We start from the raw sequence: 72089 nt of genomic DNA on the forward strand, positions 1-72089 counted from the left end.
TGTTCCTATGGGAGCATCTCCTATGTCCTTCTTTTCCTTTGTTCTCTGTTTCTGCTGTGCCTCTCCCCCCTTCATTTTTCTATCTTTTTCCTCTTGGTATATCTTTTTCTCCTTTTCAACTCAGATTAAAAACTAAACTACAAAAGTCACTGGCTGAAGCTGGGGAGAGGCCTTGTGGGATCAGCCATTACACCAAGGATCGGACCTTCCTCTTTCCTGGATTCCACATCATCCACGGCAGAGCCCGTGGACCTCAGCTCTGCAGATTTTCCCACTTCCAGCTGGCTTCTTCGCTGAACCAATTTCTTCATGTATCACCAGGGAAATAAAACCTACAGTGAAAATGATAGTATTGGTTTTCCATTTTACTTTACTGGCAATAAAATTGCAGAACTCCTCACAGAAAGAGCCCCCACATACTTGAACCACAAACAACACCAGGGAAGGGGAAGCCTTCCTCTGATACTATAAGCCACAGGCCAATTCAAACCTGAACTCACTGGAGATGTTCCTCAACTCAGAACAATTTGTTTCGGGTGAGGCAGAAACACCAGGAGAAAACAAAAGTCTCCCGAAAGTGATCCGAGACTACCTAAACTGATCTGCTATGCTGAGAAATTCTGAAGTAGTAGAAGTGTTTCAATGTTTTTGGAAGAATCTATTAAAATGGTGGGGCGTCCCAGGTGGCTCAGTGGTAAAGAATAAGAATATGCCCACCAAGCGGGAGACATGGGTTCAATCCCTGGGTGGGGAAGATTCCTTGAACGAGGAAATGGCAACCCACTCTAGTATTCTTGCCTGGAGAACCCCATGGTCAGAGCAGCCTGGCAGGCTACAGTCCATGGGGTCGCGAAGAGTCAGACATAACTTAGCGCCTAAACAGCAGCAGCAGAATTAAGATAGTGATTCAGTATGGAACTTAACTGAAATTTAACGCCAGCAGATGGAAAAAGAGTGTTTTAAAATCTGCTCACATGGCTAGGTTGTTATGTGATCTTCACTATGTCACTTAACCTCGCTGGACCTCATTTCCACTGTTTATAAAACAAAGAAGAAGAAAACGTTAGGACTGATGATTTCTAAAACCTTTCTAGCTCTAAAATGCTATCATTCTAATCAAGACTAGAAGACTGTGGCTGACAGTAAAGTGATTTAAAGTTTTTTCCCATAACCACCGGAGGAGTGGTAGGTAATAACAGAAGTGAAGCCTCAGAAATCGTTTTGCTCCTTCTCATAAATCTCTGGCTTCTAGATGATGATGCTAAGAGGTGACTTGTTTATCCTGGCCTTCCCCTTCCTACCTATACATCCAACCAAGCGACTGATGAACGAATTTGCTAGTCGACTGCAGGAATCAAAAAGAATGGGAAGAGTGTAGAAGGATGGTCCCAATTGAGCCTACGGGAAGCACTCTCTGCTCCAGACTCGGTGGGCCTGCAGGAAGAAAGAGTAACAAAGAAGCTAAAACCTGATAGGACTCTATGTCTGTGACTCTATTTCTGCTTTGCAAATAAGATCACCTCTACAGTATTGGAGACAAAAGAGTCATAGGATCAATCCCTGGGTCGGGAAGATCCCTTGGAGAAGGGAATGGCTACCCACTCCAGTATCCTCACCTGAAGAATTTCATGGACAGAAGAGCCTGGTAGGCTACTTGTCCATGGGGTCACAAAGAGTCAGACATGACTGAGCATGCACATACAATTTTTCTAGTTTCCACATATATGCATTAATATACGGTATTTGTTTTTCTCTTTCTGATTTATTTAGCTGTGTATGGCAGTCTCTAGGTCCATCCATGTCTCTACAAATGACCTGATTTCATTCCTTTTATGGCTGAGTAATATTCCTTTGGATATATAGATGCAGAGATCTAATGTATGGAAACCAAGGGGAAAGGAGGATAGTATAGGATAGTATAGATCTAATGTATAGGATACCAAGGAAAAAGGAAAAGGAGGATATGAATTGGGAGATTGGGATTGACACATTTACACTCTTGATACTACGTATAAAATAGCTTCCCAGGTGGCGCTAGCAGTAAAGAACTCACCTGCCAGTGCAGGAGACATAAGAGATGTGGGTTCCATCCCTGGGTCGGGAAGATCCCCTGGAAGAGGGCACAGCAACCCACCCCAGTGCTCTTGCCCGGAAAATTCCATGGACAGAGGATCCTGGCAGGCTACAGTTCATAGGGTTCCACAGAGTCAGACTTGACTGAAGCAACTTAGAATGCATGCACACATAAAGTAGATAACTAATGAGAACCTACTGAACAGCACAGGGAATTCTATTCAGTGTTCTGTGGTGATATAAATGGGAAGGAAATCTAAAAATGAGGGGATATATATATATATATATATGTATGTATGACTGATTCACTTTGCTGTCCAATACAAACGAACATATCATTGTAAAGCAACTATACACCAATAAAATGAGAAATTAAACTTTTATAAAACCTGATAGGCCTCAAGACAAAAGAAAATATCTTCAGGAAAAAAAGAGGGAAGTTGGAAGCAACCTTCCCCACTTAGAGGAAACACTTTTTAAGAGAGCTGAAATTCTGTGTTGGTCATTTGCCTGTTTGCTCTCAGATGCATTCCCTAACTTTCGCAAAGTTTATTTGCCAGCCTACTTGCCAATGGTTTTCCTGCTAGGATCTGCTCACGGAAGGTAACTAGCAGGGGAGTAGAGGAGAGGATCAAGGAAGAGGACAGAATCTCCCCCTCTCTCTAATTCCCATCCTTGTGCTGGGGCTGCTCTGTCATCCAAGACAGACCACTAGTAGGTCTGTCTTCTGGCCACTGATAATAATTACCTCCTGCCCCCCTGTTTTCTCCTACCCAAGAGCTGGCGGCTGACTGTGAATGTTACTGTTCCTAGGTTGTCTCTCTGTTCTCTCCAAGTTCACTTCTCAGCCCCTCCATTACCTTTGACATGCACTCCCCATATAACATCTCTTCTGCGGGGTCCCCTGGCCTGGACCTGGGCTTTCTTTTCCTGGCCACACCCTGGCTAATACGGATGCCTGATTCTGACCGTGTGCTGACTTTGACCTGTCATCTGTATGCAGGAATACTTCGGGTAATACTCTCATACTTTCTGGTATAGTTTCCAGAGACATCATCTCCTAAAGCCCTCCCTGACCTTGGTGAGAGAAAGATGGTCAGCTCAGGGCCTCACTGGTGACACCGACAATGACAAGGACAGGTGGGCCAACTTGGCACCTCTGTAAGCAGCACCCTGAGCCCACCTGAGAAATTGCACCAACCGCTCTTACAGGAAAAGTTTAATGTCTGCCTTTGACTGCCAGCCACCTGGACAAATCAACCCAGAAAAGAAGGACGATCTGAGAGGTTCTCACAGTCCAGAGCCAAGTACTAAAATTATTCCTACAACCCTTGACAGTTCTCACTCACAGTGCTATTTTCTAGGAGAGAAAAAATGCCAACAATAATTTGCAAAACACTTTCCAGCTTTTATAGCATTTGATACTCACATCCATTTCAAATGAAGGTTTAGATTTTCCAAAACATGAAAGGCTATTAAGTAACACAGGTTAAACCCAAATGAGAGTTTTCTGACCCAAGTTTCCACGCTTTATGAGAAGCACATGACAAGTAACAGTGAGGAAGCCCAATAGGTTGCCAAGAACATACACAGAGGACGTGGGGATTCTGGAGGCCAAGTTCAACCTACACGTATGTTTAGAGTAATATCTGCCATACTGAATGCATACTTAGATATTTCCATCTCTGTCTAGATTGTGAGCTAGAGGGCAGGGACCAAGTATTAGTCCACTTGAACTGCAGCGTCTATCAGAGCTCAAGGTTTGGTAGTGTGTTAGTCCCAGTGTCTCAGTCATGTCAGACTCTTTGAGACCCTATGGACTGTAGCCCACCGGGTTATTCTGCCCACGAAATTTCCTGGGTAAGAATCCTACAGCAGGTGGCCATTCCCCTTTCCAGGAATTCTTAAGGTCTGATAAGTACCCAGTAAACATCTGTTGGCTGCACAGGTGAATGAGGGCAGAGCAAGCCACTGACTAGGCTAACACAAATATCAATGGAATTTGAAGTCAGGATGTGACAATAAAGTCAGTCCAGTAAGTGGATCTTGTGCAAATAAATGGCTTCCTAGATCTTAGGATGTAGCAAGTTTCTTAAGGTCTCACCTTACATCTCCTCTTAGAAATGGAATTCAACCAGAAGACACCAGTCCTTTCGTCCTTGAGAGTCTCTGTCCCAAAGCAAGTGTCTCTGAGATTGAGAATAATGATGAGACTGAAAAAGAAAAAAGAGCAGATTCTGAGCAGCCCTACGGTGGGTATTTGCCCTCCATATACACCTGCTGGTGGCTCAGAAGGTAAAGAATCTGCCTGCAATGCAGGAGACATAAGAGACAGAAGTTTGATCCCTGGGTCGGGTAGATCCCCTGGAGAAGGGAATGGCTACCCACTCCAGTATTCCTGCCTAGAGAATCCCATGGACAGAGGAGCCTGACAGGCTACAGGCCATGGGGCTGCAAAGAGTTGGACATGACTGAGCAACTAACATACCCACCCCCACATACATACATACACCTGCACACATATGAAATGAAGTATTTCAATGTTGCAACAATATTTTTTATTGTGGTAAGAGTCACAGAATATAAAACATAATATTTAACCCTATTTAAAGAAAGGTGAGTGCTGAAAAATTGATGCTTTTGAACTGTGGTGTTGGAGAAGACTCTTGAGAGTTCCTTGGACTGCAAGGAGATCTAACCAGTCCATCCTAAAGGAGATCAGTCCTGGGTGTTCATTGGAAGGACTGATGCTGAAGCTGAAACTCCAATACTTTGGCCACCTCATGCAAAGAGTTGACTCGTTGGAAAAGACCCTGATGCTGGGAGTGGTTGGGGGCAGGAGGAGAAGGGGATTACAGAGGATGAGATGGCTGGATGGCATCACTGACTTGATGGGCATGAGTTTGAGTAAACTCCGGGAGTTGGTGATGGACAGGGAGGCCTGGTGTGCTGCGATTCATGGGGTCACAGAGTCGGACACGACCGAGCGACTGAACTGAACTGAACTGAACTGAACTGACTGAAGTGCTTTCATGTTGATGCGCAGCTCTCACCATCATCGTCTCCTGAATTACTCACCTTCCTAAAGTGAAATTATGTCGCCATTAAGCATTAAGTTTCCATCCCCCGCTCCCCACCCACTCCCGGCCCCTGGAGTCTACCAATGTACTTTCTGACTGTATGAATTTATTCTAGAAGGTACCTCATGTAAATGAAATTGAACAGTGTATGTTGGTGCAACAATACTTTTTATGGCAAACTGTTGGAAACCCCACCCCCCACCCCAACCAGGGAGTTGGTTAAATAAACTGCAAGACTTTTCATGGATTTATTTTTAAAAAAAGAATGAAGAAGCTCTTTATTGATTGATACAGAATCATCTCTAGGATGTATTGTGATGAAAAAAAAAAAAAAGCCAGGATGGAGACAGGACTTAATGTAAACTTTTGTGTAGGAAAGGAACAGAATAAGAATATGAATTCTTATCTGCCTTGTTTACATAACATAGCCCTGGGAGAATTCACAAGAAACCAATACAAAAACTTACCTATAGCGACTAAGAGTAGGGGATGGGCTGGAAGGGAACTTGGAGAGAGTAAGACTTATGTGTCACCTGAAACTGTTTTGGGCTTTGATCACAGGAGTGTATTAACTAATCCAAATATTAAATTCAATTTACTTCATTTCATTCATCAAGGACAAGCTATTAGTACTCTGGAATTTCTCTCCCTCCCTTGGTCTCCCAGAAATACATGGTAACTGTCAACCACCTTCCCCATTTGGGGGCCAGTGGGGTCCGCCTTTGCCTCCCGTTATTCCACTTGCTAAAGTTGCCAGATACTGCAATTATTGTGCCTACCTCAATTATCCGTGGATCTTGCTCAGTCACCAGGTTGTCATTCCCTAGAGAGCAGAGTACATGACTGACTCTTCCTTTTCGTTCCTATGTCGTTCACAGCATATAAAAGTACTTTAAAATTAAATAAATCTCTGTTAAATGGAATTGAATTTTTCCTACTGCCAAATCTAATTCTGCCTTCAAAATCCTGAGCACGAGCCAGAGATTTCTCCTTCCTGCTCCTCAAATAGAAATTCTAGAATTCATTTAGCGAAAGCACACTTGTTGGTTTCCGAAATGGCTTTCATAGTCCCCCAAAGTGGAAGGGGCCATCTTTCTATACTACAGACAGTGGTGGTAAGGCAGACATCTTAGATAAAAAAGAGGCAAGGGAGTGGGAGACCCTTGTAAGCACATGCTTGCCCGAAAAAAACTGAATTAACTGAATTGCTGCAAACGATAGAGAGCCCAAGACTCAAAGTCCAAAAGGATGATGTCTTTCAGGTTTTGTCCAAATGTAATCGACCAGGACCCCATGGGGCCTTGGGTTGGGGGGCGGGGGCGGGCCCTTCCCCACATTCGCTGCTCTAGCTCCTCCCTGGAGTACCTAGAAAACAGTATTTGATGCACATTTCCTGACTTGTTTTGCAGATGTAAAAACCCTTCCCATCTCCAACAAATGGAAGATGTTAACTACTTGATGACCATGGAAACTGAATCCATGAAATTAAAAGAGGCTTGCTCCTTGGAAGAAAAGCTATGACCAACTTAGACAGCATGTTAAAAAGCAGAGATATTACATTGCTGACAAAGGTCCATCTAGTCAAAGCTATGGTTTTTCCAGTAGTCATGTATGGATATGAGAGTTGGACCATAAAGAAGGCTGAGTGCCAAAGAACTGATGCTTTTGAACTGTGGTCGAAGACTCTGGAGAGTCCCTTGGACAGCAGAGATCCAACCATTCCATCCTAAAGGAAATCAGTCCTGAATATTCATTGGAAGGACTGATGCTGAAGCTGAAACTGCAATCCTTTGGCCACCTGATGCAAAGAAATGACTCATTGGAAAAAATCCTGATGCTGGGAAAGATTGAAGGCAGGAGGAGAAGGGGACAACAGAGGATGAAATGGTTGGATGGCATCACCGACTGGATGGACATGAGTTTGAGCAAGCTTTGGGAGTTGGTGATGGACAGGGAAGCCTGGCATCCTGCAGTCCATGGAGTCACAAAGAGTTGAACATGACTGAGCAACTAAACTGAACCAAACAGAGGACCATGAGCACATAGCCCCAGGCCTCCTGGAGCTTAAGGACTGGTAATGTTCACCCCTGTGACATCACCCTGCTGCCTCACCATCAGCCAATCAGAGAATTGTGCACAAGCCAATCACAAACCCTGCGACCCCTCTCCCTCCCCCTGGCTTTTAAAAGTGCTCTGCAGAAAGCTTTCAGGGAACTGGGGGCTTTTTAGGGCATGAGCGACCAGTCTCCTCGCATTACCCTGAAATGAACATTTTTCTGTGGTCCCCAGGTGGGACCTATTGGTAAGGATCCCACCTGCCAGTGCCAGAGACACACACAGAGATGTGGATTCAATCCCTGGGTCAGGAAGATTCCTTAGAGAAGAAAATGGAAACCCACTCTAGTATTCTTGCCCAGAGAATCCCATGGACAGAGGAGCCTGGCAGGCTACAGTCCATGGGATAGCAAAAGAGTCAGACACGACTTAGCAACTAAACAACAACAGCAACAAGCCTTTCTTCATTTGGCACTCGAGCATTTCAGTTTGTTTGGCCTCACTGTACACGAGCTTGCATTAATACAGATAGACAAGTGTCCCTCTAAAAGGCTCTCCCCAGTGTGGGGACATAGAAAGTCAGAAAGTGTTTCTGTTCATTCATTCATGTATTCATTGACTATCAACTACATTCCAGGTAGGATGGAAGGTATTAGGGTTTTAGCATTGAACCCTGTGGGACATGCTCAAAGTCAGGCAGGCAGTTGGAGCAGTATTACCAGCAACTGATAACTTCATATTCCCAACCAGGGCTTGAGTCTGCAGAAAGCAGAACCCAGCCACCTGTCCTCAGGGTATGAGCTGGTGGGGGCTTGGTAGGACATCAGTGAAAGTATTAGGCACTCAGTCATGCCTGAGTCTTTCCAACCCCATGGACTGTAGCCCGCCAGGCTCCTCTTGTCCATGGGATTCTTGACGCAAGAATACTGGAGTGGGTTGTCATTCCCTTCTCCAGGGGATCTTCCCAATCCAGGAGCCAATCCACTATCTCCCGCATCACAGGCAGATTCTTTTCTGTCTGAGCCACCAGGACATCAGGGTCCCAGATAAATGATTCAGTATTCAGGCCGGGGCTCCAAACAGAAACCCAATCGTACAAAGTGATTGCTGCTGTCAAAGAAGGTCATAGAGGGCAAGGACTTGACGGGTATAGAATTTCCCACAGCTCATATCAGATACTTGGTCCATGATAGCAAATGCTGGAACCCATTACCTGGTGTTCTGAGACTGTGGACAACTGATCAGGACTGGCTTGTGTGCTGGACAGAGCTACGCTTACGGGAGGAGGAATGAAAAAGACAAAGTTGGAGCCTAGAGCCTTAATACACATGTTCTCATTTTATATACACCACTGGGAGAATCCCCTCTCCCCTTATCTCCCTCCCATTTCATAGTCCCCTTTTGTGCCCACTTCCAGTAAAAGCACCTGATTTTATCCTCATAAATGTGGTGATGGGGCAAAGGGGAGAGTGTAAAGCCTCACAGCTTTACCAAACACACTTCCATTCCTTCGATGTTTCTTTTGTAAGCTTACTGATCTGTTTTCAAATCTAGAAAACAGGAGGTCTATATACTGGGAATCGGGGCTTCTTTGGTGGCTCAGCAGTAAAGAATCCGCCTGCAATGCAGGAGACACGGGTTCAATCCCTGGGTCAGGAAGATCACTCAGAGAAGGAAATGGTAACCCACTCCAGTATTCTTGCCTGGAGAATCCCATGGACAGAGGAGCCTGGTGGGCTACAGTCCATGGGGTCACAAAGATCTGGACAGGACTGAAGCAACAGCATGCTTGCACGCATGCTGGGAATCACAGGCGGTGACCTTACTACTTCAACATTCAAAATCAGTAAGCACAGAGGGCTGAAGATTGTGTCCTGACTCAGTGATTAGTTAGCCAAGTGACCTAAGGATATCGATGAACTCTGATTTGTCCCATGTGAAATGGGAGCAGCCATGCCTGCTTTGACATACAAGGAAAATATACTTGATGTGAAATTTCTCCAGAAAGGGACAAACACGACACAAACATGTAACTTTAAAAAAAGATCATTACATTCTAAGTTATATAAAAGTAAGTCTATTTGAGATGAATCTAATAGCATTCTCTTTGTTATCCCAGCAAGGTGGGTGCCTGGAAAGACGGGTTAGAGATCATTGTTTGGTGTTTTTAAAAGCTGCCTTGTTCATTATCTGTGACAATAATAGATTGCTTGAGGACTTAAATATCTTCCTGTGTTAAAGATTTTTGTTTTTATACCAGATGCTAGGATAAGACACAAAGGCAGTCAGTGCACAAGGTTGAAATAAAGCTGATGGCTTAGCTACCTCTGAATATTTTTAGCTCTACTCTACCACCTTTAAAGTATCTGCAGACAGGAGGGACAAATATATTAGCGACTCAGTGAATGGCTTCAGAAATAATCAAAGCATCACATGCAGTATCAGGAAAAATTTAGAGATGTTCTTACAGGGGCACAGACAGTGTTTTATGAGCAAATAAAAAACACACAAATATCAAAAATATCGATGTTGTGTCAAAAAGAGCTCTGCCCTGGATAAACGGACGTCATGGAATGACACCACATAATTTAGGAGCAAGCCCCTCCCCTACTTAGAGAAGCCTCTGACACGACTTAGACCTAATTCATTCAGCACTGCTAACTGGAAGCCTTCTAGTCTTCAAGCCCTGTTCAAGGTGCTGAAAATTTATTTGTGCACAAAGTCCCTCCCCTCAGGAAGCTTATATTCTTCTAGGAGAGACAAAAAGAAACAAATATTTACTCTAATGTGATGTAGTTAGAAAACAAACTTACAGTTAACAAAGGGAAAGGGTGGGGAGGGATAAATAAGGAGTTTAGGATTCCCTGGTGGTTCAGATGGTAAAGAATCTGCCTGTAATGCAAAAGATGAGGGTTCGATCCCTGGATCGAGAAGATCTCAAGAAAAGGGAATGGCAACCCACTCCAGAAGTCTTGCCTGGAGAATCCCATGGACAAGCCTGGTGGACTGCTGTCCGTGGGGTTGCAAAGAGTTGGACACGACTGATCAGTTAACACTTTCATATATAAAATAGATAACCAACAAAGACCTACTGTATATAGGGAACTATACTCAATGTCTTGCAATAACCTATAGTATAAAACCTAAAATTATGTATATATAATTGTATAATATACACCCAATATGTGTGTAACTGAATCACTTTGATATATGCCTGAAACTAACACAATATTACAAATCAATTATATTTCAATTAAAAAAGAATTTAAAACATACTGTAGAGGGAAATGCTATTTTAAAATATAGCAGAGCATAGAGATAGAGTAAGGGATGCTATGTTTGAAACAGTTGTCAGGGAAAGTTACTCTGAAAAGGTGATACTTGAACAAGAGAAATGATGGAATGAGCCGTGGGAGAGTTCCTATCTGGCTGACATAAACATTTCATCTCAGGACAAGAGACCCTCAGCACACCACCAAAAGGCGTGTGACTGCAGACAAGCAGTCTTTAGAGAAGGCTGAAAACATCCTCAAAATGCGCCTGTGGACTGGGCTTGTATTCTTACACCCCTGCCATCACGATGACAAGAGCTTTCCCTGGCTCCTGGCTGCCCCAGCCATGTAAGTCCCAGGATGGAATCCCATGGAACCCCCCTAGTCCTACCTGCCAGGAGAAGGACAGACTGGACCTACAGCTGGAAGCAGAGCTCAAAGCCAAACCCGGCCTCAGCTGACTCACAGACGTGCAAGCATGAAAAATAAATGACTGATGTCACTGAGTTTCGAGAGCCTCATACTCAGCACTAGCCAACTTTCATCGAGTGAAGACAATGGCAAGATGGTGATAAGTCCCAAGATGAAAAACAAAAGAAGGAAGCAGAAAGGGCAGTTTTCAGCGGGAGCATGATTTATTGAAGATGACCAGAGATGGCCTCAATAAGAAAGTGACGTGGGAGCAAGACCTAAAGGAGATGAAAGAACAAGCCTCTCAGATTTCTGGAGGAAGAAGATTCAAAGAAGAGGGGGAAGCACATGGAAAGACCTTGAGGCAAGAGTGCGCCCCACTCCATCACAGAAGAAGGCAGTCTGCGTGGCTGGAACAGAGTAAGTGCAGGGACAGCGGACAGAGGCAAGGTCAGGGAGGAAAGGGGACAGGTTGTGCGGGGACTCTTAGGTCCCAGGGGTAAAGTGTGAGCAGGGGAGGGGCCTAGTCTAACAATTGTAAGAGGATCATTTAACCCCCTTGTGCCGTGAACAGGGTGTAGAGTGGACCCACGGGAATTGGTTGGGAACCAACTACAATAATCCAAGGGAGAAATCATGGCAGCTTGAATGAAGGCAGCAGCAGCAGAAGTAATGGGTGATCAGAATGTAGACACAGTTTCAATGTCAAGCTGATGAGACTGCAGTTGTCACCAATATGGATTTTGAGAGACAGACTTCAGGAACAACTCCAGCAACGCAAAGGCTGCAGCTAGCACTGCCTATGATGGGGAAGACTGCAAAGAGAGTACATGTGGGAGGACTTCAGAATCTTGGGTTTATGATATTAAATCTGAGTAATCCATTAGTCATCCAATGGGAAAGAGAGAAAGGCAATTTGACATCTGGAGTGGAGATGTCATTCTAACTGGAGAGTAATCAGCGTATGGATTAAGTTCTTTCCCATGCCAATAAAGAGCTGAGGGAAGGGAGGAGAGACCAAAATGGAAAGCTGAAATCTTCACGAGCTGAATGGCTAGTATTTCTGCAGGCTCTTCTCTAGGCCATATGTAAACAGTTAAAATACCACTCAGTTTAGCTCTCTTTCTCTTGCTTTGCCCTGGTCTGGGCTTGCCTTCTTCTCTGCTACACTTTGATGAGTTTCTCCCCCAGCCAACTGAGGCAAAGCCCAAACTCAGAGCTTATGAGACATGCAGGACTCTGACTTCCAATGTCTTATTAATTAGGACTGATACACTGGGAGCTTCATATTATACTAAGAGGAAAGAGAACACTGCCTGGTTATGTTTGGGGCTAGAAAGAGAGAAAAAGGGGTCTGTGATTCTGTAGACCTTCCTGAAGACGTGTTGTCTCCTTCGTCTGTAGGGGTGGCATGCCCTGGTTTTATCTGTTCATAACCTATAATGGATTAGAGACCAAGAAACAAGGAACATTGCCCTGTTTCAAAAAGTGATCCTCCCAATTGAAAGAATGGGATTCACGTATACACACCAAAGGGAATGACAACCCACTCCAGTATTCTTGCCTAGAGAATTTCTTGGACAGAGGAGCCTGGCAGACTACAGTCCATGGGGTCACAAAGAGTCAGACATGACAGCAACTAACACTTTCACCCTCACTTTCATGAATAAAATAGATAACTAATGAGTAGGTAGTGGCTCATCGATAAAGAATAAAGAATAATAAAGAATCCGTCTGCCAATGCAGGAGATTCAGGTTTGATCCCTGGGTCAGAACAATTCCCTGGAGAAGGAAGTGGCAACCCACTCCAGTATTCTTACCTGGGAAATCTCAGGGACAGAGGAGTTTGGTGGGCTACAGTGCATGGGGTCACAAAAGAGTCAGACATGATTTAGCAGCTAAACAATGACTAGGTACTGTGTAGATCAGGGGGAGAAAGGGAAGGTACAATCTGTGGAACATCTATTAAGTTAACCTTAAAAATGCATTCCAACATACATTAGGTGTGGAAAAATACAATTTTATTCCACTTATATGGGGTACCTAGAACAGTCAGATTCATAGAGTCAGAAAGTACATTGGTAGATACCAGGGGCTCCAGGGGAGGGGTATGGGGTGGGTGGGGAGTTGTGTTTAATGGGGACAGAGTTTCAGCTTAGGAGTTGCACAAAATGTGAATGTATTTAGTGCCACTGAACTGTACAGTTAAATGTGGTTAAAATAGTATGCTTTATATTATGTAACTTTTACCACAATAAAAAAGAAAAAAGTAAAAAAAAAAAAAAAAAGAAAAAAGTGATACTACTGTGCCCAGCTGAGACACCAAAGTTGGAGGAGAAATCTATAGAGAAAATAAAAGTGACCAACCTATGGCATGAAATGAGAACTGCAAAATAAATGCCCACAAGGTTGTAAAATCTCTCCAAATACAATTGTTCAATACCTCAAAGCAAGTTTTAAAATTTGATTCTGTTTTGCTGCCATAATCACAGACCTATTGCCAAGAAGCTTCAGCCTCATAAACTTGAAAATGTTTCATTTAGTTTTCAAACTTGGTGACCTAGTAAACAAACAGGGGCTACAGGGAACAAATGTTAAAAATTATTTATTTAAATTTATTTGGCAGTATTGGGTGTTAGTGCATAGGTTTCTCTAATTGCAGCACCCAGGCTTAATCGCCCCATGGCTTGTGAGATCGTAGTTCCCCAATTAGGGATTGAATCCACATCCCCTGCATTGGAAGGTGATTTCTTAACCACTGGAGCACCAGGAAAGTGCCACAAACACTGCAATTAAAATGATCAAAAATGGGCTACAAATTTTGCCTTAGAAGTAGCCAATGGACATAAACTCTATTGAGGGAATAGAAGCCACTGAGGAGATTAACTTGGAAGAGAAAGACCACATTGAAGAGTCAGGAGAAAAAGATGCTCAAGCCAGTTTTGGAATCACTGCTGAGAGGCCCCTTCACAAACCTCTAACACTGCTATAAACTGGATAATGTGTCCATTTCCCTTTCACCTTGGGATAAATAGAGACAGTCTTTGAGTTTCATGGCTTTGCTCATACACTGTAACGTTTCACCATTCCTAAATTATGACAGCATCCTTAAAGGCTTAGGCTGCAGGGACTTAGCATTTCAGGTACGTGTGGGAGTAAAAATCTGTACTACCCTCCAAAGATGCATTGTAACCAGGCTGCAAGATTACAGGTTCAATGTGCACTGGCCCTAGTGCAGGACGCCCAGTTAGGGGGCATCTCTAGTTGGGTTCTTTTTGGGCCTTTGCCTCTAAACTAAACTAAACCCAAGTAAAGGAGATTCAAACAGACAGCCAAGCAAGCCCAAGACTTTCACTCCCTGGAGCATCTTCTAAGGATAATTTCAGTCTCTTCCCTGGCCAACAGAGAAAGAGAAATATAAGAGGGGAAAGGCAAATAAATGTGGTTCTTGAAATCAGTCATAAAGGATGAAAAAATTTTTGAGAGGAAGAAAAAGCAAACACTGGTCAGCCAGTGTGTTTGTGTGGGGCATTGGGGGGGGGGGGGAGGTGCAGACAGAAACACAGAAATAATTTCAATAAGGAAAGAAAGATTTTTTCTGAGAAAATTATTCAGTGGTGGAAAAGGCTTTCTCAAAAAGCAGAGAGCAAAACTACTGAGGGTGTGAGTTTCCCTGGTGGCTCAGGGGTAAAGAATGCAGGGGACACTGGTTCGATTCCTGATCCAGGAAGATCCCACATGCCTCGGAGCAACTAAGCCGGTGCACCTCAAGCATTGAGCCTGTGCTCTAGGGCCTGGGAGCCACAGCTACTGAGCCCACAGGCCCTAGAGCCTGTGCTCCGAAACGAGGGAAACCATCACAATGAGAAACTCATGCACCACAACTAGAGAGTAGTCCCCACTCACTGCAACGAGAGGAAAAAGTCCATGCGACGGTGAAGACCCAGCACAGCCAAAAAGCAAGACTACCACTGAGAGTGTATTAATTCCTTTCTTTCTTGCTTTTAGACACAAATTTATCTAGTAAACTCTATCATGAACCAGACACTGTGTTTGCATCTATATTAAGTTGTGTCTATGTGGTTCTTGCCCCCCATTCCCACCCAGGATATACTGAACCATATGAACTTCTATTCAGTCTTATTGCCCTGTCCTGAGTACATATATTCAACATGTCTGTTGGAGGGGGAATGGGAGGCAGGGAGGAATCAACTACGGATGGGATTTCTGCATTTGGTGAGATGATTGGATTAGTTAAAAACGTTATTAATTTAAATCACATCCACCGACTTAATATGGAAACTACTACTTAAAAAAAAAACTTGAAATGATAATTTTCAAAACTTGAATAAATGAAGGGGGAAGATGCCTTTCCCATTCCACATACTTTGGTTAGACAGAGTTCAAATCCTGCCTGCCAAGATGTCAAGGAAGAGTATTGCCTGTTGGACCACACTTGAAAATAAACTGGGCAATATTTTGCTTTCTCTTCAGTTAATCAGACTGTCACCAAGCATGAAACCCTGGAAAACCAGTCAGGCTTGTTTGTGCCTGTTTCCTCTTCAAACTATGATCCAAGCCTCTGTGGCAGAAAGGGCCTCCATCACAGCCATGGAGCCCCTTCTGCATTCTCCCTAAGTGATGGAGAATGAACCCCAGGGAGCTCAGTACATAGACTCACACCACCTGAGCGTTAGAATATGCCCTGAAGCCTTCTGTTCAGAGAGCATCAGAAAGCATGTGACTAAGACCAAGAATGGAGCATCTTTTCTTGTGCTACAGCAATGCCTCGTCTCCACACAACTTGGGAAAAGATAAATGGACCACCTACTCTCCATTCATAGTGGCTCAGATGGTAAAGAATCTGCCTGCAATACAAGAGACTCAGGTTCAAGCCCTGGGTTGGGAAGATCCCTTTAGAGAAGGGAATGGCCACCCACTCCATGGAATTCTTACCTGGAGAAGTTCATGGACAGAGGGACCTGGTGGGCTACAGTCCACGAGGTTGCAAAGGGTTGGGCACAACTATGCAACTAACACTGTCACTTTCCTTTCACCCTCCATCCACCCTCTGCTTCTTGACAACTTTTCCACTGTTTTCACCCGTCTCCATTTCCATCTCAGGACTTTTCCCTCCCCACAGGCACCTCTACATAGGCTGCTGAGAGCTGTCAGCACAGAACTGACTGTTGTCAATAGATTCAGGCACTGATGAGGTGGATGTTGAAGGCGGGATGCTCTCTTGACCCCACCACCATTAGCAGCGCTGGCAAGCAGGGGAACGGAAAGAGCTGTAGATAATTGGCCAGAACTGCTAGGTATCCAGCAAGTGGCCATAGGGATGTGTATGATTACTGTCCCTCTGGCTTATCCCCTCAATTCCTAGCTCTACAAAATCCCCTCCTCCATCTAAAAGAGTCTCCTCCCAGTCCAGCACAGAACACATCTGCCTAAGCTAAGCCATTACTGAATTCTTTCAACTCACCCTTGGCAATCACTTTTATTTAAAATTATCTTCTGTTTCTAACCTGGTTGCTAGCCATCATTGCTGAAAGCAGGCTGGCTGCTAAATGAGTTGGTACTCACGGATCCTGTACCCCTTATGTCTCTCCTCCTGTGACAGAGGACTCATGAAAGTGACTGAGTGCAGTAACACACGAGGAACTCGTAAGTGTAAGACCTCAGATCCACACCTTGATGTTTCTGCCTGGCTGGATGAGTTTGGGGGTGGGCACGAAGATGTCTTTCTGTACAATTAATATAAGAAACATCACGAACACCTCCATCATTAGGCCACTTTATTCTACCTTTTGGAGTCATCCAAACATTCTCAGGGTTTCCCTGGTAGCTCAGCTGGTAAAAAAATCCACCTGCAATGTGGGAGACCTGGGTTCAATCTCTGGGTCTGGAAGATCCCGTGGAGAAAGAAAAGGCTCCCCACTCCAGCATTCTGGTTGTGCGGAGAATTCCATGGACTGTATAGTCCATGGGGTTCAAAGAGTCAGACACAACTGACTGACTGTGAATTTCACTTTCACTTTTAAACTTTCTCAAAACTAGAAGATCTCAGAACACAGTGTTTTGCATAATCTTCTTATTGTAGATGGGAAGAAATGTCTTCACAGGAGATCTTTTCAGAGATTTTGATCACTCAGGTTTTTTAAATTCCAATTGTGAATCCCCAAATCCAATTTAGAGGTGAATGATCTGGGAAACAAAGTAGAAGAATTCTGGGTTTTTGGAGTGCTACTCACCAAAAAAGGTGAAGGAGTACACACCCAGTATGAAATAAGTTGTCTCAGGCCAGATCTTATGGAAGTGGGGCATAGAAGGAATTTCCTATCCCTTCCTTTCTTAGGAGAGCAGGAGCATTGCACATTTTTTTTTAATACAAAAGTAGTGTCCATTCACTGTGATCTTCCCAAAGACCAGGTCAGATGAACTCATTTTCTGGCTCAAAAATTCAGTGATTCAACTCTGAAAGTGAAGGTGTTAGTCATTCAGTCATGTCTGACCTTTTGTGACCCTGGGGACTGTAGCCCACCAGGCTCCTCTGTCCGTGGAATTTTCCAGGCAAGAATACTAGAGTGAGTTTCCATTTCCTCCTCCAGGGGATCTTCCTGACCCAGGGATTGAACCCAGGTGTCCTGTATTGCAGGCAGGTTCTTTACCATCTGAGCCACCAGGGACGCTCTACATCCCAACTAACTTGCAAACTCCTTCGTCTTTGCAATCTAACCTTACGTACTCTCCCATCCCACTTCCTAGCCCTTGTTTACAAACTGAACCAGCCAAACTGAACTATTCTTACTCTTCTTTCCCTATCAAGTCTCACACTCTCCCACCTTTATTTAGGCTTTGCTCAAGCTGCCTGTAATGTTCTTCCTCACCTCTGGCCCATCTCTACAGGTCCATATCCCCTTGTCCTTCAAAAATAACAAGAGACAGAAATTGACTCAAAAGGAATTGATTGGAAAGATTGAAGGATATCTCATGAAAGTGAAAAGGACCGACTACAATTACATCCTACAAGGGGCTGGAAAAAGACACAAGAAAGCCACAAGGAGCAATGATTCATTTCTCTCACTCTGCCGCTCACTCCCACCCCAGTTTTTCCTTCCTCACTAGTCACATAGGCTCTATCTCTACTTCCTCCCATGAGTCCGCTCTGCTGCTTTCAGACTCTGCTTTTTCTACCTTTCCATATATATTGACCAAACATGGCCACCAAAGGCTTTTCCATGATTCTCATCTCCAAGCCCAACAGCCAGTTAACCAGCATCCTGCCGTGTATTCCCATTCCCAATGGATGGGGAAGGAGGTGTCACTGAGTCAGCTTTCCCAATGGACTATCAGCTGTTGAACTCATCTGCTCAGCTCTGGCCAAGGAAGGGAGGATCATCAAATATAATGACTGAGCTGCACAGGTATACCTGTGATGCTATGAGGGAGACAGTCTCATAGCAGACTCCCCACTCTAGCTCCTTCTCAAAACTTTCTCTGATTCCACCATCTAGTCCTCTCCTGCCTTTGAGCACCTTCATCACCTATAAGTGACAGTTTGAGGTCCTTTCTCCTGAGCATCTTTCCCCTCCATGTTTCTTCTTCTAACAGATCCCTCCTCCACCCTCAGAGTCAGAAGCAGACCAAGCCATGTGTAGTTATTCACCCACCTTGCCTTGATATAGTGCCCAGAAATAGGCTGGTAGGAGTGACAGCCCCTGAGATATGAAATAATGTGAACTGGTAAAGTACAAGGGGAGTGTAAGCTACTTCCTTCCCAGGCTTGGGTGTCAGAGTGTCCTCCCTACTTCTGGTAGCCTCTTATAAGTTACTCTAAGAGAAAGGGATGGCAAGATTGGTGTAAGCAGATCTGGGTGGAAGAGAAAGGAGTAGCAAGACGATGTGGTTAGAGCTTAAGGCAGAATCCTAAAATCTGTGTCCCTATTTAGGCTTCCCAAGAGCTGTCCTTAACTCTGTCATTCGAAGCTTAATCTATGATCTCACAATCCTAACAAATCTTTTCTTTTTGCTTACAGAGGCCATAGTTTGCTTCTAGCCAATGAAAAGTGGGCATACACAGTTCTTTCTTTTTTTTTTTTAAGCTTTTTATTTTGTATTGGGTATATAGTTGAATAAAAATGTTGTGATAGTTTCAGGTGCATAGCAAAGGGACTCAGCCATACATACACATGTATTCATTTTCCCCCAAACTCCCCCAACCCCCACCTAAGCTGCCATATAACATTGAGGAGAGCTCCATGTGCTACACAGAAAGTCCTTGTCAGTTACCCGTTTTAAATATAGCAGTGGGTACATGTCATTCCCAAACTCCCTGACTATCCTTTCCCCCATCTTTCCCCTTACCCCACCTCCCACCTGTAAAGAAAGTTTGTAACTTCGTTCTCTTAAGTTCCTAAACCTTTGGTATGATGATAATTAACTTTTTCATTGAATTGTCCTTATTTGTCTGCATGTCTTCTTTCTGCCATAAGTCTAGGATATCCCTAAAGACAAGGCTTCCTTAATGTATCCAAAGTCTCTATCATGGAACAAAATGGAATTTTATAGTACGTTCACTAAATAAATGAATGAATAAGTAAATGATTAGAAAATGTACAGTGTCTTATTCCTATGACTAGGCACCTCATGAATTTGGGGAATAGCTGTGAATGAAAGGAAGTGATCACTGCCTGAATCAGTGTTGTAGAGAGGATGAGTACAGTCTTCTATCTGGTTCCTGAGTTCCCCTTGCCTGTCTCCTCCTGCAAGTCTGTGCCCGGGGAGATGCCAGGATAAAGAGAGGTGTGGCCTTTTGTTTAATAAACCTACTATCTGACATGCTCCTGGGAGCAATAAATGAGAGATGACCCTTTACTGAGCAGAAGAAAAAGAACATTTTTTCTGTTTGTTTGGTTTTTTTTTTTTTTTTTGTCTGTTTGTTTTTAAACAGACTCCTCTGTCCATGGAATTCTCCAGGCAACAATACTGGAATGGGTTGCCATTCCCTCCTTCAGGGGATCTTTCCAACCCAGGGATTGAACCTTGGTCTCCTGCATTGCAGGCAGATTCTTTACTATCTGAGCCACCAGGAAAGCCCAAACTAATTTTTATTGGAATATAATTGCTTTACAATGTTGTTAGTCTCTATTGTACAGCAGAGTGAATCAGCTGTACATACACATCTCTCCTCTCAGAAAGAGTGTTCTATCTCCCCGTAGGCAGGAAAATTGCCTCCTGAGAATCCCAGTCTATCGCATGCTGAGTACATGGGCTTGGTTTCAGTATGGTTCAAGATAAGACCCAAACACAACCAACTCCTGTTCAAACACCACAGATACAATGGTTTTACAGAAGGACCTGGGTTTGTGTCCACTTGCTTCTGAAAAATTCGAATGTCCCGGGAAAAGTGCACTGGAAATTTAGAACTGAGGAAAGAGTCCTAAAAATCTTGTCTATCTTTAAGCTTCCTGCCAACATGTGTTCCTCTTATCAAGTGTGCTCAAAACCCCACTGAAGGATTCAGATGTGTCCTTCTTGGTTGAGGAAGCTGCTCTCTCCAGACCCCTGGAGGTGCTATAGAACCTCCATGCTCAAACTCATCTGTCAGCCTCTCTCATCACCTACAGAGCCCAGGCTGGCAGGGCCAAGCCACAAAGTTTAAAAGGAGCTTCACACCACCCTCCCCCCACATCAGGCCTCTGCCCTCAGCTTGCTCTGAAACAAGTACTCAGGCCATCTTGGGGACACCAATGGTGCCAGCTCCTGGCTTCCACTCACTCCTCCCTCCCCAGACCTCAGCTGGCCTTTATCTTCCCACACGCTTGGCATCTGACAAAGCTGTCTCCCTCAGGACCATTCAGCTGTGACATTTTCCCAGCATGTCTTCTCCTTGTCAACATGACACGGGGCAGGCAGCCTTTCAAAGAGAGAGAAAGAGGCCAGAATGCAGAGGCACGCGCGCACACGTGGAGAAGAGAGTGGGAGAGGAAGACCTCAGTGAAAGAGCCGCCCAGATGGGGATGTGCCCTAAGCAGCAACAGCAGAACTCCGCACACCCTTCCGATGGCGAAGACAAGGAGGGTGGAACCTCTGAACACACTTCCCAAAAGCCAGAAGGGGCCGGGAGCCACCTTGGTGGGGCTGAAATACAGCCATTCTTGCCAGAGCTCCCACTGGCCTTAAGGCTGCTTCCCAAAGATGACGCTTCCTGCCCTCCAATTTCACTCCCACGCCCCTGTCTCGCCCGGGCGGGTGGGAAGCCAGAAGGGCATGAAGGCTTTGGGGGTGGGGGGTGGCATGCACAGGTGCCCCAGATGATCCAGAAATTGGAATAAGTCAACAGAAGCAAGATCTCAGAGTCTGAGGTAACCTGCAGAGGAGTAAGTTTCTGTATCTCTGGGGAGACTAGGAGAGAAAGGAGAGCCCCACTGCCCAAGAAATGAAGGTCCCAGGTCAGTATTATTTGCATTTCAAAGGAAATAGCTAGCACCTAGGTTATGGAGGTTTATCAAGTCCACCACTCACCTGTGTGTGTTCAGGTGTGTCCACGAGTCCGAGTGGACTAAGGAAAGGATAGAGTAAGAAGAGCCCAGAGTTAAAAGTTTTAACAGGTGAATCTGAGTCAACCTGGCTTTCCTGGTGGCTCTGACAGTAAGGAATTTGCCTGCAACGCGGGAGACCCACATTTGATACCTGGGTTGGGAAGATCCCTTGGTAAAGGGAATGGCTACCCACTCCAGCATTCTTGCCTGGAGAATTCCATGGACAGAGGAGCCTGGTGGGCTACAGTCCATGGGGTCGCAAAGAGTCCCACTCGACTGAGCGACTAACACTTTCACTTTCTGAGTCAGCTTGGTCACTTATTTTGGATGAACCAGTGAGTTGATCTGGTCCTCGGCTGCCTCACATATAAAATATGAACCTGAACTAGATAAACTTGATGATTCCTACCAGCTCCAGTTTTTCAGGGGACACAGTCTGCCATCCCACTGTGCCCCAACCACTTGCGTTCATCCTTCCCCCATTAGATGACTTCCGTCTGCATTTTTGTAAAGTTGGTGAGCAATGTCAGGGCATCTCAATGCCTGTTTCACCCCCCACAGAGATGGCAAGTGGGAAGAACCCCTCTGCTTCAGGTCCACAGAGCAGGGCTGAGGCACAGACCAAGCTTAGAGCTGAAGTGGAGTAAGTCAAGTCACTGCACACAGTCATCTCCCAGGTTATCAACAAAACCAGCCCCAGACCCACATCTGCTCTCTGAGTTCCCCACCCTGTGTCACACCATTGGTTCTCTTCCTTCTCTCACTGAGTATTTGTTTAATAGTTGCTAAGACTCAGGAATAAGGAATCAGGGAGGTAAACTTTTCAGGGATAAAAGAATGTAAGATGAAGGGCTTTGCCTCAGAATTTGCCATGGAATTGGAATCTCTCCATCTCCCAATCTCTTTAGTAATATCTTCCTTAGCAAGTAGTGGGATTTTCCTGGAAAGCTATTAATTCAAAATCATTCTCATTAAGTGCCAAGTCTTTTCCAGTACTGTGCTACTCTCTGAGGATAAAATGGTGAACAAGATAAGTTTTTTATGGAATTTGGAGGCTACAAAGGGAAGATAGACCTTATAAAGTAGTAACTATACCACTTCAAAAACCAGTTATAGCTGTGGTGTGTTGTTATATATAATAGGGGGATTGTAATGGTTAATTGTATGTGTCAGCTTAACTGGGCATGGGGTACACAGATATTTGATTAAATTTATTTCTGGGTGTGTTTATGCAGATGTTTCTGGATGAGTTTAGCATCTGAATCTAATCCAGATTGTCTTCCCTATGGTGTGTGGTGGCTTAAATGGTTAAGAATCTGCCTGCAATGCAGGAGACCCAGTTTTGATCCCTGGGTCAGAAAGATCCCCTGGAGAAAGGAATGGATACCCACTCCAATATTCTTGCCTGGGAAATCCCATGGACAGAGGAGCCTGGAGGGCTACAGTCCATGGGGTTGCAAAGAGTCGGACACAACTTAGAGACTAAACAACATCATGCATGAGAATCATTCAATCCATTGATGACCCGGTTAGAACACAAAAGCAGAGGAAAGGAGAGTTCTTGCTCTGCTGGCTGACTGAGTTGGGACATCCATCTCTCCTGCTCTTAAATGAGGATCTGCATCAGCAGTGCTCTTGGCTCTCAGGCTTCAGACTCAAACTGGAAGTACACCACCAGCTCCCTGGTTCTCCTGTTCACAGACGGCAGATGTGACACTTCTCAGCCTCCATCATTATGAGGTCCAACTCCTTAGAGTAAGTATCTTTCTTATACATTTATTATTTATTTTACATACAGCTCCCACTGGTTCTGTTTCTCTGGAGAACACTGACTAATATTGCAGCCCAGGATATCAGGAAAGTCTTCCTTTTATGACGTTGTTCATGGACTGCAGCACACCAGGCTTGCCTGTCCTTCACTATCTCCCGGAGTTTGCTCAAACTCATGTCCATTGAATCGGTGATGCCATCCAACCATCTCATCCTCTGACATTCCTTTCTCCTCCTGCCTTCAATCTTTCCCAGCATAGGGTCTTTTCCAATGAGTCAGCTCTTCACATCAGGTGGCCAAAATATTCGAGCTTCAGCATCAATCCTTCCAATGAATATTCAGGAGTGATTTCCTTTAGGATTGACTAATTTGATCTCCTTGCTGTCCAAGGAATTCTCCAGTCTTCTCCAGCACCACAGTTCAAAAGCATCAGGAAAGTGTTCCTTAAAAACGTGAATTTAAGCAGAGATCTACAGTGGAATGTGAGTTAGCTAGAAAGAGAGGGAAAGGGAATGAGCAAGGGAGAGGAATTAATGTGAGCAAAGGCCATGGCCACTTTGGAGAGCTGGAGGATGAGTGGCTTGGCTGGGCTGTTGAGAGCCAGGAAAATATTGATGAGAGAAAACCAGAGAAATAGACAGGGACCAGACCATGCAGGACACTATGGTATTGTTAAGGATTTAGGACTTTATCCAGAGAGCAATGGGAAGTCATTTACAATTTCTAAGGTCTCCATGAGTTACAAGCATCCACCATGTTTGTTTATTTCATTGCAAAATCTAGGCCAGCCTTGGTTTGAAGTGATGCCAGATGTACTGTCTCCTGAAAAGCTCCCCTGGGCTTCTAGAAGGCACTGTGGGCTTCCTCCCGTCACAGTCTGTCTTTCCACCACTGAACCCATTCACCGTGTGACAGATTGTGAATGGCAGGAAGGCGAGCTGTGAGGTCCAGCGGTGGGATTTCTCTTGACCTCTGTGGACTCCTGTCTGCTGACTGTGGAAAAGTCCAAGACCTCAAGTCTCTGTTTTCTCCGCACCTGAGTCAGCTTCACATCCCTTGGATGTTGGGGGAATAAATACGTGAAAGATACGTGAGACATTCTTGGGTGTTGAGGTCACAGCCAGTGCTCATGGAGAGGACACGTGGCCATGGGGCAGCCCCTGACAGATGCCTCAGCGGAGCCCACGAGAGCTGCCTGCTGGCCAGGGCTGTGTCTTACGACTGCAGCCCCACTCATGCCCACAGAGAGGGCGAGGAGAGTGGAATGGCTTTCCAATCAAATCAACTGTGTGCTGGGCACAGGGAGGTGAGCAAACAGATAAATTCCCTGAGGCGCAGAGTGAGTTGTGTGAACCCTAAGGCTTTCCTGGTGGCTCTGACAGTACATAATCCATCTGCAATGCAGGAGATCCAGGTTTGATTCCTGGAGAGGGGAATGGCTATCCACTCTAGTATTCTTGCCTGGGAAATCCCATGGACAGAAGAGCCTGGCAGGTTACTGTCCATGGGGTCACAAAGAGTCAGACACGACTGAGTGACTAATACTTTTTCATAGAAACAACAAATCCAAAAAGAATTTTTTTTAAAAAAACAGGAATCAAAATTTCCCTGGAAGTATGAAAAAAAAAAAAAATATATATATATACACACACATACATACATACATACACAGGTTTCCCAGGTGCCAAGCAGGAGACATGGGTTCCATCCCTGGGTTGGGAAGATCCCTGAAGTAGGAAATAGCACCCACTCCAGTATTCTTGCCTCGAAATCCCATGGACAGAGGAGCCTGGTGGGCTACAGTCCAGGGCTTGCAAAGACTCAGACAGGACTCTGTGACTATACAACAACAAAATATATTGCATATTATATATAGAGATAATACATATGTATGTGAATGGATAATATATATGTATGGATACTACATATTGTTAAACATATATATATTTGGATGGACCATATATATATATGGATAATACACATATACATGGATGGATATATGTATATAAAATACATACATATGTATAAATATGTGTTAAAATTAGGCAGAATAATGGCTCCGCAGAGATGTTAACATTCTAATCCCTGGCGCCTGTGATTTCGTGCCTTCCAAAGCAAAAGAGACTCTGCAGATGTGAATAAGTCCAAGGACCCTGAGAGGGGAAACTTTCCCCCAGCACTGGAAGTGTGGAGTCTTAACCACTGGCCCACCAGGGAAGCCCCTGGAAGGCTCTGAATCTGAATGGATATGATCAGTAGCTAGAGAGAGAAGATTCAGAATTCTTAGGACTTCTCAGACTTGGGCAACCAGCGAGTAGCTCTTGACAGTCAATGAACTGGACAATTTAAGAGGTTGGGAAATATAAGGAGAAATTTCAGGACAAGAAAATAATTTTGGCTTAGACCTAATTTCAGATACCTGAGGGACACACAGATAAGATGTCCAGGAAGAAACTGGACGCTGTTGGTTGGAGCTTGGAGGGGAGCTTGGATGGAGACATACATTCTGGGTCAGCATAGGGATGATTGGAACCCTGGGCTTCAGTAAGATTTCTCAGGGAGCATCTGAAGAAAAGAAGGCTGAAGAAGCATCACTGGACAAGAGTGATATTTAAGGGCGGTGGAAGGTACCGTGGACTTCAGGGGTCCCAGGTCAATGGTTTCAGTTTTACACTAGACCCAAACAAAGATGAGAGAAGGTTAAGGGATGCCGTGTGAGCCTGTGACTGTGTCTATAACTGAAGTCTCGCCCTACACGGACCGTCGTTTCCCTCCCTGGACTCAAGTGGACCAAAGCAGCCAACTGTGGCTGGCCCGCCCTGCCCTGTGTCCCAGTTATAAGAGGCCCTGCGCTGCCATAGTGACCACAGCTTCTGCCATGAGGCTCTTTCCAGCTAGGGAAGGCTGATGAGACAATGGCTATCAGTATGGATCTGGCCCAGCATACGGCCTTCAAAACCTTGCATAAAATACACTAGTTGGGTGGGAAGCGGTGGAATAGACAACGCTGGAAGACTGGGCATTTGGTGTTTAGGGCCAGAAAGAACACATCGACCAAGTGCAAAATGAAGCTCTCCAGCCCCGGAACACTACAGGCCAACAGAAGAACTGGTTAGTAAAGAAAAAGGGACACATGTCAGAGAGAAACAGAGTTGCCATGAGCAAGAGACTCCTGGTCACAGGAGAGGAGGAAGAGCCTTACTCAGCTGGGTATGTGAAGGGCCAGACGTCAAGTTCATCCCACTAACCAAGATATATTAAAGCTTCATCATGATACACCTGACGTACCGTTACCATGGACAGATCGTTACAGACAATCCTCTCTGGTATAAATAAATACAGGCACACATAGACATGCAGACTCTAGTTTTTAAAATAATGTTATTTATTTTTATTTTTGGCTCTGCTAGGTGTTTGTTGCTGCACAGACTTGCTCTAGTTGCAGTGAACGTGGGCTACTCTCTAGTTGTGGTGCACGGGCTTCTCACTGCCGCGACCTCTAGGAGCTCAGGCTTCACTAGGTGCACCTCACAGCTTCAGTAGTTGTGGGTCCCAGGCTCTAGAGCACAGGCTCAGTAGTTCTGGGGCATGGGTTTAGTTGCTCCGCGTCATGTGGAATATTCTTGATAAGACTCTATTTTTAAACCTCCATGAAGTGATGCATCAGGTTAGAGTCTTGGTGGAGATGATACTGCAGGTATGTGTAACTTGTCCAAATTCATCCAACAGTTGTAGGGCTATAATCCTCATACTATGCTGCTCCATCTACCCCACACCCAATTTTGTCTTGCAGCAACCAAGTCCAGGCTGGTGGAATACCACGAAGAGGTTCTGTTTGCTGGAATTATGCCAGCGTGTGGTAAATATCTCCCCACAATGACTTTTCACTTTGCCAGCTCTTGCAGCAGAATCCTTTCTGCAGTTAACACAAGGATAAATGCAGCGCGGATAGCCCTCTCCAAAGGAACCCAAATTCTAAATTAATGAAGTCTGAATTAATGAGGTTTTATAAACACATCACAGGCACGGGGCTCACCTCTGTAAATAGCAATTGGCAATTTCATTAATTGGGGTCAGGATCTGGTCTGTACTTCTCTTGTCAAATGCAATCAGTCATGGGAAGTAGGATCTTCATTTATCATAAACCTGGTGTGCTTCTAAGTCAGAAGCTATGTACTTGAGTTTCCCAGGAATGTAGTAACCAGTCTCAGCGATCTCTTCCTGGAACTAAAGTTTCCACCAAAACATAGGAACTTTCTTGGGCAAGTGAGTAATTATCTTTCATAAGAGAGGATAGATAAAGAGCTGTCTGAGAAATATATGTACAACAATTAGTGCCAATTTATTTTGGATATTCGTTCAAAATCAAGGATGAAAACGCTGAAGAAATTCTCAATAAATGTTGCAGTTGAGAACATAGGACCAACACCTCCTTAGGAAGTGAAGTGAAAGTCACTCAGTCATGTCCGCCTCTTTAAGACCCCATGGACTATACAGTCCACGGAATTCTCCAGGCCAGAATACTGGAGTGGGGAACCTTTCCCTTCTCCAGGAGATCTTCCCAACCCAGGGATAGAACCTAGGTCTCCCTCATTGCAGGCAGATTCTTTACCATCTGAGCCACCAGGGAAGAACTAGGAAGCTAACTATTACATCAGACTTTGGCAATAGGAGGCTATTATGTTCAGTGGGGAACAGGAATGACCTATGGTATATTTGAGTCTATAAGTATGAGTTGCTCTAATAAATATATGTACAGCTTAACTGGATATGTTCGGGGCAGACTTCAAGTTTATCCCACTACACCAGGATACACAAATACATCATCATGATACACCCGACAAACACTTGCCATGAACAGATCTTTACAAAAAATCCTTGCTGGCATCAGTGGAGGCACAGACAGACATGCAGATTCTATTTTAAAATCTCCATGCAGTGTTGCATCAGTTTAGAACCTTGATTGTGATGATAATATCACAGGTGTAGGCACATGTCCAAACTCATCAAGATGTATACATTAAATGTGTGCAGTTTTTACATATCAGTTGTACTACAAGAAAGTATACAAAGATTCTTGAGGGTTCCTTGGACTGCCAAGAGATCAAACCAGCTAATCCTAAAGGAAATAAACTCTGAATGTTCACTGGAAGGACTGACGCTGAAGCTCCAATACTTTGGCCTCATTATGCAAAGAGCTGACTCATAGGAAAAGACCCTGAGGCTGGGAAAGATTGAGGTCAAAAGGAGTAGGGGGCAGAGAGGATGAGATGGTTGGATAGCATCACTGACTCAATGGACATGAGTTTGAGCAAACTCTGGGAGATAGTGGAGGACAGAGGAGCCTGGTGTGCTACAGTCCATGGGGTCGCAAAGAGTTGGACAGGACTTAGGGACTGAACAACAATTACATATATATGCATATATATGTATGTATATGTATATATGTATGTATATATATGTGTATGTATGTATGTATATGTATGTGTATATATGTATGTATGTATATGTATATATGTATGTATATATATATACACACACACACACATATATAAAATGCTGAGCAAACAAAAGAAAGCTGCAGGATGATATGTACAATGTACGACTATCTATATAAAATTTAAGACATGAAAATCAAGTCCATAAATTTTTGTGACCATATATATAGTAAAAGTTTTTTTAAGTGTGGAATGATAAACACCTAACTCAGGGTGTTGGTTACTTCTAAGAAAGGAAGGAGAGAAACAAAATTAGGGAGGAGTACCCAGTGGATTTTAACTGTATTCATAACATTTTCTTTGAAATAAATCCTTCTGAGATAAAGAGAAAAAAAAAGTCTGTGTGTCTGAGTATATATTTCCACACACATAATGAATGGCTCCTAGATATTCTTCAGTGGTTGAGACATACCTGTCAGAACTGAAACCTTAAAATCTATGTGCAGGCAGAAATAGAATACCTGGTATTTACATCTCACCTGGCACTTCTCAAAGCATTTTCATCATCTTAGATATTTTAAAATCATAAGTAGGCAAGTTCTGCAGATGTCATTATCCAATCTGACAGATGAAATACAGAGAGGTAAAACAGAAGGATGAAGATGGAGAGCTCATTTTTTCTCGATTCACAGGAGTCTTTCCTAAGTTGCCAATAACCACAAACCTCCTCCTTCCCGTACACAGCCTTCAGCATCCAAGTGCCTCCAGAGAGGAAAGCGGGCCCGTGTCACTCTGAACTCCACTAAAAGCATTTCCCCAAACAGTCATTCTAATGCTATTGTTTATCGTTAAGTCGTGTCAGACTCTTTTGCAACCCCGTGGACTGTAGCCCACCAGGCTCCTCTGTCCATGGGATTTCCCAGACAAGAATACTGGAGTGGGTTGCCATTTCCTCCTCCAGGATATCCTTCCCAACCCAGGGATCGAACCCATGTCTCCTGTATTGGCAGGCAGACTTTTTTTGCTTTTTTAAGCTACTGAACCATCTGAGAAGCCCCAGTGATTCTAATACTGGGGGCCAAATGTCTGTTTGGAAGACACAGTTAACCCTTTTCCAATAGCACTTCAAGAACTTTACACGTATTTTCAAAGTAAAATTGTCTCTTAAAATGCCAGTGTGTGTTGTGAAAAGGATGTTACCATGGAAATCGAGATGAATTAGCTCAGGGGAATAAGACTGAGAATTTCTTTTCCACATTTGGAAAACCTGCATTTATTGAGCACCCACTGTGTACCTCACAGCCCTGAGCTACGTGAACTCTATTGTAGTGAAGAGGGGAGATATTCAAGTGAAATAAGCATGGGTCTTGCCCTCAAGGGATGTTCTCACTAAAGGAAATAGGGTTCATAAATAACTGGAGAACAGATGCAGTTGCCAGAAGGAGGCAGTGTGGATTCTCTAGCCAGGGGTCTCCAACCTCCAGGCCGTGGACTGGTACCTCCTGTCAGATTAGCGGCAGCATTAGATTTGAAATAAAGTACACGACAAATAGAATGCACTTGAATCATCCCCAAACCATCGCCCCACTCCAGTCGATGGAAAAACTGTCTTCCATGAAATCAGTCCCTGGTACCTGAAAGGTTGGGGACTGCTGCTCTAGGACACTGACGTGGGTATGATGCAGGGTCTGAACTGTGTGCACAAGAAGAAGCTAAGAGGAGAGACTGACTGGAGAAAAGCCTTCAGCAGAACCTCAGAGTGGAGCCAAGAGAGTGAAGGTCCTGGCGTTTTCTCAGTCAGATTCAGGGTCCTCTGTCAAATAGGTGAAAACTAGAGCTTCGCTGTCAACAGAGACCGAAGCCACAGACCTGGACCCCAACAGGAATGCTCTTTGAAGAGGAATAGTTATATATATATATAAATTTATATAAATATATATAAATTTATATATTTATATATAAAATATATATATAATTATATATAATATATATTATATATAATTATATATATATAATTTATATATATATGATTGTTATATATATATGATTGTTTTATATATCTATGATTGTTATATATATGTGATTGTTTTATATATATATATATACTTTTTTTTTTATATATATATATCATTAGCATCCTCATTTTTCAGTACAGGAAAGTGAAACCAAGCTGGTTAAGCCACTAACCTTCTAACACACAGCTGGTGAGTGGTAGCCCTGAGGTTCCACCTCACTCTGGCTCTGGAGTCTGTCCTCTTCACCACTGGAACGGCCACATACACATATTTGTGAAGCCTGCTCAACCCATGCTGTTTGCTTCGAAGTTACCAACCTGCCCAAGATAATTGGACCTGGAGTTGACAGGTCCAGTCGCGGACAGGGCTCAGCCAATCAGATTCTCACCATGAAAAACAGAGAATGATTTCAGTCCCTGACTTTCCAGTTTCAATCCTAACCTATCCTGTTCTTGGATATCTGTTAGACTGTCTGAGATCCTGAAAATAGCCAGCTGCCCTTTTCAGCTGAGTGGTTTCTGTCCCTGTAATCCGATAATGCCTGTTGAAACCACATCCTCACAACATCCCCGAAGCAGATTTCTTTTCAAGATTGCTGATCATCGCCTCTTAACAATGGACTCCAGTAGATCTTAAAGGCTTTTATCACAAGAAAAAAAATCGTAACTGTGGGTGATGATGGGTGTTAGCTAGACTTCTGTGGCAATTCTTTCACAATATATACAAATATCAAGTCTTTTTGCACACCTGAAACAAATAAAATATTTCAATTACATCTCAGTGAAAGAGGTTGAGTCCAGAGGCCTCTTTGTCCTGCTCTGCAATTGCAGCTGTGTGCCTAATCACTCTGCCCTACCCACCCTGTCTCTCCTCTGAGCCTGTATGTCATCCCTTCACTGATTTCTTAGGCTGGCTACCTCTCATCATCTACATCTTGGCTTAGGGATCTCTACCAGGAAAGATTCCATGATTCCTTAAGGCTGGAAATGCTCTCTTCTGTGCCCAGGGGCCCTTCTGTAAAGGCACGTACCTCCCATATGAAAGAGATGTGACCAAATATTACATCCAGGCAGGCACAGTCGCTAAGTCATGTCCTACTCTTTGTGACACCATGGACTGTAGCCTGCCAGGCTCCTCTATCCACGGAATTTCCCAGGCAAGAATACTGGAGTGGGTATCCATTCCCTTCTCCAGGGGATCTTCCCAACCCAGGGATCAAACCCACGTCTCCTGAATTGGCAGGTGGATTCTTTACCACTGTACTACCCAGGAAGTTTGGATATTACACACTCCTGAGCAAAAATAGCAAGCTACAGAAGACAGTGGATCATGTGCCCCCTTTTATGGAAAAATTCTAGATAGGCATGTAAAAAACATAAGCAGGTCATGTCATCACTTGTATAAATCTTCCACTGATCCAATCATATATAATAACAAAATGCAAAGGTCAGACCTAGCTTTGAGGTGAGACCCTGGGAGATAGAATGCACCCATCCCTTCATCCCCACCTCTATTTTTTTCTGCCTTACTGACTCCTTCTTTTTAAAGGCTCTTTGACTTCTTAAATTAATGAAGGCACAAGGATATTGGGGAGGTTCATTACCTGATTTCACCCCCGCCCCAGTGTCTAGGCTTTTGACTCTTGTGAAACCAAAACGCATTGTATTATGCTTTCCTCCTAGGACAATGGGCAAATGGATACTCCCCTTACTTGCACTGATGAAATGAACATATGGTAAGAGGTTCTTCATCATAAGAGGATCTGCTCCTAGGTGATGTGAAACAAACGCACAGCAAATTTTAAATAAGTAAAGACACCAAAAATATACATACATGTACATGCATGGATACATGGTTACAAAAATATTATAGTAGGTTGTATTGGGGCAATGGGATCTCAAGAGATGCTTATTTTCTTTCTCTACCATTTAAAGATTTTTTAAAAAAAATTTGGCACTTTATAACAGAAAAAAAACATTTTGATATTAAAGGAAAAACTGCAAAGATCTGGGGAGTGGGGAGAAGTCTGTTCATGATATTCTAACATCTTTGTGCGGTTGTGTCCTTTCTTGTTTCATTTATGTACTGATATCTTTTTATGTCTATTCTGTACTCCTGTTCTCCCCCACAGGAAACAGCTCTAATGCATTTGACATATATCTTTATTTCTGGATAGAATATTGGAGTAAGTAGCCATTCCCTTCTCCAGGGGACCTTCCTGCCCCAGAGATCAAACTTGGGTCTCCAGCATTGCAGGCAGATTCTTTACCATCTGAACCCTCAGGGAAGCCCCTTTCACTTTTCACTTTCATACACTTACAAAGTACACAGTGCTATTTTGTGTCAGTACATATTTTTTATTTACAGAATTGTTTTCACATATTTATTTATCCTAAAGATTCTATAAACTCCTTCCCACAAAGTGAGAATTTATTTATATTTCTATTTTGCGGTCAAGTACAGCATTTGGCATAGAGGAATAGCACAGTAAATATTTGTAGCGCTGAACTGAAATTTTACCACCCTTTTTTCTTAAACTCTCACCTTTTCTGAGCTTCAGGAATATTTCCTTCCCCTGGCTTCCCCCTTGCTTCTCTGGTTCCCTGAAAGACTCCTCTTTTCTTCCCATCCTTTAATTATGGTCCCGTCCTTGTGTCTCTCCTGCTTTCCTTTCACCCGACACCCCACGATCCATCTCTTCCATGCCCATCGCTTTCATTATGATTTTGGCATAGCTGTCTCCCAAATTTTCATCTCGAGCTTTAATTTCTTAGTCAAGCTATCGACCCACATCCTCATCCAACAGCTGGAATTCCCACAGGCATCTCACACTTAATGTGAAATCATCACCTTACTCACCTCCCCACTTGAGACTCTACTTTCTCCTCTGTCCCTTCTCCTAGGGCAGGCATTAGCATTCTCCAGCCCCTCCATCTTTAATAAAACCTCTCCCTTCTGGTGAGTTATCCCATGTATGGAGTGGAGAAGGTTAGCTGACAGCTAACACTATCATTCATAGCCAGGAGCTTTACTTGGTCCTGAGAATACAGGGGTGAGCAAGACAGGTAAGTTTCTGATTCTTGGGAGACAGACAATAGACAGAAAAATAAGCAGTGTGTTGCAGAGTGTGGTCAGTGCTGTGAAGGAAGGAAGCAGGGTGATGTGAATAACTAGGGCCATGAGGGTGGTCAGGAAGGGCATCTGCGTAGGATGAGAAGGGAAGCTCTCATTAAAAGACCCAGGAAGAACAAGCAATCCAGGTTCCAGAACCAACAGACGCCAAGGCTACAGGCAGAGAAGGAGCTTCTCATGTCCAAGAAGCAGCAGTGAGTCCTTCACGGCAGGTCTTATGGAAGGGGGAGTCCTCATATCTAGATTAGATTGAGGGGGGCCTGAGATTAGAACAGAAAGGGCCTTGGAGTCCACTCAAGGCATTTGCATTTTCTTCTAAACGTGATAGGAACTCAAATGGCAGCATTGAAGTAGTGCATGGAGTCTAAGCTGATTTATGCTTTTCCAAGTTCACTTTCATGGATGGGGATTAGGTGGATTATGGGGCTGGAGTAGGGAAGCAAGTTCTAAGCTTTTGCACAAGGTTGGGTAAGAGATAGTGACAGCCTGAACTACAGGAGGCCAGTGACTGTGGTGAGCAATGGGCCAATTTGAGACACATGTTGGAGGAGAAATTGATAGGACTTGCTGATGGACTGGATATGGAGATGGGGGGAAAGGAGGAATCCAGGGTGACTCAGGGCTTCTGGTGTAAGCAACGAGGTGGATGATAATGCCGTTTTGTGAGTTGGGGACATAGAAGAAGGAACAGAGCCAGCTGGCGGTCGAGTACAGCAGAGAATGAAGAGTTCGTTTTAGACGTGCTAAATTTAAGATGCCAGTGAGACATCTTGGTGGTGATGTCAAGTTGACGGTTGAATACAGCAAGCTGGAGCTCCATGGGGAGAGGTCCATTTAGAAGACATCATTGTAGAGATGGTATTTATACCACAGGAGTGCACAGATGAAGGAAAGAGAACAGACAAGCCAGGAAGAGAAGAGGAAAGAGGATGAGTCGGCAAAATTGCGTGAGAAGCAGAAGGCAGTGATTACAGAAAAAAATCCAGAAGAGCTTCTTATAAAACTAAGAAGAGTGTTTCATGAGGAGGAAGGGGTCAAGTATGCCAAATATTACTCAAAGACCAAGAATAAGCCAGAAAACTACCCACTTGGGCTGAGGAGGCTAGAGACTGCAAAGTAATTTTGGCAATGCAGTGCTGTGAGCCAGGCTGGAGCAAACTGAATAGCAATTTGAAGGTGAAGAAATGGAAGAAGTATGTGCAGACAGTACTTTGGAGAAGTTTTACTATAAACGGGGCTAGAGGTAGGGAGGAATGTCGCATCAGTCAAAGCCTTGGTGGAGATAGGGAATGACAGAGCAAGCTTGTATGTTGATAGGAATGAGTATTAAAGAGGGAGAGACTGATCGCACAAGAGAGAGGAACCACAAAGAAGAAAAATCTTTCAAAAGAGCACAGGGGAGAGGAGCTGCCTGGTGGTCCAGTGGCTAAGACTCCATGTTCCCAGTAGAGAGGGCCTGAGTTTGATCCCTGGTCAGGGAACTAGATCCCACATGCAGCAAACTAAGACCCAGCACAACCAGATAAATAAAATTTTTTAAAAAAGCAGAGGGGAGGCACTGACCTCTGACAGGGGATAGTTTTTGCCTCCCAGGAGGAGGAAAGATGGAGACAAAGGTATCCACATGGGTAGAGGTACTGACCTGGTGACTGGGAGAAGAGGGAGCTCTCCTCCAAAAGTTTCCATGTTTTAATGAAGAGTGATGGGAGATCACCAGCTCTGATGACAGTGGAAGAAGGGAAGGAGATGGAGGAGGGGGAGGAAATGCAAACATGAAGCCCCTCCTCCTGCTTTCTCTCTCGTTCTCTTTCCACTCCTAGTGCAGTTCTATTCAGGACCTGACTGTCTCCAGCTCTACCGCCATGACGTCCTCCTAACAGATCTTCCGTCCAGGCAACTTCCTAGTCTCTTGGTCCTTTATCTGCCCATCTTTGAAAGAATCACCTAAACCACAGATCTGTTGTGCCATGGGAACCTTTGATAGACTTTCCTGGTAAAGGCAATCCTGGCTCCTCATCCAGGCAGACAGAGCGCTCCATCTTCTGGTCCAACCTCCCTTCACTTCCTTGCGCTCAGTCCATCCCTTCCTCTATACCTGCTGCTGAACCACAGCTGCCTACTCATTACTCTCCCCAAATGCTACGAAATCTCTCACTTTTATGTTTCTGTTCAAGCTCTTTTTTCCCTCTAGACAGGCCTTGTTCCCTCTTGCAGAAGCCCTACCCATCCCTCAAGATCCAACTTATATCTCAGTCATTTCAGTAAAGTCCCCAGAAGCTTCCATTAAAAGAAATTCTCATAGCTCCTTAGCCCATTAAAACGTGTTATCTGGGCTTCTCTGGTGGCTCAGATGGTAAAGAATCTGCCTCCAAAGTAGGAGACCCAGGTTCCATCCTTGGGTCAGGAAGATCCCCTGGAGAAGGGAATGGCAACCCACTCCAGTATTCTTGCCTGGAGAATCCCATGGACAGAGGAGTCTGGCGGGCTACAGACCATGGGGTTGCAGAGAGTTGGACATGACTGAGCAACTGATGCGCACCCACACACGAAAGATCAAAGTCCATCTTATAGTGTCAGCGTGTCTTCAGGCTTCTAGAATTTTCTATATGTGTGCTCACGTCTGTCTCTAAGAAAGGAAGAAAGAAACAGAGGGAAGGAGGGAAGAGAAGGAGGGACCAGAGAAATAAGAAGGGAAAGCAGAGGTGCCTCCAGGGCCTCTGCTGGTTCACCTCACTGTCTTGCATCAGACCGCTCAGCAGTGCGTCCCAGGACTGGCAAAGCCTTGGCCAGCCCCCAGGCTCTCTTAATTGCCAAACCGCTGGCATCCTGGGCAGCCACATTCTCCCTGCTCCCCTCTGCTCCCTCTCCTCCCTCCTCCCGCCCTGTGCCTCCATCTTAGATGCCCAGTAATGGCCTGAAATCTTGAGCAGCTCCACCTCTGAAAAGAGCAGTGGGAGGGAATGGAGAGAAATGGGACAGAGATGAAAATGTAATGTTGAAAAATTCATATGTTAAAAGCAGCACGTGCTCCACCCCACTCCCCACCCCACCCCATCCCCGCGCCCCCCCTTCACATTCCTCTGCATCCCATCTGATAAAATTCTGGCGGAGACCTGGTGAGCCTGGGTCAAGTCTGTCTGGGTTGACAGAGCAGTCACTGGTGAGCTGCGAGCGTCCACGTGTGTGCAGGAGGAAAGCAGGACTTCGCTTCTGGGGGTCTGGGCTGTCTACGGGGATGGGGATGCGGGAGGGGGCGGGCAAGAAGACAGGGCTGGGAGAGATGTCCTCCCCTCCTAGAGCAAGCGCAGCCCTCCTCTCCCCATGAAGTCAGGCCTGGCGGGGGTACTGCCCTCTGCAGAATCACGGGCCCTGTGTTTTCCCACGCCTGTATTCCCTTCAGGAATCCCGAAAAGGCAGAGGACGACCCTGGGCCAGGGCGAGGGGCTGGCCTCGCTCCCCTTGATGGATGTTTGCTCTGAGCCCAGGGCGGGAGAGTTGCGGCGGCTGGGCTCTAGGTACCCGAAAAGGCCCGATCTCCGTTCGCAGCCCTGCTCTCGCGCTCCCCTCGCTGAGCACTGCAGAGCTGCGGCCTGATGAATGCCGCGCGCTGAGATCGACCGGAGATGGGCTTGCGATTCCCGGCAAGCGGTCCCTGCGGAGAGGAGGCTCTGCCTGCTCGACCGCGACCCCTGGCGGCCGCCGGAGAAACTCTCCGCAGAGCTTCCGAAGCCAACGGGGCGGCTGGACAGGAAGCCAAGGGAGGATTTTCAAAAGAAAAGGGGGTAAGAAATATACGCGCGCGCACACACGCTCCGCAGATGCTGCAGGCCAGGGAGGTGGAAAATGAAAAGAAAGCCAATTTTTCTTAGTTGTAATCTAAACAAGAAGGCAGAGAACAATCTGTTAGAGATGGTGGGGGCTGATGGAGGGAATGGGTGGGGTGGGGGGAAGGTGGAAATGTGAAAATCTGTTTACAGTTGGAACAGAATCTGTTTAATATGATGCTTACACAAAATAAGATGTATAAGTTTTCCCCTGCTCTGAACTCTGCTTCCTTCTTTATTTTAACTAGCAATGGGCTCTGATCCGATTTTTTTTTTTCTTTCACACTCTCAAACCAGCTGTATTTTGTAAGAGGCATCTATTCAGGGAAATTAAGCATACTTTGGCTTCCTCCAGGGAGCCTGAGTCACAGGAGCTGATATAGGACAGGAGTCAAGAGCCTGGACACTGGAGCCACAGTGTAAAGCCTGAGTGTGAGTCCAACATAGGTTACTCACTAGCTGTGTGACCTTGGGCAATTTGCTCAACCTCTCTGAACCTCCATCTCCTTGTTAAGAAAATGAAGAAGAAGCCAGATGCTCCTCCAGGATTGTGATGACAAAGAAGTAGCAGTGCCTGTGGTTCTCCTCCCCTCATCTCGACACCCAGGACAGAGAAGCTACCCCGAGCTGGTTCTGCCTTCTCTTCCCAGGCAGGACCCCTTTGAGCCATAACTGTGGTACACTGACTTCAAAAACAGGCCAAGTGCCTATGAATGGCAGGCAGCTGAGTCCTCCATCACTGTCCCTGACTCCCTCCCTTTCTTTCCCATCACGCAGCCCTCAAGTCCATGCCCTGGGGGGCTGGGCAGCAGACCAGGCAGAAGCCACAAAATGGTTGGTGTGTGAGCACAGATGTGTCTGGTGAGCATGGAGCTTCTTGGCATGGAGCTGACCCCAGCTTGCAGCGGAGCCTGATGCCTTTCGCCAGCTTCTCAAGGCTCTGATCAGTGTCCTTCTCCTTGGTGTTAGCACTGCCAACATGCAGCGCTTTGAAATGCAGGGCACCCTGCTAGGGGCTGCATGAAGAAGAGGTTCTGTGGGAGGCCCCTGCCCCTAAAGAGCATAGTCTAGTCGGAGAGGTGTGATGTCCACACGGGAGAAACCAAACAATAAATCAGGATTGTACACAGCACGTTGTTGCTGTTTAGTCGCTCAGTCGTGTCCGACTCTTTGCAACCCCATGGACTGCAGCCCACCAGGCTTCCCTGTCCATCACCAACTCCCGGAACTTGCTCAAGCTCATGTCCATTGAGTCGGTGAGGCCATCCAATCATCTTGTCCTCTGTCATCCCCCTCTCCTAGCAGGTATTAAGGGTCAAATGAAGACATCACTCAGCACTACAGGAAACCAGAGGATGGAAAATGGATTCAGATCAAAATTGAAGACTTTCCTGAGCCCCAAGAGCCATAGAAAGTGGTCCTGGTGCTTTGATGAAGTGTGTGTGGCAGGGGGGAGGGGGGACGGGGCGGCAAGCTTGTCCCTCTAATTTAGGATACGCCCCTAGAAGGTTGTATCAGAGGCTCTACCATCCATGGTGGGGAGACATGTACAGAAAGTCCAACTCCTCGAAGTGTCCAAAGATGCTGGATCCTTTAGTCCCAAGGCCCTCAGGGCTGACTTCGGGACATGACTCTCTTCTAAGTCTCCGTACTGACAGTGTGTCCCTCCCACCCCTTCTTCTGGGGAGAAAACTGAGTTGCAGCTCAATTCCTAGGGAGAAACAAGAGGAAAGAAGATGAGAACCCGGTTCCTCATGATTCTTTATCCATGCATTCGTCATTTCTCTTACATAATCAGCCATCTATCCATTTATTCACTCAATCCTTCATTCACTGTTATATTTAGCAATGGTTATATGCCCGGCCAACCCACTCCAGTCTTCTTGCCTGGAGAATCCCGGGGACAGAGGAGCCTGGTGGGCTGCCGTCTATGGGGTCGCACAGAGTCGGCCACGACTGAAGTGACTTAGCAGCAGCAGCCGCCGCAGCATATGCCCGGCACTGTGTCCCAAGCTACGAGTCCAAAGTAATTACCGATTTCCTTTCCTTCTTCTCCCCTAAGCAAGAGTCTGCGTTACCCCAAATTTTAAGAATCTCTCCTGTCCCACCCTATCTCAGGGACCAGATGTACCATGAGATTCACATGACTCACTCCGTGGCACTGGCAGGACCCTAATAAATGCAGATCCCAATGCTGTGGTCAACAGACTCTCTCATTGAATCAAACAGTTTGGGTTTTACAGATCCACCCACTTCATGAAGGGACAAAGAATAGGACCCAATGTGCTGGCTTCTTCGAATCAGACACAGAGCTGTGTCCAGCTCTGACCTCTCACTAGATGTCTGATGCCTGACATGCCAACTGATTCTAGCCTACCCCTCACAAGCCCCTACTCCCCGGGGCTGGCCACCTAGAATGATTCCAGTTGCCTTTTATCTTGCCTGCTGTCTCTCCCTCCCACCCCCTGACTTCACGGGTTTGTGACAATCGTGCTCTTTAAAATATTTCCTGGAGGATATTTGTGTATCTTTAGTGGTGGCAGAACGCTGTATAATTATCTCCCAATTCATCAGGCTCCTTAACAGGCAAATGCCTTTTTTTTCCAATAAGTTTTTCTGGCTGAGGCACCAATAGGCCTTGTTGCTACGGAAACCAGCACGGTTCCGTCTCTATTTTAATGGTATGTTGAAAGCCCCGTGTGTCTGTACATTACACATATGGCAGCTGCTCACTTTCTCAGCTCTTTTTTTCCTCTCCTGCCTCTGCCGGCCTGTCCAGCGGTTCCCCTACTGCCCGTGTTTCAGAACACGCCCTCCTCATCCACAGCCCCTGCCCGAACCCTCCCTGCCTTTTTCTGTGCCTCCACCTCCCCCTCCTCTTCCATCTGGTGTTCTCAGCTGTTTAGAAAGAGATACCAGTTGGCTTGCCTGAAATCTCAGAGGGAGAGAGAAGAAATGGGTAATGGTGGGAACAAAGGTTTGCAAAAACCTTTGACCAGCCAGGTATTTCCTGCTGGAAGATTCATGGCCTCACTTGGCCACCTTCCTGGAACAGGGGGCTTCTTCAGAGGAAGAGAGGAGATGGAAAGTTCAGCTCAGGGCAGGAGTGATGGGAGGAGCATCTTCAGAAGTACCATCTGCTGCTGCTTCTGGGTGTGGACTAACAGCCTCCACCCAAGTCACCAGGTTTGGTTCAAAGACTGCTGGAGGTGGGGAGGGCCCCGCTGAAATGGACTGTTTATGCACTTATTCCACAAACATTTACTGGACACTTCAAATATGCCAGACACTATTCTAGGCACTGGGAATATGCCAATGGTCCCTGTCCTCAACCAGCAAGACTAGTTTACAGATCACTGTTAAGACAACATGGTAGGTGGTGAGAGGTGATGTCATGGTGAGGACTTAGGATCTGGAATCAGACAGATTTGGCTGTCAGCCTTGGACCAGCATCTTCGAGCTGTAACCTTGGGTAAATAACTAAACCTCTTTAAGCTTCAAGCATCTCATCCATGAATGTAGCATTCTAATTAAATTGTTTTTGATGATGCTAGAGAAGACTCTTGAGAGTCCCTTGGACAACAAGGAGATCAAACCAGTTAATCCTAAAGGAAATCAGTCCTGAATATTCACTAGAAGGACTGATGCTGAAGCTGAAGCTCCAATACTTTGGCCCCACCTGATGCAAAAAGCCAACTCATTGGAAAAGACCCTGATGCTGGGAAAGATGGAAGGCAAAAAGAGTAGGGGGTGACAGAGGAAGAGATGGTTGAATGGCATCAGCAACCCAATGGTCATGAGTTTGAGCAAACTCCAGGAGACAGTGAAGGGCAGGGAATCCTGGCGTGCTGCAGTCCATGGAGTTGCAAAGAGTTGGACATGATAGAGCAACTGAACAACAGACTGATGTTGAAATAAAATAATGAGTCTATATGAGCACATTGCCCGTCACACAGTCCACCCTCAATCTATCTTCATTACCATGGTTGTCATCGCATTATGATTACCATTGTCGAGGTGGTCAAGGGATCATGATAACATGGAAGATGGCCCAGAAGAGGGGTTGGACTGGACATTTTCTACGTAAGAAAAGTGGGAAGGGCATTCTAGTCAGCGGGACCAGGGGGTGCAAAGGCAGGTGGCATGGACAGGAAAGTGCTTCTGTGTGGCTGCAGAGTCAGCTACCTGCATCTGGGAACAGGGACACAAGGGACTTGTCCTGGGCTGTAAGGAGATGGATTGGTACCCTGAAGGGACTAACCCTTCATCAGCCCCCCTAGTGAAAGCGAGCAGGAGGCACTTAGGTTTAAGAGTGACACAAGCGGATGAACTGTCCAGAGGGTTTTTCCTTGTGATACAGAAAAATGCCAACATGAAGGGACTCCCAAGCCCTTCCTTGCTTTAAGAGTAAGTGGTTCCAGGTGATCAGGGCCAGCACCATGGAGCTGTGCATCCCTTGCTCCGGCACATACCAGGTCACCTGTACCTGGGCATCAGGACATCAGTGCCGCAGCCCCAGCTGTGTGGCCTTGAACTAAGCACTGATATGATGGGCGGGGTACATAAGATGACTCTGCAAAAGGGAGGGGATGTACGTATATGGACAGTTGATTCATTGTGCTGTGCGGTAGAAGCTAACACAACATCGCAAAGCAACTATACTCCAATGAATATTAATTAACAAAAAACTATGACCCTGAAGTCTCTTCTAGCTCTTGATGACATGACTCCACAAAGAATTTAAAGGAGTGGTTGGTGGCACTGAAGATGGAGTGATTCACAAAGGACAAAGATGTTGTGTGTGTAGAGAATAGTGTGATGAAGACATAGAACCCAGATTTGTGGTTGCCAAGGGGGAGAGAGATGAGGGAGAGATGGAGGGGGAGTTTGGTGTCAGCAGAGGCAAACTATTATATTTTAGGATGGATAAACAACAGGTCCGATTGAATAGCACAGGAAACTATATTCAATATCCTGGAATAAATCATAATAGAAAAGAATATGAAAAAAATGTATAGAAAATAAACCAAGTAAGATTTTGAAAAAGGAACAGTATTGTGATGATTGGAGAGGCAGCATAAAGGGTGGAGCAGACTTCAGGTGCAGAAGGAATAGGTGTGATTCAGTGACTGAGAAGGTGCAAGAGAGGAAGGAGGAGAAGGGTCAGGGATAACTTGGAGGCTAATTGTACTGTGCTTGGAAGCAAGTCAAGAGTAAGACTGGATGCTCTGGGTCCGGCCTTATTAAAAGAGAAACAGCAGAACTGCAAGATCTGCTTTGAGTCATGTGGTACATCCACTCTCCGCCCTTCACACTGAGCAAGCATTCTTGAACTTTGCAATCCAAAATAATGCCAATTTTTCTTTAATCTTGAGTTCAAAGTAAGACAATAATATCTGAAAATAAGTGTCAGCCTGGATCTTCAGAATCGAAAGGCGATCAGAGCTGACCAAATCGGACACAGGGTCACATAACCTACCCATCCACAGCCACTCACCCTTAACAGGGCTCTGTAAGGGTTACGATGAATGCCTATATCTCTTTATTGAAGTATAGTGGATTTACAGTGTTGTGCTAATTTCTGGTGCATAGCAAAGTAATTCAGATATAAATGTGATGCTATGGACTGTAGTTCACCAGGCTCTTCTCTCCATGGAATTCTCTAGGCAAAAATATTGGAGTGGCTAGCCATTCCCTTCTCCAGGGGATATTACCAACCTAGGGATTGAACCTGGGTCTCCTGCATTGCAGGCAGATATTTCACTATCTGAGCCACCAGGGAAGCCTGTATATATATATATATTTTTTTTTTTCTTATCATGGTTTATTACAGGATGTAGAATACAGTTCCCTGTACCATAGAATACAACTTTGCTGTTCATCTACTTTATATATAGTACTTTGTATCTGCTAATCCCAAATCCTAATTAATCCTTTTCCCTTTGGTAACCCTAAGCTTGTTGTTTATGTCTGTGAATCTGTTTCTATTTTGTAAATAAGTTCATTTGTGTCATATTTTAAATTCTCTGTATTAGTGACATGGTATTTGTCTTTCTCTGACTGACTTCACTTAATATGATCATCTCCAGGTCCATCCACGTTGCTGCAAATGGCCTTATTTCTGAATGTTTATATTTTGAGGTGTGCATTTTCTCTTAAGAACTCACAGGGGAGGGAGTTTTTCTTTTCTTTCTTTCTTTTTTTTTTTTTTTGGTCCATTGACTGATTTGTATTCTGCATTCTTTCAAAACCATTATAATGAATTACTTCTGGTGATTCGGGAAGAAATGTATACCCATAGTTTTTAATGGTCTTGATGAAGCTTCAAAAGATCTATGGTACTTGTGCATTGGAAAGTACCCTATACATATTTATAGAATTAATAATCAAAGCTTAAGAAAAAAAGATCTATGGTAAAATTGTCCCTAAAGTGAGGAAAGGAAGTCCTACCATGTGCAGAGCACTTGGTGACACTCTCCATTTATATAATCTCATTTTGACCTCACAACATCCATCTAAGATAAATATTCTTATACCTTTTGACACACCCGGTAAATAAAGTTAAGGTCAGTTGAAAAACTTGCCAAATCGGTGAGGGAACCATGGTCACATCCATGTTTGCCTGACTTCAAAGCCTCCAGTAGATTCACCATCCATCCCACAGAAAATAATGAGAAGACATTTCTTGATCAATAGCAGGGTTGACCCTTGATGCAAATTCACAGAAATTAACACTTTCATACCCTGGGACTCCTTCCTAGAATCTGGTTGGTCACCAAGTCACTTCACCCTGTCCTCTCATCTTCCAAATTTCCCAGGCTCCAAAATTATTTTTCTCTCTTTCTCTGAACTCCAGCTTATAGCTCTAGACTCCGGTTGTTAAAAAGTAAGTAAATTGATTTAACTGATACAAGAATATGAGAATTTGTTGACTGTACTTGTCCTCCCTAGTAGTATTTACTTCATAAAATCTGATAGAATCAAATGACATCTGATGAAAGAAGTCAAAGACAGTGAAAGAAAACAAAATGATAAATTTCAGGCAGCGGAAAGGGACATATTTGGGGCCCAGTGGGGTTTTTTAAAATCAGCTTTTATCAAGATATAATTGACATACACTAAGCTACCTGTATTCAAAGTGTCAATCTGATAGGTTTGGGCATATGTAGACATCCATGATGGAGAAGGCAATGACACCCCACTCCAGTACTCTTGCCTGGAAAATCCCATGGACGGAGGAGCCTGGTAGGCTGCAGTCCATGGGGTCGCGAAGAGTCGGACATGACTGAGCGACATCACTTTCACTTTTCACTTTTATGCATTGGAGAAGGAAATGGCAACCCACTCCAGTGTTCTTGCCTGGAGAATCCCAGGGATGGGGTCGCACAGAGTCGGACATGACTGAAGTGACTTAGCAGTAGCAGTAGCAGGCACCCATGTGGGCTTCCCATGGCTCAGTGGTAAAGAATCCACCTGCAATGTAGGAGATCCAGATTCTATCCCACGGTCAGGAAGATCCCCTGGAGGAGGGCATGGAAACCCACTCGAGTATCCTTGCCTGGAGAATCCCTTGGACAGAGGAACCTGGCGGGCTACAGTCCATAGGGTCACAAAGAGTCGGACATGAGTGAATCAACAGAGCATACCCGCACACAGACAATCATGAACCATCACCACACTCAAGATAATAAACCTCTTTGTCATGCCCCAACGTTTTCTCCTGAGAAGCAAGTGAATTTTTAATTTCCCAAAGTCTGATCAGTTTCTAAGCAAGGTGACTTTGTGGATAAAAGTGGCTCTGGTGACCACTGCAAAGCTCAATGACATTTTTGTGAACTAAATGTAACTTCCCAACCAAGTGATTTTAAATCTGTTCACAACTGTGAAAAGAATTCTGGGGGAAAATAAAAATAGGCTGTGGACCTATTTAAAAATAAAATCATGTTAGGGTCATAATCTCCAAAAATACATACTGTACCTGATAACATATTCTACCTAAGTGTTCGTTAAGAAAATACATTTGTACTTAACATGGGTAAACTACACATTGGAAAATTCTAACAGAAGTGAGTCTGCTATCCAGGCCCCATGAGCCAACCCAGGAGATGTCAGGTTAAACTCAAGACTAAGGAAGAACCTATCACTGGACTGTCCACTCCTCAAGGACAGGAGGCATGCTTATTTAACTTGGTGTTCCTGACACCTGTATTTCCTAGTTCAAGCCCAAAAGTGTTTGCTGGAAAGAAATGCTGAACTCTGTTGGGATACCTAATCAGCTTCCCTGTTGGTATAGTGGATTCAGTTCAGTTCAGTTCAGTCGCTCAGTCGTGTCCGACTCTTTGTGACCCCATGAACTGCAGCACACCAGGCCTCCCTGTCCATCACCAACTCTAGGAGTTTACTCAAACTCATGTCCATTGAGTCGGTGATGCCATCCAACCATCTCATCCTCTGTCATCCTCTTCTCCTCCTGCCCCCAATCCCTCCCAGCATCAGGGTCTTTTCCAATGAGTCAACTTTTCACATGAGGTGGCCAAAGTATTGCAGTTTCAGCTTCAGCATCAGTCCTTCCAATGAACACCCAGAACTGATCTCCTTTAGGATGGACTGGTTGGATCTCCTTGCAGTCCAAGGAACTCTCAAGAATCTTCTCCAACACCACAGTTCAAAAGCATCAATTCTTCGGTGCTCAGCTTTCCTCACAGTCCAACTCTCACATTCATACATGACCACTGGAAAAACCATAGCCTTGACAAGACAGACCTTTGTTGTGTTGCTAATGAATGCAGGAAACACAGGCTCAACCGCTGGTCTGGGAAGATCCCACGTGCTGCAGAGCAATGAAGCCTGTATACCACAACTACCAAGCCCACTTGCTACAGCTGCTGAAGCCCAGGTACCTAGACCCTGTGCTGCACGAGAGAAGCCACTGTGGTAAGCAGCTTATGGACCATAACTAGACAGTAGTCCCTGCTGTCCGCAGCTAGAGGAAACATACATGCAGCAACAAGGACCCAGTGCAGCCAGAAAAAAGTAAAGCACGGAGTACATGTCAAAAAACTGTTTTAAATGCAATGCTGTGGTTTCACATAGGCGTGGGAATTCTCAGTGTGGCTACTCACAGCAAACAATCCACACAGACACAACTCTAGAGGTGAGCTGGAAAGAAACTCTTGGGAGAAAGGCTCTGACTAGGATCTCGGGGTTCTGTGGATTCCTCACACTGAGCACTGACTACCATCAGATACTATGCAAGGTTATGCTTGGTGGAAGTGACAGCCAAGCACCCAGGCAGGGAGATGGGGGTTGAATGCAGGTGGAGCATCTAACTCACCGTGGGGAGTCAGGGAGGACCTCCCACAAGCTCTGACCTCTACCCCTCATCCCAGCTCCCTGACCGAGTCCTCCCCGATTCTCAGCTCGGTCATTATAGAGCTCATAGAACACCACGCTCTACCATTTATCTTCCTCACCTAGAATAACAGCCCACAGCAAGAATTAATGCACTGATCTTAAGAAAACCAATCTTATTCTAGAGTGAAATAATGCATTGAACAGATGCCAGGTGAATAGCAATGTGGGATGGATGTGAGCACCACTGAGGGGCCCAAAGTTGGATAGATGAGGGGAGCAATCCTCAGTAAAGTAGTTCTGAGTTGAGTTCTTGTTTTTATCAGAATGCTGACATCTGTCTTAAAATATGTTTTGAGAAAGCTTTGTGGAGAAGAAAAACAACAAAATGGAGAAAGTAAGATGATAACAAGGGAGAGAGAATAAAGAATAATGCGTGCTTAGTCACTCAGTCCTGTCCGACTCTTTGTGACCCTTTGGACTACAGCCTGCCAGGCTCCTCTGTCCATGGGATTTCCCAGGCAAGAATCCTGGAGGTGGTTGCCATTTCCTTCTCCAGGGGATCTTCCTGACCCAGGGATCAAACTAGTGTCTCCGGTGTCTCCTTCATTGCAGATGGATTCTTTACCCACTGCGCCATCAGGGAAGCCCAAAGAATAAGATGGTGGGTAGGATACAGAGAAAAAAGGAAGTACGAATGAGAAGAAAGCAGGTTGGAGGCTAAGGATGGAGAGAAAGAGGCCAGAAAATTGCTGAGAATTAGAGAATTAAAGAGACAACAAAGATAAAAGGAAGAACCTACGTTGATGAATACACGTTAGGGGAAAAACAGGACAAAGAACAAAGAAAGTGATGGTGTGAGTGAGCAGAGGAGGAGGCGGCAGATCTCAGGCAGCCTGGTCCTCTGCACTGCCGGGGCAGCCATCTGCTGCCTCTAAAGAAAAGTGCGGGGCTCGGAGCACAAGAGGGCTTTCACAGATCCGTGATCACATCGGTGCGACCCAGAGCCCCCTCTGAATATTCCTGGGGCAAACTGCAGACAACCACTTGTGTCACAAGAGCCTGGTGAGCCCTGCTCCTAAGGACATCCTTATCCGTCCTTCACCAGCTCCAGCATGTCCTCTGGCATTTAAGACCAGATGGCCAGGAGAGGCCAGAGGCTTCTAGAAGTCTTCCGGGGCTGGCCTCTTGACACTGCAATGAAATCTCCACCTCGGCAGGCTGTGTCCAATCCAATCAGGCCAACTTTGAGACCAAGTGCCTCGTGAAGATTTTTCAAGTGTCCCCAAGACAGGAGGACTGCCTGACACTAAATTGTCCTCCAACTATGCAAATCGTGAAATAGCAAATGTTCCCCCCTTAAGAGTCTGCTTAACTTTCTTCTTTTTTCCCCCCATTTACTATCTCCTCAGCCTGTTTGCAGTAAGAAGACACGAAGTCATCCCCTGAATAGTGCAGTTGATTGGAGAATGCTGGTGTTGGTGTAGCCATCGTGCTCCTCATAGCCGAGTCTGCATTCCTAAGTCATCAGTACAGATAAGAAACTAATACCAAGAGTTGAACGATATGGCTGCGTTTGAACAGGAAGCTAATAGGACCACTGCAATTAAACAGAGGACACTAATAGAATTAACCAAATTTACCAGCTATTATGAGGTCATTGTTGCTCAAATCTAAGAGTCTCATGGGAGAACTCAGCTCTTCAGTTCCCCTTACTTCACTGCCAGGGAGTGTGTGCTGTGTGCTAAGTCGCTTCAGTCGTGTCTGACTCTTCGTGGCCCTATGGACTGTAGCCGGCCAGATTCCTCTGTCCATGGGATTCTCCAGGTGAGAATACTGGAGTGGGTTGCCATACCCTCCTGCAGGGCATCTTCCCAACCCAGAGATCGAACCCTCATCTCTTATGTCTCCTGCATTAGCCAGATTCTTTACCACTAGCGCCATCTGGGAAGCCAGGGAGGATGGTAAACGTCAAAGATAATATGACATGCTGAGGGTACATGAAGCTGGTCATCCTGTCAGAAGATGGAGCGGTCAGTGGTCAGAGCAAAGGTGATACCATTTCTGTTTAATTCCATCTCTTGCTAAGGTGGTTAAGACAATACCCAGGGCTGCCCATCGGCAAGGTCAGATGAGATCCAGCAGACCTCAGAGGACAGGGGCCAACCCCACTGGAAGGCTCAGGGAGGCCTAGACAGTCAGAGACAGGACAGAACAGAGCCAGACTGACCTCTACCGTAATAGGGCACTGTTCTTTCTGGGGCTTTAATAGTCCCTTGGGAGGTATTTTCTGGTAGGATGATGATAACTCCCGGGATAAGAGTAACTCAAGCTCCACCTTTTGGATTGATCGTGTTTGCTCTGCAAGAGAATGTAAGAGACCAGGACCAAGCATGCAGAACGCCAAGGTCCCTTCAATGCTAAGAATCTATGACTGGGGGGAGGGACACTTGACCTCTTCCCTAGATCCCAGGGAGCCATAGATCCCAGCAAGTATCAAGTCAGAGAAGCAAAGAGCATCAGCTCAGAAACAAAAAAGACACAAGCTGAAGCCTATGTGCTATTGTAACTCCGTGAGGAAAGTTTATTTTTTTAATCAATTATTGAGTGTCTTCTATATACTTTTAAAAATTGCTTACTGAACTAAAAATAGAGTTGCCATATGACCCAGCAATACAATTCCTGGGCGTATACCCAGACAAGACTATAATTTGGAAAGATATGTGCACCCCCCTGCTCATAACAACAGTATTCACAATAGCCAAGACGTGGAAGCAACCTAAATGTCCAATAACAAATGAATGGATAAAGAAGTTGTAGTATACATATACAATGGAGTACTACAAAACCATAAAAGAATGAAACAGTGACATTTGCAGCAACATGGGTAGACAGAGATTATCATACTAAGTGAAGTAAGTCAGAGAGAGAAAGACAAATACCATATGATATCACTTATATGTGGAATCTAAAATATAACACAGATGAACTTATCTGTGAAACAGAGAAACAGACTCACAGGCACAGATAACAGACCTGTGGTTGCCATGGGAGAGGGTTGGGGGTGGGGGGGACGGACCGGGAGTTTGGAATTAGCAGATGCAAACCATTATACATAGAATGGATAAACAACAAGGTCCTACTGCATGGCACAGGGAACCGTAATCGATACCCTGTGATAAATCATAACAGAAAAGAATTTTTAAAAGACTGCATAACTGAATCACTTTGCTATATGGCAGAAACTGACACAACATTGTAAATTACCTGCATTTCAATTAAAAATTGTTTATTGTCTGCTAAGTACTTTATATAACCTATATCATTTAGTGTTAGTCGCTCAGTCATGTCTGACTCTTGGACTGTAGCCTGCCAGGCTCCTCTGTCCATGAAATTCTCCAGGCAAGAATACTAGAGTGGATAGCCATGCCCTCCTCCAGGGGATCTTCCTGACCCAGGGATCAAAGCCAGGTCTCCTGCATTGCAGGCAGATTCTTTACCATCTGAGCAACCAGAGAAGCTCTACAAGATAGCTATTATTATACTTAATTGACAGTTGAGGGAACTGAGGCACCAGGAATTTAAACATCTTGTCCAAGGTCTTAAACCAGTAGGTGGCTGAACTGGGGTTGGTGTGACTTCGCAGCCCAGGACTGCCACACTGCTTGTCCTGGAGAACATCCACAGACCATGACTGAGTCTGTCATTCGGGTCCCAGAGCATCCCCTCCCCACCCCCCAGTGCCCTGGACAGCTGCACACCCTTCTGACTCTCACTAAGAGAATTTTTCCCAGTCAGGTGCATCCTGGCTGGCCAAATGAGACATGATTGGGAATAATTGTGACATGACATGGTCTGGAATGAAGAGCAGATGGGGCCTGAGTGCACAAAACCCTTTGGGGTCCAATTTCAAGGGGAGGAAGCGTGGCCGTCTTCACGATTTCCAGCACGCTCTGGCAAGAGCAGTCAGAGCGGAAGGGTGACAGCCATGGCTGATGTGGTTTGCAACAGTCGATGCCGAAAACCATCTTCTGCCCATCCTTGTAAGTCATCCTTCCAGGCATGACTTGCCTGGGAGCCTGGAACCAAGAGGGGTCATGTGGAAGAGGCTGAGAGAGAACGCTAGGGGTGGGGAAGGGGCCTCTCTTTGGGAAAGTTCTAACCATCACTAAGGCGAACCCACAGCATTTCAGACCTTGCAGCAGTGGTTGAACTGACGGCAGAGGAGAGGGGTAATGTTGTGTTGAAAAGAGCCTTGAACTGGGGGATCTTCTGAAGACCTGGTCCCCAGCCTCACTTCTACCCTAACTAGGTGTTGACCCTGGAGAAATCACTGACTCTCTTGAGCCTTGAGCAAGGGGGAGAAGTCCCTTATAACTCTAAAACATTTTTTAAAATCGATCTTTATTGGAATATAGTTGCTTTATGATGTTGTGTTATTTTCTGTTGTATAGCAAAGTGAATCAGGTATACGTATACATTCATGCCCTCTTTTTTGGATTTTCTTCCCATTTAGACCACCACAGAGCATTGAATAAAGTTTCCTGTGCTGTACAGTGGGTTCTCATTAGTTATCTATTGTATAGCCTAAAATATTCTAACCTGAACCTATTAAATACTCTGTAGAAAGGTATCCTTTCTGTGGAAATCAAAACAAAGGTACTTCTTATAAGAAACAGAGCAATACAGGGGCATAGATGGGTGTCTCGCTTGCCAGCCTCTGGGCAGAGAGGAGTGGGTCTCTTCCTTTTTTTTCTCCCACATATCAGACAGGCCACCTTTGGTTGCAAGTAAGAAAATGCCCTGATTCAACTGGCTTAAACAATATGAAATCTATTTCATAAGAAGTCCAGAAGTAGGCCAGCTCCTAAGTTGGTCAGTTCATCCTCAAGAACTGAGGTTCTTTCCATCTCTTCCCTCTGCCATCTTCCAGCTGTGACTTTGTCCTCAGAAGTAGGTTCCCCAGATGGTGACAAAGATGGTTGCCGCATTTTCAGATGTCCTTGCCAGACGTTACACAGTCTAGTAGAAAAATTAAAACAGTCTCTTCCCAAATACCAAAAATTTAAGAGCAAAGAGACCTTTTCCAGAAGCTCTTTCTTATCTCATTTTCCAATACTAGTCACATACCTCAGGGGTCCCCAGCCCCCAGGCCATGGACCAGTACCAGACCAAGGCCTGTTAGGAACTGGACCACACAGCAGGAGGCAAGTGGCAGGCTACTGAGCGAAGCTTCCTCTGTATTTACAGCCTCTCCCCATGGCTCACACTACCACCTAGCTCCTCCTCCTGTCAGATCAGCAGCAGCATTAAATTCTCATAGGAGCGCAAACCCTGCTGTGAGCTGTGCGCATGAGGGAGCTAGGTTGTGTGATCCTTATGAGGATCATCCCCAAACAATCCCCACCCCAACCTCCGTCCATGGAAAAATTGTCTTCCATGAAACTGGCCAAAAAGGTTGGGGACCTGTGATATACCTAATCCCAAGCAATCACAGGCAAGGTAAGTGTACCACCATGACTGACATGACTGACTCCACCTATGCAGCTGTAGGACATGGGGAAAGGCAGAAACCTGGATGAAATCAGGGCTCCAATAGCAGTAAAAAACTGGGGGGTCTCTGTGGAGTTGATCCCTATGGCAAAGATAGCTACTTGCTTCCCAATACCCATTTTCCCTTTTTCCCTCAACAATATTAAACCCTAGTGCTTAACTGGGCAGTTAGTCAACCAGAATAAAGATAACATTGGTCAGCTTCACATTTTCACCCCTCTGTGTGGCTGCTATGTCATCAAATTGTGGACAATGAGATGTTAGCAGGGGGCTGTGTTGATATTTTGAAATGTTGTTGAAATGGAGTTAAGTTCCTCTTAAGAGACCTGCCAACTGTATTTGTTTGCTTTCCTCTTTCTTCCAGCCTGTAACCCACATGTGATGGCTGGATCTCCATCTGCCATTTTGTACTGTGAGTCATCCCTAAGGATGGAAACAATATCCTAGGAAATAATAAAGCAGGAAGACAGAAGGCATTGAGGTCTCTGATGACTCAACAGCCACCATGTCTGCCCTAGACAACCTATCCTCACTTATGAGAGGGAATATATTCATGCATGTTTAAACCATTAGTGTCTGGCCTGTTGCTTAGCACTAGTGTGATTCTTAACTGGCACAGTAACTGGCAAGGAACAGTATACTCCATCTACATAATTACCTGTATTAACCCTATGTAAATCATATAGGTTAATTGAGTTTATTCTCTCAGTTTGAGAAGACATGCCAGATAGGATAAGGCAGTGAGAAGTCTTAGATGCAAACTGATCTGAGTACAAATCCTGGCTTTGTCACTTACAGCCCGTGTGATCACTGGTAAGTGATTTCACTTCTTTGAGCTTAGTTTCACCATCTCTAAAATGGAGCTGGCTGTTCTCACTTCCAAGGGCAGACTGGAGAGTTCAGTAAGAAAACATTTGCAAAGCAGCTTGTAATTGCATGTGGCAGACACACAGTAAATGGTCCTGAATGTCTTAGGAAACAATCACAGACTCTCAAAGACTTGGAGATTACCTAGCCCAATCCTCTCATGTTTGTAGAAAAAAGAAACAGCACCACGGGGATGAAATCTGGTCCCCAAAGGGTCCCTGAGGTCTCCCGTTGAAAGGCACAGCTGCCATGATTAATCACATGAAGGATGCATTCATCATTGCGTGCCCTGCATAGCATCTACATCGCTGATGGCTCTGGTGCTTTAGAACTTCTCTTTAGGCCACACGGCCCAGCCTCTGACGATGATCAGCAGTGAGCACCAGCCACCGAGATGGTGTTCTTTTCCTGCACTGATATCATCAGTCGCATCATGTGGTACTACTTTAATTGCAGTCCTATTTTTGGAAAAATAGATGGCTAAACATAAGCAGCTTTTTTCCTTAGCATTTTTTTTTTTTTTTGGTTACTGAAGCAAAGTGCTCAGTAAATAAGGACTGATTTGCATGACATTTTGCATGAATAGCGATGTTGAATGAACAAGGTAACAGACTTTGAACTTTCATAGGCATTCTATTCAATGTTAAAAAATTTTTTTTCTTTTTTTTTGGTTAACTCCCGGTAGATTTCCACTGACATTAAAATCAACCACAATTTGGGAGGCCTCTGGTGGTTATGATGGGAAAATACAAAACCAATTATAGACCTGTGTGTGTGTTTGTTAGCTGGGTGAGGTGAGTGCTTGTTTATGCACATGGGGTTAGAAAGATTTTCTAGGCATGGGGACCCTGGTTATGCTTGAGGCACCATCAGAGTTTGGGGCACTAGCAGGGTCATGCTGGGAGCTGAAGAGGACCCATGCCATGCTTCCTCAGGGCAGAACTGGACAAAACAACACCCACAGACCTTCAAGGGCAAGAAAACAAAGTCCAAATTAACCACAAGCTTGTAGTCTAGAGATAGTGATGTATTCCTTCTGGGTACAAAAAAGATAGCAGGTTCTACTTGAAAATAACTAAATAAAAGACTTTGGGTGTCTTTTCCACGTCCACAATCAGAACCCTCCATCACTTGATAAACTTACCCAGAATGACTGTTCACATAACTCACCCCAGGGCCTAATTGTAGAGCATAGCCATGACAAATAACTAGGAGAGAGCAAATAAAACATAATCATAACTCTGCTCTGGATTTAAATAATGCTTTTCTTCCCCAGAGGTCTAAGTGTTTTCACATAGATTAGAAGGTAGAGGTGAGTATTATGACCCCCATTTGTGGAGAAAGAAATAGAGTCAGAGATGTAAGTTGTCTGTCCAAAGATTTAGAAGCAAAGCCTATTAGATATGAATAATCCCTTTTGAACTTATCTACAGGTAACTCCCTCATTTCTCAGATAAAGAAACTGAAGTCAGGATGGTGGCATGACTTTGCCAAGCCTGCGTCTTTGGTGGCCACACCTAACCCTTCATGGAGCCAGAAACAAAAGTTAAGTCTCCTGACAACCTGGCAAGCAAGCTGTCCCAGCTTTTTCAGGAACACAGCACCAAAACTGGGATTTCCCAACCAGCAAGCCAACAGCCGAGACTCCTCGGGGTCACCAGGGTCTCAATCAGAGTTGACATCTATCTCCAGAAAATCTGGGAGGACCAGGTAGGGAAGTTCCTTCACCTCGAGAGTAAGCAACACAACAACTGAAGAGATCTCAAGGTAGCAAACCTGCCCAAAATCCATAGAAGGGTCTCCTCTCTAGGTCACTTTGGCTTCGGGAGACGCAAGAGACTCTGGTTTGATCCCTGACTCAGGAAGATCCCCTGGAGAAGGAAAGGGCAACCCACTCCAGCATGGAGAATCCCATGGACAGAGGAGCCTGGTGGGCTACAGTTCATGGGGTCACAAAGTGTCAGACAGGACTAAGTGGCTGAGCACACACTCCATGTTAAAACACAGCATTCAAACTTCCCACCCGACTCCATCTTTCCACCTGCCTCAGAGTCACCCACATCCCAAGAGAAGATGATGGGATGTTACCAAGAGCGTGGGATGAGCCTGGGCGGGTGTTTGTTCTCCGAGATTCTCTTCTCTGAGGCTCTGATGCACATGACATGGAGCCCCAGGCACCCAGCCCACGGAAAGTCCCTCCAGGATCTGGAGATCCCCGAAGACCTCGCTCTAGGGTTGTGCCGGGTGGGGCACGACGCTTGGATGGCTGGGGCATTGCTCATGGGCTCTTGGGCTGCAGGAGACAGCTGTCAGGGGTGAGCTGTCACAGGCTGTGGAGGAACGGGCCGTGCGATGCAATAGGAAAAGAAGTGTGGCACCATCTTCTCCCGAGAGGTGCTGTTCCAACAGCAGACAAGGGTTTCAGCAGAAGCTGAAGCCTCACAAAGCCCGGCCTACTATCACCTCTCTCCTCTTGCTGGGGGCTGGTCCTCTTTCTCCACATGCCCTGGCTGCAGACAGTTCTTTCCGCCCAGAGTATCTCTCTGGGGCCTGGGGTAAGTTCTGTGTGCGCCTACCATCGAGGAAGGTAGAGGACTTCTCTGGCAGTCCAGTGGTTAAGACTCCATGGTTTCAATGTTGGGGACGCAGGTCCCATTCTGGTCCAGGAGCTAAGCTCTCACACGCCTCCATGCAGTGCAACCAATAAATTAATTGTGAAAGTGAAAGTGACGTCGCTCAGTCGTGTCCGACTCTTTGCAACCCCATGGACTGTAGCCTACCATGCTCCTCCGTCCATGGAATTTTCCAGGCAAGAATATTGGAGTGAGTTGCCATTTCCTTCTCCAGAGGATCTTCCTGACCCAGCGACTGAACCCGGGTCTCCTGCATTGTAGGCAGACGCTTTACCGTCTGAGCTACCAGGGAAGTCCATAAATTAATTAGTTCAATTTAAAAAGAATAATAGAAAAAGTAAAAAAAAGAAAAAAGTAGAAAACACTAGTTACTCTCTGCAGCCCCATCACCCCCACGTGTGTGTGTGTGTGTGTGTGTGTGTGTGTGTGTATGTGTATATGCTCAGTTGATCAGTCATGTCTAGCTCTTTGTGACCCCATGTGCTGTAGCCCACCAGGCTCCTCTGTCCATGGGATTTCCCAGGCATGAATACCACCCTCACTTACAGCCTCCTTAGTCAAAACCCATTTCCTCTATGATGAAAGAAAGAAGGAGCACTCGTGAGACTGCACACCAGGGCTTCTCTTAAATCTAAATGTTCTTCCCAGGGTCCTGCATCCTCACATCAAGAATAGATCCTACTTAGCAGAAATGAAGATGATAAGGAATTTCCAACTAAATCACAGTATGTTCTAAGATACACAGGCATCCATGACATCACCACTAATTCAGATATGGGGCTTTCCTGATGGCTCAGCAGTAAAGAATCCGACTGCAATGCAGCAGACGCACCTTCAGTCCCTGGGTCAGGAAGACCTCCTGGAGGAGGAAAGAGCAACCCACTCCAGTACTCTTGCCTGGGAAATCCCATGGACAGAGGAGCCTGATGGGCTGCAGTCCATGAGGGTGCAAGAGTCAGGCACGACTTAGGGACTAAACAGAAACAACAGCAGAAACAGAGATGATAAAGGACTTCCAGCTAAATCACAATATGTCCTAAGTTACACAGGCATGGATGATATCATCACTAATTCGGACAGTTACATTAATATTTACCACCCGAAGTCACTCTCCAGGGGAACAGAAGAGGAGGGGAAGGATGATGGTTATGGAGTTGTTTGTTGAATTTCTTTAACCCACTAGCTCAGTTTAGCTTACCCCAATTTTGTTCCCGTGTTCCCCATGTAAGCCTCCCCGACAGGGTATTTTGTCAAACTTCTCGAGACCTGTAGGCTTTGTGGGATGATCTTGAACTCTGAAGTTCAATGACATTTGCACTATTATGCCCCAGAATTCTACCTCCCATCCCTTCTCCGTAGGCTTCCCTGGTGGCTCAGCTGGTAAAGAATCCGCCGGCAATGCAGGAGACCTGGATTTGATTCCTGGGTTGGGAAGATCCCACTGGAGTGGCAACCCACTCCAGTATTCTCACCTGGAGAATCCCCATGGACAAAGGAGCCTGGTGGGCTATAGTCCATGGGGTTGCAAAGAGTCAGACACGACTGAGCAACTAAACATAACACACACACACAGCACATCCTTTCTCCTGGTCCCCACCAAAATGGCAGCCAAGATGGGAAGTACACAGACATTGCAAAGCTCATTCTGGGTTTCTTAGGAATTTAACATCTACGTGGATAGTTCTCCAGGCCTCTGCTTTTCCTTTCTCTTCCTCTTGCTGTCCACTTTTGGGCCATTTCACTGCTTGTTAACACTTCTGGTAGAGGATGTGAAAAATTAGATGCAAAAATCTGATCAGTCTATTGTGCTATTTTCCAGAAGCTGAGGTGAATGATGAGCTGCAAAAGAAAGCAAAGCTATTAGCTACTGAAGTCTGTAGATTTCAATTAACCTTATTTCCTCACAGATAATTGAGAATTGACAATAAAGTTATTTTTTTTTTTGCAACGTTCTTCAGAAAGAAAAAAAAGAATTCATTTCTGATGTGGAGTTCCTGCTGGGTTGGGATGTCGACTTCCTGCTGGGTTGATGGAGACCCATTAACAATCCACACCTGCTGGTCAGAACTGGGAGAGGGAGCCCTCTATCGAAGACAACCTACAGTCTCTGGGATCCCAGGGCTTCCCTGGGGGCTCAGCGGTAAAGAATCCGCCTGCAATGCAGAAGCCCAAGGAGACCCGGGTTCGATCCCTGGGTCAAGATCCCCTGGAGGAGGGCATGGCAACCCATTCCAGTATTCTTGCCTAGAGAATCCCATGGACAGAGGAGCCTAGTGGGCTACAGTCCATAGTGTCACAAAGAGTCAGACACAACTGTATCGACCTAGCATGCACAGGGAAGTGAAATCCACCCCACCCTCCGTTCACTGTGTTCTTTGAGTCCACATATGTCACCACCAGTGCCATGCCATTCCAGCCTGCCAGCTCCAGGCCAGCCCTCCTGCATGGGCTTGAGGCTCCCTTCACCCAGTCAGACAGGCCTCTCACTGCCCCTGATCACACCTTACCTGCTCTGGCCTCCACTTCTTTCTTCCTTCCAGGCCCCTGCCTGAAAAGTTCAATTCCTGGGACTTCCCTGGTGGTCCAGTGGTGAAGACCCCATGCTTCCAATGCAGGAGTTATGGGCTCGATCCCTGGTCAGGATATTAAGATCCCACATATTTAGGTGTGGGCAAAAAGTGAAAAAGAAAAAAAGAAGAAGAAAGAAAGAAAGCTCAATTCCTTTCCCAAACTCAAGCTCAAAAGCATCATGTTAACCTCAGGATCATGCTAGTCAGCACTGCTTTGAACTCTCCCCAACAACCCCATCTTCTCCTTAGATGCATCCCATGGGCAAGTCCCGTTGTTGTCACAGATTCAAACAGGCACCAGAAAGAAAAAAGAAGTAAAAACAGGCACCCAGGACAAGGGCAGCAGCGGCCATGTGCCCTGAGGCCAGGCGCATCTGATACAAACCCAGCCTGCAACTTCCTCTGTCTGCCCACAAGTTAAGTTCGCCTCAGTTTCCTCTTCTATAAAAGAGACTGGAGATAGAGTCTACCTTCCAGGTTTATTCTGAAACCTAAATAAGAGAAGATTATAAAGCCCTTGGCAAGGCTCAGGCAGAAAATAAGTCCTGGGTGCAGGGTGATTACAGCCACTGTTAGCCATGTTCCCACCACCCCAGTGTCAGCTTCTGCCAGGAGAGCCCCAAGGTTATATGGCTTGGAGGCTTGTACCTCCCTGCCTCCTGGGATTTTAGTAAACATCTCTTCCGGTGGGGTGGGGGGACATTAACAAATTCCTCTCTCTTCACCCCTGCAAGACTCAGACATGTGTTCATGATTCAGGAGCCACTTTCAAGTCATTCCAACAATGAGCAGGGATTCCCCGGTGCTGCTGCAGCACCAGTGTTAAAGAACCCGCCTGCCAATGCAGGAGATGCAAGGGAGGGGGTTCGATCCCTGGGTCAGGAAGATCCCCTGGAGGAGGAAATGGCAACCCACCCCAGTATTCTTGCCTGGAAAATTCCATAGGCAGAGGAGGCTGGTGTGCTTGGCAAAGAGTATGGACACATCTGGGGGATGCAAATGAGCACAAACTGATCCTGCTCCTCAAAGCTGTCTTTCCTTGAGAGGAGGTCATCCCAGAAGCAGCCTCAATCTCATGCAAATAGGCTACTAGGAGACCCAGCTCATTCAGTTCTGGCACCTCCAGATGTTCCCTATCTGAACATTCTTAGATTTTGTTCCCACCTCAAAACAATTCGAATTCAATTACACTCTCTTTGAAACGGACAATTTGTTAGAACCATTAGAACAAGGCCATGGCCACTGCTCAGTCCTCCCCCATCCCTCCACCCTACGTTCCCATCCTCCACCCCCAGCTCTCTCCCCAGGACCCTTCCCATTCTCCCACACGGGAGCATCCCTCCCTCCCAGGTTGTGCAGGCAGCGCCACCCACTGGCCTCAGGGTCAGCTGCACCCTCTCCTTCCAATGGCCCAGGTCAGAGGTCAAGAGCTAGACTGGCCATTCCTCACATGTGGACTCTAAAAAGAGTTGGTACAAGTGAGCTTACTTATAAAATAGAGACTCAAAGACTTAGAGAACGAACTTACGGCTTCCTGTATCTAAGATGGATAGCCAACAAGGACTTATTGTGTAGCACAGGGAACTCTGCTCAATATTACGTGGCAGCCTGGATGGGAGGGGAGTTTGGGGGAGAATGGATAGGTTGGCTGAGTCCCTTGGCTGTTTACTTGAAACTATCACGACATTGTTAATTGGTTACACTCCAATGCAAAATAAAAAGTTTAAAATATGGAATAAAAAATTTTTTTAAAGATCTGGCCTGGAATGAATGGATCTTCTCCCTCCTGCTAGCCCTCCATTAAGTGGACAGTTTTGCAAGCTGCAGTTTTGCAAGAATTCATATTTTCTGTTTAAAAAGCAACAAGAAACATATTGCAAGAGAAGAATGAAAGGCCACATGTAAACAAGTCCTATAAATTAGGGAAAAGTGGTTCCATTTTAAACAGTCTTTTGCCTTAAAAATGTGAAGTGTTAGTGATGACTATACATTTACATTTCTTTTTTCATATCTTTTTATTTTATGCAACTTCCCATGGGAAAGTATCAGCTTCATAATCTGATGTTATGATATACCATTTGCCTTGGGATAAGAATAATTATTGGGAGAAGGACATGGCAACCCACTCCAGTATTCTTGTCTGGAGAATTCCTTGGACAGAAAAGCCTGAGGTACTACAGTCCATGGAGTTGCAAAGAGTCAGACATGACCAGAGCCTCTTAGTATGCACACAGAAATAATTTAGTCTAGAGATGCTTTCTAAGAAAAAGACAAAAGGACATAAACCCTTCTAGTGATGTCTAGAAGTAGGCTTGAGTTCCTCCCTTAACAGTAAAGCCTTGTTAGTATGGGGGAGGGGGGGAACAAAAACATCTTATAGACAATGTCTCCTTTCCACCAGGTCTCAAGAAAAAATCCAGAATGGTTTCCTAGCTGCCCTGTTAAACTACAGTTTCTATTTAAGAGTAAGTCACCTTAAGGGTAGGCAAAGTCTTTTTTTCTGAAAAGAGGATTTCTAGTTGCAGTTTTCCTCTCAGTGGTGTTGAATTTATTATTTGTAATGTATCATCCTTTGTGAATAAGTAATTATATTATTGGCAATTTTAAATTATCAGAATCGATGACAGTAGTAGCTGTTACTGAGCACTCGCTAAAGTATTTTATTCTAAAATCCATATATGTCTTGCGTGGATACTAAGTTGCTTCAGTTGTATCTGACTCTTTACGACCCTACAGACTGTAGCCTGCCAGGTGCCTCTGTCCATGGGATTTCCCAGGCAAGAATACTAGTGTGGGTTGCCATTTCCTTCTCCAGGGGATCTTCCAGACCCAGGGATTGAACCCCTATCTCTTACATCTCTAGCATTGGCAGGTGGGTTCTTTACCACCAGCATCACCTGGGAAGCCCATGTATGTCTTAGCTTATTTAAATCTTACGGCTATTCACTACAGTGGTACTATCACCTAAAAATAGGGAAACAGAGGAAGAATTAATGGCCCTAAGTCTCACACGGCCAGGATCTGAACCCAGCAGTCTAGCTCCAGAGTTTAACCATCACCACATTCTGCTTTATACTAGATCAGCAAGGTGTGTCCAAGGTGACATACTCATGAATGTTCCAGGAAAAAAGAAGGGGCCATTCTAACTCCATAACTCTTTCTTGCCCTCTACTTTTCTAATCCATTCATCCATCTATCCATCCATAATCCTTATCCTAATCCTAAATACATTAGTTAAATACTTGAAAATATAGGTAGCAAGGGAAAGAAAGAGAGAAGGAGAATGTGAGGTAAGGAACAGAAGACAGACAGACAACAGATGAGATTCTGGCCCAAGGTCCTTAATCTGGAATATATGTGATTCATGGATCTCTGAGATTGTATGCAAATACACAATGTATGTGCATATTTCTAGAGAAAGAGTCCTTCACTTTCCGAAGCTCCTCAAAAGTGACTATGTCCCAGAAAAGATTAGGAGTTACTAGTTGCAGAAAAAAATAAAATGGTGCACATACCAGGCCTCTTCTCTGTTCTTTCATGTGGGACAATCCCCTAAACCAAGGGTTCCCAACCTTCAGGATCTAACGCCTGATGATCTGAGGTGGAGCTGATGTAGTAATAATAGAAATAAAGTGCACAATAAATGCAATATACTTGCATCACCCCGAAACCTTCCCCCGGCCCCACCCAGGTCCATGTGAAAATTGTCTTTCATGAAACCGGTTCCTGGTGCCAAAAATGTTGGAGATCCCTGCCCCAGACAATCTAAATTCTCTCTCTTCGTCAAAAAGTGAAGGGAGACAAAAAAGAAGCTTATATTATCAAGAGACAGGAAGACTATCTTAAGAACTCATCTACAATGTTCTTAGCTACTTCCAATAGTTAATCCAGTAAAGATAAATTCAAACACAAGAAAGAAAGAGGAATCAATGTTTACTAAGGAACTACTCTCTGCTTTTGTTGTGTAGTCACCATCACATCCAACTCTTTTGCAAACCCATGGACTGTAACCCACCAGGCTCCTCTACCCATGAGATTTCCCAGGTAAGAGTGCTTGAGTGGGTTGCCATTTCCTTCTCCAGGTGATCTTCCTGACCCAGGGATCGAACCCATGTCTCCTGCTTGGCAGGCAGATTCGTTACCATCTGGGTCATGGAAGCCCAGGCACTTGATTTTTCTACCAACACTATGTTGTAAGTGTCATTATTATTGTTCTCATATGATTAATGTTAAAAGGCTTTGAGAATATGCAAATAATATCCAAGTCCAGGCAATCAGCAAGGGGCTGCCACATGAATCAAAGGCAAATCTCTCCGAAGTTATAACCCTTGATTCTTTCCCCTGGTTCTTTCTGCCCTGAGAAAGGCAGGAACGGTTAATCATTGAATACATCTCTAAGGACCTCAGCAGATCTTTTCGGGATCTGCCAAAATGAATATCGGTATGTGTGTACATGCCTTCTTATGACAAGGTGGCTGTAATAATGATAATAATCTGAATATCTGATGCAACAGATATTCAGAACTTAAATAACTTAAGGCTGTTATTGCTTCTAACATCCGAGTCCTTCCATTAAAGTATCCCCTGATTCCATAAACTACGCTAAGCAGCTCCCTACACTAGGCCCTGGGTGGGGCCTAGCGCGTCATCTTGTAACACCCCTCTCAGCAGACCCCACAGTGCCTGCCATCAGAAGGTTCAACGTCTAGCCAAGTCCACAGCCACGTGACCGAATCATTACAATACTGTGGAATATAGATTCGAACATAAGAACGTGCTGGGTCCAGTGGGAAAATAGAGAGGGAGTAAGATGTCTAGGCTGGACCTTAAAGAATCAGCATGTATATTATCTATAGTGAAACAGATCACCAGCCCAGGTGGGATGCATGAGACAAGTGCTCGGGCCTGGTGCGCTGGGAGGACCCAGAGGAATCGGGTGGAGAGGGAGGTGGGAGGGGGGATCGGGATGGGGAATACGTGTAACTCTATGGCTGATTCATGTCAATCTATGACAAAACCCACTGAAATGTTGTGAAGTAATTAGCCTCCAACTAATAAAAAAAAAAATTAAAAAAAAAAAAAAAAAGAATTAGGGGAAGTTCACAGGCAAGCAGTGAACGTGTCAGGTTGGCTGGGCCTTGGTGCCCAGATGTGTGGCCAGACATTTTCTGGATGTTTCTGAGAGGATGTTTTAGATGAGATTAACATTTAAATCACTGGACCTTGAGTAAAGCAGATTGTCCTCCAAAATGCAGTCGGTCTCATCCAATAAAATGAAGACCTGAATAGAACAAGAGATTGATTTTCCTGAACAAAAGGGAATTCCTGCCAGGAGATGACCTGCAGACTTGAACTGCAGCATCAGCTCTTCACCTTGCAGATTTAGGGCATGCCCGGCTCTTTCCATAAACATAGGAGCCAATTCTTTAAAATAAATAAATAAACTATTATATATAGAAGACAGACAACATGGTCCTGCTATATAGCAGAGAACTATTCAGTATTCTGTGATAAACCATAATGGAAAAGAATGTGTAGAAGAATATATATATATACACATATATATATATATACACATACAACTGAATTACTTTGCTATACAGCTGAAATTAACATTGTAAATGAACTATACCTCAATAAACTTTTTAAAAAACCACTATTTTAAAAATAAATAAACGAGAGAGGAAGGGAGAAATATGTATATATTTCAGTATATACATATATTTTGTTTCCATTGGTTGCGTTTCCCTGGAGAACCCTGATTAGGACACTGTGAGCAGGGATATTCTGCCAGAAGGAACAGCATACGCAAAGGCACAAAGACAGGAAGCTGCATTTGGCAGCCCTGGGCACCCACAAGTAGCTCAATCCGTTTTTGTTTTTTGGTTTTTACACGGATGAATCTTTAATGCATATTGCTAAGTGAGTGAAGCCACTCTAGAAGGGATACATACTGTATGATTCCAACGTCATGACATTTTGGAAAAGGTAAAATCAGAGAGACGACGACAAGATCCCTGGTTCCAGGGCTCCGGGGAAGCGTGGGGGAAGAATAGGTAAAGCACAGAGCATTCTTAGGGTGGAAAGCTATCCTGTATGATACAAAAATGGTGCACACATAACTCCATGCATTTGTCAAAACCTGTACAAAGAGCAACACAAAAAGCAAACCCTAATGTAAGCTAGGAACTTCAATTAATAATAAAGTATCAGCTCATCAGTTATAACAAATGTACTACGTTAATGCAAGGCGTATGTGAAGTGAGGAAGGGGTTTATTGGAATCTCTATATTTTTGACACGACTTTTCTGTAAACCTAAAACTGCTTAAAAATATTCTATTAAAGTTAAAAAACAATAAGAAAACTATGCTTTCTTGAAATTATTGACTTCTGTGTGTGCTGCATGCTCAGTCTCTTAGGCGTGTTCAACTCTTTGCGACCCCACAGACTGCAGCCCTCCAGGCTCCTCTGTCCTTGGAATTTTCCAGGCAAGAATACTGGAGTGGGTTGCCATTTCCTTCTCCAGGGGATCTTCCTGACCCAGGGATCACACCTGCATCTCCTGCACTGGCAGGGGAATTCTTTACCACTGAGCCACCCAGGAGATTAGTTGACCTCTAGAGCCATCATTCCCCTAACCCATTAGGGAAGACCCTCTAAGCTTCCTTCCTTGTCAGTTTATTTAATCCTATTCTGAGGCACAGTCTTACTGATTGGCCTGATCACACTAATGCTTTGCTTCCTCAAACTAGATTCTAGGAATTATATCTTTTTAGTCTGATCATCCTAGTGCTTTTGAAAGTGGACACATTGCTCAGATTTCCCTAAAATAATACTTCTCAAGGAACAGTTGGAAGATTGATCAGTTGGAACGAGCACAAATTTTATCCGTCACCTTGGCAGAGGCACATACAACCACCACCGCCAGGAACAAGATGTTCTCTGGACATCGTAGTCTTTTTGCCACAATTTTAACATCAATGTCCCTTGAGGAAAATCTGTATCAGTCAAGATTCTCCAGAAAATAGAACCAACAGGATGTATGCAGTTTGAGTCCTGAGGCAATCTGCTGGCAGAATTCCTTCTTGCCCACCATCAAGCAACTCATGGAGACAGCGAGATGAGTCACAATCTTATCTTGTCAGAGAGTCTGTTTAAAGGTATCCAGGGACTTCCCTGGTGGTCCAGTTGCTAAGAATCTGCCTTGCCATGCAGGGGACACTTGTTCGATCCCTGGTTGGGAAACTAAGATCCCACAGGCTGCAGAGAAACTAACCCTGCATGTCACCACTGCTGAGTCCACATGCGCCAACTAGAGTCCATGCAAAACATCCCACATGCTGCAATTAAGAACTGACGCAGCCTAATGAGTGATAAAAATAAATAAATATTTTTTAAAAAGGTATCTGAATGTGTGCTTGTGCTGTGAGTGAGATTGAAGAAGCTCATGAAACTCTTGAAAATGTTTGTAAAACTGTGAATGCACGTACAAATATCCGGAGAAAGGATTACAGCTTTTGTCATGTCTTCAGTCTACACTCAACCCCATCCAAAGAAAATAGATAAACAGGATTAGGAAGCTTTAGCCATGTATAGAATCATGTCATCTGCAAACAGTGAGAGTTTTCATTCTTCTCTGATTTGAATTCCTTTTATTTCTTTTTATTCTGATTGCCGTAGCTAGGACTTCCAAAGCTATGGTGCATAGTAATGGTGAGAACAGGCATCCTTGTCTTGTTCCTGATCTTAGAGGAAACGCTTTCAGTTTTTCACCATTGCTGTGGGTTTGTCATACATACTTCAATAAAAATTTTTTTTTAAAAAATAAGCTTTAAAAAAAAAAAGCTTTAACCAGCAAAAGATCTTTTGGTTATATTATAAAAGGACAGACCAGAACTACAGCTCTATGACCCAGGTAACTTGACATACATGTTCAATGACGTTCCAGAAATAATAACTTGTGAAAATTGATTCCTAGATTGCTACAGCTTCATTCTTCTTTGTTGGATTCTGTCTCCTCCCGAAGTATTTGGCCAGATGAACATGTTTCCTTTTTCCTACCACAGCAGCATCAGGATCAAGGATCAAGCATCAGCAGACTTGGATTCAACCTGGTCTTGGCTTTGACACTCACCTGCTGTGTTTCTGACAATTCTTTCCATTGCCCTGAGCCTTGCTACATCGTAAGTGTTAGGTTAGATAATCTCTCTAAGGCCCTACCTGACTCTCAGGTATAGTCAGCAGTGATTTTGAATTACTGTCATCTGCATGTTGCTGGCATTGCTTCAGGCTGCTCTTCAATTCTCTGGACAGGTGACATCTTAGGTCTTCCTTCTACCTGCCCCTCTAATAAGGCTAGACAGCCATGCCGATTAGCAAAAGCCATGCAAATTGTTTTGACTGGGAAAGAAATGCTACTCTGCAAAAGGAAAAATTTTAATATAATTCAGAATTATGAATCACAGAACGTAGCCCAGGATTCTTGAGGCTGTGAATACTCACTGCTATTAGAGGAACCATCACTGAATGATGAGGAGTAGAGAGAGACCAGTGCCAATCTTGCAGGATAGTTCAAAAAGTGTTCTGATTGTTATTTTTATTTCATATGGCCCATTAAGTCTGTTCAAAAGAGTCCTCCACAAGAGGTGAACCATAATTATTTTTATTAGCTCTTCCACATCTCATACATGAGCTTTATTTCACAATCAAGAAATCAGTTGCTACAAAGAAAGCCATGATTTGAGGCAGTGAAAAAAAATTAGATTAGGAGTTCTGAGACCTAAATCATGATCCCAGTTCATCCATTAACTAGCTACGGACACAAATCCACGTACATGACCAGCATGAATTTGATATCTTTCTCTCCTACTTAACTGGCAGTTCCTTGGGGTCAGAGGCCTTATCTCATGTACATTCATCTCTGTATCCTGTCTTCTAGCACAGTATCTGTTACTTTGTAGGCATTTAGTAAACATGCTGGCTGAGTGAACAGAGAGGATGATGGATGAGCGAATAAAGTTGCACTCTCTTTAGGGCTCAATTTTCTTACCTATATAATATCTACCACGTAAGGGTGTCTGGACAATCCACTGAAACGCTCTATGAAAAGCTTCATCCTGCCATGATATCAGAAGAGACAAGATCATCCAAGAAAACCTGTCTCTGCTGATGGACTCATGGTTGATAAAAAACCATGTTAGGTGTTGAGGCATTAATCCTCCCAGAGGATGTCAGAATTTTTTAACTTTGTTCCAAAAGAGTCGTGAAGCTTGTATTTTCACATTCTCAGGTTGAAGGAGACATCTGGGGACAAATAATCTCCCATTCCCACCAATTACTCCATGGTGGACACCACCCTCAACCATCTTATATCCAGATCCTGCATCATACTATTTTTTTAAGATTTTTTTAATGTGGACCATTTCTTAAATCTTTATCGAATTTTCAGGTGGCTCTAGTGGTAAAGAACCAGCCTGCCAATGTAGAAGACGTAAGAGATGCAAGTTCAGTCTCTGGGAGGGGACGATCCCCTGGAGGAGGGCATGGCAACCCACTCCAGTATTCTCACCTGGAGAATCCCATAGACAGAGGAGCTTGAAGGGCTACAGTCCATAGGGTCACAAAGAGTCAGACATGACTGAGCAACTAGCACTTTTTACAGAAAGTGATCCCGGCTGCTGGAGAACACATGGAAGTTGCAGAAATGACCTCTCTGGGGTGAATTCTCTGCAACTGCCACCTCAACCACTGCCAACAGTGCTTCGCCTGTCTCTGAATGCACCTCCCCATCTCTCCCCAAGGGCATCTTTGAATACAGATGAAAGTGTTCTGCATCACTTCCACTTTTCTAGGTGCATAGTTTATACACATTTTAACTATAGATTCGTTCTCTGTGTTTTCATTCCATCCCAAGCAATGCTGTGACAGTGCACCATTTAATGTATTTTGGAGAATGACAGGGGCGGAGTGGCTAAGGGGGTGGGAGGGAGGGATGTGTCATTTCACTGACTTTGTAGAGAGGCCAGCTGAGCACCTACAGGTGACAGTGCAAAGTCAATTTTGGGGGAAAAAAGCAACTTTTTGATAGGTCTTGTCTGAACTCTTGGGGTGTGCATTTTGGTTGCCTCTCAACATCCTCTCAAAAATATCTATTCCAGGGACTTCCCTGGTGGTCCAGTGGTTAAGCCTGCCAGGGAACACGGGTTCAAACCCTGGTCTGGGAAGAATCCACATGCTGCGGGGCAACGAAGCCCATGTGCCACAAAAAGAGAAGCCACCACAATGGGAAGCTTGTGCACTGCTACTAGAATGTAGCCCCTGCTCGCTGCAACTAGAGAAAAAGTCCCTCAAGTAGCAACAAAGACCCAACGCAGTCAATAAATAAAAAAATTTTAAAGGTGCCATTTTTTAAAAATTGCCAAAGTGGCCATCTGAAAGAACATTATATATGTAAATATATATATATATATATACACACACACGCACACACATACACATATATATATATTTCAACCCCTCCCTATTCCAACTGTGAAACACCCAGGGATTTTGGTTGAATACACCCAACTCCTGACTATGAGGGTTAGACTTGATTGGAGCCATTCACAGTGAATGACTCAGTACTGGGCAATGAATTGAGGTATTAAGTCAATTATCACATGTCAATCCCTTGATCAATCAATTCTAGCACATGTCACCTTGGGCAGAAGATCCAAGATAGTTTAAAAATAATAATAATAATAGAATAAACAAAAAGAAGCTGCAGGATCTTCCTTATCTCTGGCCCTGGAGGAAGCTTTGGTCCCTTTGCTGCTGGGAGTCATTCCCTCATTCATTCTTCCCTCCAGCCTTGTCATTTATTTTTTTAAAAGACTTTTTACTTTACATTGGGGTTTAGCCAATTAATAATGTTGTGACAGTTCCAGGCGAATAGTGAAAGGACTCAGTGATACATAGAGAGGTATCCATTCTCCTCCAAACCCCGCCTCCTATCCAGGCTGCCATGCAACATTGAGCAAAGTTCCCTTGCTCTAGGGTGGGTCCTTGTTTGTTATCCATTTTAAATATATCCAGCCTTGTTTTATCAGTGATCTGTGTCTCAAGCACAGTTCAGTTCTAAGTGTTGGAGATATTGTGTCTTCAATCTCACAATCCAGTGAAAGAGGCAGAAAATAAAGAAACATATAAATTCAGTGTATATTGTCAAGTGAGAAGGTCTTGGAAGAAAGAAATAAAGCAAGATAAGAAAACAGAAAGTTATGGGGTGTGATACTCAAGTAATTTAAGAGAGATGCAACCAAAGAAATTGAGTGTCTTTGTGAGAGCATGGGGGATTAGCCTGAGCTGAGGAATCCAGGAGGAGACATTTGGAAAAGCCAGAGAGAAAATAGGAAAAAGAGATTGAACGTGCAAGACATTTTGAAAATAAGTCCATTACGTCATGACAGATTAGAGCAGGGCGTTTAAAAAGGAAAATGAATCAAAAATTATTTAAAGGCAGTATTGTTAAAGCTGCCATTCATGTATCTTCAGTGGATCATAAAATCAATTTAACGGGTCACAACCGGATTTTTTTTAATGGAGTAGATTAGAATAAAATAGATTAGAAAGCAACACACATAGTAAGGGTAAGTACTGTTTTATGAAATTTTGCTTCAGTTATATGTGTGTGTTGCATGTGAATGTATAGCAGTCATGATGTAAAATGTATTTCTTACAGTAGATATGTAATAAAAAAAAATGAAACAATTGAGTTAGAGGTTTTTAACCTGCATCAATGTAAGATTCCAGTATCGTAAAAAAAATAGACATTAACAAATGCCAGTGATTTTGAAGATGAAAACTTTGAGTTTGAGTTTAAGGTTTCAGCTGAATATCTAAATAGAAAGGTGCAAAGGCAGTTGAAAAAGTGAGTCTAGTCAGGGGAGATATCAAGGCTAGAGATAGGAATTTGGGATTTCCTGCAGAGAAATTATATTTGAAACTGTAGCTATGAATAAGGTTACTAAAGGAGAAAGTGTAGGAAACAGGGGGGGTGGGGAATGTCAAGGATAAAGCCTTAGGCAATAACAGCATTTGGAGGAAAAGGGTAGGAAGAGAAAACTACAAAAATGTTAGAGAAGGAACAACCAGAGGGTCAAGGAAAACCAAGAGATGAAAGACCAGGAGAGCGAAGAGAGAAGAGAATCTTAATCACGTCCAATGTTCTGAAGGGTCGGGGAGGAAGATGTGAATTAAGAAAAGGCTGCTGGACGTAGCACATAGCAACTTGCAGAATATTGATGGTTTTCAGGAGAACTCTTCTGCCAGGTGATGGAGTTACAAGCCCGGGTGATTAGAAGGCAGAATGTTTTGTAGCAAAGCAAAGCATATGGCTTCAATTTTCAGCTCCATCAGATGTTTCCAAGGAACAGATCTCAGAGTCATGGTCACACACTTATCTTGAGCCCTAGACCATTTCTTGAAGAACCTCAAATTTTTCCTCCAGGTGATGATCATCAACATCAAACAAGCTCCATGGGCTCAAAATAAGTGTGTCTCAGTCAAGGGATATGATTTTGATACAATTAATGGTAGTGGAGAAGTCCTGAGCCTGTGAAGGGTCTCCCACTTCCTGCAGCCCTAGCTCCATCCTGGGAATGCAAGGGGAATTCATCTTTGGCAAGAGACTGTTGTTTTGCTTGGGCAATTCTCAAGTGGGACCTGTGGTCATGCAAAAGAGTACTTCAGTTCCCAATCTGGATGAAGGGATTAAGGTCATGAAGACCCAAGGCATCTACATAGTGAAAGTAGAAGGTTTGTCTATCTTGAGTGCAGACACTGTCCTGCTGTTTCCTTATTCTTGGCTTCCTCAGAACTCAGAGATTGACCCTGTGGTCCAGGATGGTGGTGGGGGGAATGGGAGATGAGAGAGAGGAGTATATAAATGAGGGAAGCGTGGTGCTCCAGCCGGACAGTGGAGGCTGAGGACTAAGGAAAAAAACAACCCATTGGAATCTGTGGATCAAGAGAGTGGCCAATGATGGACTAGAGACGAGCATATTAAGTGAAGTAAGTCAGAAAGAGAAAGACAAATACCATATGATGTCACTTTTATGTGGAATCTAAGTGAAAGTGACAGTGTTAGTTATTCAGTTGTATCCAACTCCTTGCAACTCCATGGACTTTAGCCCACCAGGCTCCTCTGTCCATGGAATTCTCCAGGCAAGCATACTGGAGTGGGAAGCCACTCCCTTCTCCAGGGAATCTTCCCTACCCAGGGATTGAAACTGGGTCTCCTGCATTGCAGGCAGACTCTTTACTGTCTGAGGCACCAGGGAAGCTAAACTATGACACAAATGCACTTATCTACAAAAAGAAACAGACTTGAGAGAACATAGAGAACAGTCTTGTGACTGCCAAAGTGAGAGAGGGATGGACTGGGACTTTCAGCTTAGCAGGTACAAACGATATAGGATGGATAACAACAAGTCCTATTATATAGCACTGGTGACTACATT

This window comes from Muntiacus reevesi, chromosome 1, assembly GCF_963930625.1.
Source record: "Muntiacus reevesi chromosome 1, mMunRee1.1, whole genome shotgun sequence".
Classification (NCBI taxonomy): Eukaryota; Metazoa; Chordata; class Mammalia; order Artiodactyla; family Cervidae; genus Muntiacus; species Muntiacus reevesi.